This window comes from Salvia splendens, chromosome 3, assembly GCF_004379255.2.
Source record: "Salvia splendens isolate huo1 chromosome 3, SspV2, whole genome shotgun sequence".
NCBI classification, from domain to species: domain Eukaryota; kingdom Viridiplantae; phylum Streptophyta; class Magnoliopsida; order Lamiales; family Lamiaceae; genus Salvia; species Salvia splendens.
In genome coordinates, this window is record NC_056034.1 from 5200562 (window position 1) to 5251519 (window position 50958).

At 39.3% G+C, this 50958-nt stretch overlaps 4 protein-coding genes and 1 pseudogene across 6 annotated transcripts; 1 reads left to right on the plus strand and 4 right to left on the minus strand.

The window, feature by feature from the left end:
* Nucleotides 1-20540: 20540 nt before the first annotated feature.
* LOC121794513 (D-cysteine desulfhydrase 2, mitochondrial-like) lies at nucleotides 20541-23811 on the minus strand. Of its 3 annotated transcripts, none has more exons than XM_042192704.1 (7): nucleotides 23614-23810; nucleotides 22817-23140; nucleotides 22446-22488; nucleotides 21992-22336; nucleotides 21361-21490; nucleotides 21076-21243; nucleotides 20541-20958 (listed from the first exon to the last, which is right to left on the minus strand). In XM_042192704.1, the coding sequence occupies exons 1-7, from the start codon at nucleotides 23686-23688 to the stop codon at nucleotides 20739-20741; spliced, it is 1305 nt and encodes a 434-aa protein (XP_042048638.1). In that variant the 5' UTR covers nucleotides 23689-23810; the 3' UTR covers nucleotides 20541-20738. The 3 variants fall into 3 exon arrangements, with proteins under 3 accessions (XP_042048638.1, XP_042048639.1, XP_042048640.1); XM_042192706.1 differs by having other exon boundaries at nucleotides 20819-20958; nucleotides 21042-21243; XM_042192705.1 differs by lacking the exon at nucleotides 21076-21243 and having other exon boundaries at nucleotides 23614-23811.
* Nucleotides 23812-24391: 580 nt separating this feature from the next.
* On the minus strand, nucleotides 24392-30380 carry LOC121794514 (oxysterol-binding protein-related protein 1D-like). Its single transcript, XM_042192707.1, has 8 exons — nucleotides 29363-30380; nucleotides 28158-28514; nucleotides 27727-27814; nucleotides 27138-27613; nucleotides 26190-26345; nucleotides 25722-26030; nucleotides 25105-25449; nucleotides 24392-24808 (listed from the first exon to the last, which is right to left on the minus strand). Exons 1-8 carry the CDS (start codon nucleotides 29882-29884, stop codon nucleotides 24623-24625), a joined length of 2439 nt encoding a protein of 812 aa, XP_042048641.1. The 5' UTR covers nucleotides 29885-30380; the 3' UTR covers nucleotides 24392-24622.
* A 3276-nt stretch (nucleotides 30381-33656) lies between these two features.
* On the plus strand, nucleotides 33657-37326 carry LOC121794515 (annotated as a pseudogene).
* Nucleotides 37327-38467: 1141 nt separating this feature from the next.
* Nucleotides 38468-40100, minus strand: LOC121794518 (probable pectate lyase 5). Its single transcript, XM_042192709.1, has 3 exons — nucleotides 39953-40100; nucleotides 39133-39870; nucleotides 38468-38943 (listed from the first exon to the last, which is right to left on the minus strand). Exons 1-3 carry the CDS (start codon nucleotides 40057-40059, stop codon nucleotides 38583-38585), a joined length of 1206 nt encoding a protein of 401 aa, XP_042048643.1. The 5' UTR covers nucleotides 40060-40100; the 3' UTR covers nucleotides 38468-38582.
* A 4900-nt stretch (nucleotides 40101-45000) lies between these two features.
* LOC121794516 (ALBINO3-like protein 1, chloroplastic) lies at nucleotides 45001-50491 on the minus strand. The gene is made up of 11 exons (XM_042192708.1): nucleotides 49966-50491; nucleotides 49400-49510; nucleotides 49151-49225; nucleotides 48841-48901; nucleotides 48535-48608; nucleotides 48304-48408; nucleotides 47291-47398; nucleotides 46299-46402; nucleotides 45980-46183; nucleotides 45593-45899; nucleotides 45001-45337 (listed from the first exon to the last, which is right to left on the minus strand). The coding sequence occupies exons 1-11, from the start codon at nucleotides 50317-50319 to the stop codon at nucleotides 45332-45334; spliced, it is 1509 nt and encodes a 502-aa protein (XP_042048642.1). The 5' UTR covers nucleotides 50320-50491; the 3' UTR covers nucleotides 45001-45331.
* Between the last annotated feature and the right edge of the window lie 467 nt (nucleotides 50492-50958).

Genomic DNA, 50958 nt, shown 5'->3' on the forward strand with positions numbered 1-50958 from the left:
TTATTTCATCAGACCAAAGACGAGTCCGGTCGAAGATGTTTATTTCATCAGACCAAAGACGAGTCCGGTCAAAGATGTTTATTTCATCAGACCAAAGACGAGTCCGGTCAAAGATGTTTATTTCATCAGACCAAGGACCAAGTCCGGTCAAAGAAGTTTACTTCATAAGGCCAAGGACCAAGTCCGGTCAAAGAAGTTTACTTCATAAGACCGAGGACAAGTACGATGAAATTTTTTCGCTAAGCTGTAAATACAGTGTTAGAAGCGAAAATAAAATTTCATTTTTCAAATCTTGTTCGGCATACAACTCAGCTACCCTACAAAATGGCGTTACGCTATTACAAAGGACTATTCTACTGTCCAGGGTTGCTGAAGTTAAGCCACCTATCTGCAAAATCCTCTGGAAGCCGAGTTCGGTTGTTCCGAGCAGATGAAGAATAAGCAGGTCGACGAGATGCTATCCTCGACCCAACACCTCTTCCGCGAGCCCCAGAAGCTCTAACCCCTCGGCGATGAAGAGTCTCTGCAATAAGCATCTGCTGATCTTGCTCGCTCATAGTCACAACTCCTCGGCGAATTTCAGTCCGTCCCTGTCTTGACGATTCCGGTTGCTCCTGAGCCCGTTCTCGTCTTGACGTTTCCGGCTGTTCCGGAGTTCGTTGTTGACTTGGAGTAGGAATTTGAACAAGGGAACCAGAGGCTTGATCTGGAGTGCGAGCATCTGTTGGCGGGAAATGCCTAAGGAATCTCTCGATTGCGGGACGCCGGAAAAGAATGATGTCGTACCGAGAAGCCCAGCGCCATAATGATTTCACAACTTGTTGGCAAGCCGAGCTCTCCAGCGCATTGTTCCTCCGGAGTACATGATATTCCTCCCACAGTTCGTCAACTCGACTCTGAACATCTGATATGGTCACTCCCCCGCGCACACGGATGTAATCCTCGTACGCAGTCCTCTCAGCAATAGTCGTATTCAGCTCGGCCTCCAGATCCTTCTTATCGGACTCTAAGTCCTTATTATCGGCCTCCAGCTTCACTAAACGAGCCAGAAGCTCGTCATTCTTCGTCTGATCGGCTATAGCTCTTTTCTCAGCTTCGTCTAAAGCCGAAGAGTACAGCCGTTTCCAGTGAAGTATCTCCATCTCCTTGAGTACAAAGCAGCTATATTAGTTCGGCAGCTGTACCGAGCAGATAGTAAAATACGACAAGAATAAAGGCGAGTACGAAAAGCTATACGAAGACAAGTGTAGAAAATTTTTCATTCACAAGGAAAATTTTTACACTAGGAGGGCTTCAAGGCCATTTTACAAGGAAGAAACTAGACTAAGAGAAGGGAGACGAAATCATACTCCGCCAGCTTCGTCTCCGGCTCCTTGGTCTGGTTCAGCTTCTTTCTCCTGAGCTACCTCAGCCTCGGCCTCGCATCCTGCCGGCCTCGCCTCCGCCTCCTGATCGGCTTCCTTCTCCGGATGCCCGGCCCGCTCGACTTCGGCCTCCCGCTCCAGCGGCTCGGCCTCACCCTCTCCGTTGTAAGTCGAAGCGGGTGAAACGGGTCCCACGGAGGCAAAGATAGCCTCCAGGTTCTCGTCCCGATCAGCTCGACAACTCCGGACTCGGTCTGCAGAAAGCAGGACCGAGGATGAAGCGAGCTCCTCAAGGAGCGGCAGATTCTGAAGCCGAGCTGCTATCTCTCGGCTGTACAGAGGCAGCACGACGTCGGCCCCCTGCTCGCCCTTATCGGTAATTAGCCTTACCAGACTACCGACAAAGGCCGAGAACTGGCTGCTCAAAAAGAGTTTCTCCGTGTAAACACGGAGAGCCTCCCCTTGGGCAACCACGGCAGCAGCATCCCTCCGTTTCGTCTGCTCTCGCTGGATGACGAGCTGGTTTTTGGCAAACTGAGCTTCATCCTGGGCCGAAATCCTAGCAGCTCTGGCCTTCTCAAAGTTAGCCTCAGCCTGTTCGGCCCGATGACAAGCAGCCGCCAACTTCCTCTGCATCTCAGCATAGTCATTGGACGCTTTGGAGAGTTCGACGGCGACGAGCTTGGAGAGCATATCGTTCCTCTGAAAATGAATAAAGAAAAAAGTCAACAAAGGGGCCACAAAAAATACAGGAAAAAAGCAAGGCCAGAAAATCAAGAAGAGAATTCTCCTCGGCGAAGTCCGTGGGCCATAAAAACGGCTCACAGATATGTTCCGAAGGAGGCGCCAAGACCACGTCTTTCTCTGGCGCTCTCGGGGGCTTCTGGGCCTTCCCCTTCCCCTTTGCCGAGGTCGACTCCGGCTTCTTCGGATCCGAAGAGGTTTTTTGCCTTTTCGGAGTCCTCTCGGCATCAGACGCCGAGCTGGTGGTTTTCGGCCTCTCCGGCTCCTTGGACTCCGAAGATTTGCGGCTAGCCTTATTCAGCATGTACACTGCCAAAAAGCAAGGAAACAAGGTTAGTTTTCGCTGCTAAAGCAGTAAAGCATAAAAAAGAAATCCTCACCCTCAGTTTCTTCGTCCGAAGACGAGATATTGAACACAAGGTCGCCCTTGACGAGCTCAGTTTCCGAGTATTGTTTCCTAATCATAGGAATCTTATTGAGCTCGCCCTCGAGCTCGGCCAACGGTTCTAACCGAGGATGAGGAATCACGGACTTCGGCCCTCTCCAGGGAAAGCCCGGAGCCGCTGTCCTATTATAAAAAAAGAAGCGGTTTTGCCATTTCGGCCACTTGGTTTTGCAGAATGCCCTAAAAGGCTGTAAGGGGATCAAGTAAAACCAAGATCCTTTCCTTTTAAATTGGAAAAAATTAAGGATTGCCCGCAGAGACAGATCCTTATCTAGCCTACGGAGTTCGGCAGCAAAAGCCGACAAGTGCCTCCAAGAATTCGGAGTCACCTGACCTAAAGGGAGTTGAAAAAAATCAAGAAGCTCTACAAAAGGTGGGGGAAGAGGGAAACGAAGCCCGCATTCTAAGCAGGCTTCGTAAACGGTGGCATAACCCTCCGGCGGGTCGTTAGCCCTATGATCATCGTCGGGAACCACCGCCTTCCCCCCGGGAAGAAGATATTTTTCGTGTAGAGATATCACGGTGTCCTTACTCAAGACGCTGTGAAAGTATTCTACAGTCTTCTCTCCGGACTCTTTCCGGCTAGAAGACCCCTTGCCCCCTTTCCTACCGCTACCTAACTCGGAAGAAGAAGAAGAAGAAGACATGGTCCTTACTCTTTGCAAAATCTGAAGAAATTCTGAAGAAATTCTTGAAAGCGGAAGGAAATTTTTACGCAAAGGAGATAGAGTGCAGAAGAAGCAGTCGCAAAAGTGCTTCAATGATGAAGAAAGGAGGTATTTATCAGGTTCGGCGAAGATTTCAAAATCGTCGCACCGTTTCGAATCCCACCTTTTCAGGATTCAACGGCCGGATTTTACTGTCGCATTTAATGCAGTCACGTGCAAGGCACGTCCCCTGACATCAGCCTCCCCCTTGCCTTTATCCAGAATGCCGAAGTGACTCACTTCGCCGAAGTGATTCACTTCGCCCCTTCGGGGGGGGTAGTGATGGGGTGCGTACTAAACAAGCCCAACAGCAATGACGGCCCATCAGCCCAAAGCCCAAGGAAGAGTATGAGTTCGGCATTACCAAAGAGTTCGGCCTCAGCCTACAGCTCGGTAAAAGCCGACCAATCAAGCTCTGCTCTCAGATCGGCAACCAACAGCCCAAAGCCCAAGGAAGAGTATGAGTTCGGCATTACCAAAGAGTTCGGCCTCAACCTACAGCTCGGTAAAAGCCAACCAATCAAGCTCTGCTCTCAGGTCGGCATCAAGCTCTACTCTCAGATCGGCAGCCAAAGCAGTTCGGTCTCAGTATTCGACCGAACAAGGAGTTAGTGGACCCATACAGGATTTCCACAACTTCCAACACACCCACTACCACGTGGTGTCAGCTCAGGCCACGATCGTAGGCCATGACCTAAGCTACATGCAGGACCTCCATGACCTCCACGACATCCACAACCATCATTAGTGGTGATGCAAGCCACGATCTTAGTTCAATGTATAAATAGAACTTAGATCAGATAGAAAAGGGTTAAGCTCTCTAGAGATAAAATACCATATAGCAAGTCTGTGTTGTAAGCTGTAATCCCAGATCAAGCAATACAGTCTTGCCCTCCCTTCTTCCCGTGGACGTAGATTTACTTCAGTAAATCGAACCACGTAAATCTCTGTGTCGTGATCTGCATTTTCATTCTCTACTAGCATTCACAAACATCAGAGATTCGCGGACTCATCAGTTTTCTATTAATAGATTATACTTATAATCACTTTTTTTTTGTCTTTTTACTCCAAATAGAAAACTTTTGACATGGAGCATCATGCAAATACTAATAATTTATGGTTTCCTATAACTCATTTAAGAAAACTTCTTTTCATTTTGAGATTATTAGAATATGAGTTTGAATAACATTCATTTTTGCGAAAACTTTCTGATCTGAGTACGGTAGAATAAAAACAAGATAGAAATCCATACTCCATTTGCATAACAAAAGTATCAGACATTAGCAATCACAAAATAAATACAGCACTACCTTTTCCAGCAAAGCTTTAAAAAAAACAAAACAAGACAGCTAAATTACTATTTAAGTCATAGGGTAAGAGCATAGCTAAATTCAAAAACTATGATCTTGTACAAAGCAGGTATTCTTTTGGAGTACTTCATTAATGTGAAATCGACTATGATAATTTTATGTCATATTTCTGGAGCCTCAAGTCCAAGGTACAAACTGAGGCAATAATCTTTTTATAGCTTTTTGTCATCTCATTTGTCACTGATCATTTAAAGAAAGGGTGTAGAGAGAGAGAGAGAGAGAGAGAGAGAGAGAGAGAGAGGCGAGACTGTCAAACCATGAATTTACAGCATATTTCCCACAACAAAATTGGTCAGATGTGCCAGCATTATGTGACGGGACAATTCATAAAAATATTTAAATTTTTTATGTGCTTGATCTCCACTGTATAAATGAGCGAGCAGAAGATATTACCCAAATTTTTTAATTTCAATTTGAATTCGTTCTTGGCGAATTGAAGTGGTGCATCTTCATAATCGGCTAATTAATCGGATGATACTTGCCTCCCAACCACAGTGAGAGTTTCCACATATCTACTATACTAGTATTAATAAAAATTCTCTTGATTCGATATCCTAAGAGCATCCGCAGTGGTTGAAGGACGACGTCCGTCCATCCGTGCCAACGTGACGGCACCCACTGTCCGCCGCTGGCGCGGCGCTGCTCGATGCATCCAGCACGTCCGTGCCAGCGAGCAGCTGACGTGACGCGTTCTGATGAGCCAACGGCATTTCCATTGGAAATTCATTTTTTTTAAAATCGAAAATAATACCAAAAATTAAAAAATATATATTTTCAGATTCCCAAAAATATGGCCGTTTTTTTACCGTTTTTATGGAACTTTTTTTTATTTTTTATATTCCCAAAATCATCTATAAATACACACATTTATCATCCATTTTTCACGTCAACTCATCTCTCATTCATATTTTTTCATACAACTTATGTACATCTTCCTCTCTCACTCAAACCCTCTCAAATGGATTTCACCAATCTCATTGCGGAAGCGGAGCGCGAAGAACAAGAATACTATGAAAAATATCGTGCCTCTTATGAAGCCTGTGTCACTGCAAATACCCCCGCCCCTCCTCCTCGATCAACTAGATCAACTCGTCGCTACATCCATCGTGACCGGGAGGGAGCCAACGAAAGATTACTTCCGACCAGCCGCGGTTTCCGGAGGATTACTTTCGGCGCCGTTTTCGCATGTCAAAACGCTTGTTTATGCGTATTGTCAACACATTATCCGCCCGTGTTGAATACTTTCAAACAAGTACAGACGCAACCGGTTGGCAAAGTCTCTCTGCATTGCAGAAGTGTACGTCTGCCATCCGACAACTTGCTACTGGGCAAACAGCTGATCTCTTCGACGAGTATTTGCATGTCGGTGAGTCAACTGGAATCCTTTGCCTTAAAATTTTTTGCGACGGCGTTCGTTCAGCTTTCGGTGAGGAATTCCTTCGGGCACCCACCACCGATGATTGCCAACGGTTGCTTCGTCTTCACGAAACAGTCCATGGTTTTCCCGGTATGCTTGGCAGCATTGACTGCATGCATTGGAGGTGGAAGAATTGTCCGACTGCTTGGAGGGGGCAACACTTAAGCGGCCACAATGGCGGCGTCCCAACACTTATCCTTGAAGCGGTCACCGACTACCGCATATGGATTTGACATGCATATTTTGGTATTACCGGATCCAACAACGACTTGAACGTGTTATATTCTTCACCACTCTTCAAGCCCGATTCAATATTGTGAAGGCCCCGTCTCGGCTGCAGTACGTGAAAAATATTGCCGACATCATGTACACGTGTATTAACTTGCACAACATGATTATAGCTGATGAAGGACCGATGACGGCTAGCTTTTACGACGAGGATGAAGCCGGAAGCTCAACCGTGAGGTCTCCCCCACGCCGAGGTGTGCATACGACGGTGGGCGAGATGATCGAAACAAGGAACACAATGCGCGATACCCGAGTCCACATTGAGCTACAAGAAGACCTAATCAAACACATTTGAGCGAAATTCGGCCACAAGTAGTGAGTTTTTTTTAATTTTATGAATTTAATTATGTAATTTTTAATTTTTAGGATTTTAATTATGTACTTTTTAATTTTTAGGATTTTAATTATGCAATTTTTAATTTTTTTGTAATTTGTAATAGTATTCCGAATATTTTTAATGCATTTTTATTTTGTGGAAATGTTTTTATTTAAATTGAATAATAGAATGGTGAGACCCTTGAGCTTGTCCTTGCGGAAGAGCACGGATGTGGGTGTTGTGCTATTGCATAAGAGCAGAGAGTAAAAGTGGATCTTAGCCCACATCCTTACTCGTTGGCAAGAGCACAGATGGGGATGCTCTAACAATACATCTAATGAACTGTAAAGTCGATTTTTGATGCCATAAATAGTTCATGACTCTTTGTCATATTTCCAAAAGTAGTTTGATTTCAACGTGAATCCACTTTCCCCTTTTTGGGGAAGGTTACTTTTTAAAGATTTTTCCCCCTACAAAAATATTAATAAATCAGAACATAAAGCATGCTCCTGCTGCCTACTTTAATTCAACGGAAGAAATAAAATAGTCAGGCCATCCACTACGCTGTCTCTATACCGTCCCTTAACTACTATTTGACCACTATTTGAGGGCCCCACTGTACTTTATTATTCCATCCCTTAACTAAGGAACGGAACCTGCAACGCTCCGTCCCTTAACCGTCCCTTATTCCGTCCCTTAATTACTATTCATTCAATTTCATTTTTTATTTTTTTTTCCAACCCAATTCAATCAAAACAAACACAATTCATTAAAATTAAAATAACATTACAGCATAAAATAAAAATACAACTTAAAATTTTAAAAAATATATAATTAAAATCTTAAAAAAATAAAAATGACATAATTTAAAATACAATTTTATATGGACATCCTTGAATGTTTTATGTTTCACTTTCGATGTGGGACAAAATCATTTTTGGATGTCTCTATAAAAGAGAAACAACCAAGAATGATTTTGTCCCACATCGAAAGTGAAACATAAAACATTCAAGGATGTTTCTATAAAAGAAGAACAACCAAGAATGATTTTATCCCACATCGAAAGAGAAACATAAAACATTAAAGGTTGTCTCTATAAAAGAGAAACAACCAAGAATGACTTTGTCCCACATCGAAAGTGGAACATAAAAATTCAAGGTTGTCTCTATAAAAGAGAAACAACCAAGAATGATTTTGTCCCACGTCGAAAGTGAAACATAAAACATTCAAGGTTGTCTCTATAAAAGAGAAGCAACCAAGAATAACTTTGTCCCACATCGAAAGTGAAATGTAAAACATTCAAGGTTGTCTCTATAAAAGAGAAGAAACCAAGAATGACATTGTCCCACATCGAAAGTGGAACATAAAACATTCAAGGTTGTCTCTATAAAAGAGAATCAACCATGAATGACTTTGTCCCACATCGAAAGTGGAACATAAAACATTCAAGGTTGTCTTTATAAAAGAGAAGTAACCAAGAATGACTTTGTCCCACATCGAAAGTGAAACGTAAAACATTCAAGGTTGCCTCTATAAAAGAGAAGAAACCAGGAATGACATTGTCCCACATCGAAAGTGGAACATAAAACATTCAAGGTTGTCTCTATAAAAGAGAAGCAACCATGAATTATTTTGTCCCACATCAAAAGTGGAACATAAAACATTCAAAGTTGTCTCTATAAAAGAGAAGCAACCAATAATGACTTTGTCCCACATCGAAAGTGGAACATAAAACATTCAAGGTTGTCTCTATAAAAGAAAGCAACCAAGAATGACTTTGTCCCACATCGAAAGTGAAACGTAAAACATTCAAGGTTGTCTCTATAAAAGAGAAGAAACCAGGAATGACATTGTCCCACATCGAAAGTGGAACATAAAACATTCAAGGTTGTTTCTATAAAAGAGAAGCAACCATGAATTATTTTGTTCCACATCGAAAGTGGAACATAAAACATTCAAAGTTGTCTCTATAAAAGAGAAGCAACCAATAATGACTTTGTCCCACATCGAAAGTGGAACATAAAACATTCAAGGTTGTCTATATAAAAGAGAAACAATCAAGAATGACTTTGTCCCACATCGAAAGTGGAACATAAAACATTCAAGGTGTCTCTATAAAAGAGAAGCAACCAAGAATGAGTTTCATAAATTTGCAAGCCTATCAAATATATGTGGACTATTACAAATTTCTTGTATTTATTTATTTGTAAAAATTGTTTTTAAATATAAAAACAATTTTTCTAAATAAAAAGTATTTTTTTTTTAAATTTGATTTTTTTTAAAAAAAATTGATTTATTGCGTCAGCACGTGATGACGCCCACTCGCGGGCTGGCGAGTGGCCGTCACGCACGACGCCGGGTCGCGCCACGTCGCCTAGGCGCGTGGCGAGACGGCCCATCGCTTGTCTCGGCGACACGGGACGCGGGACGGGACGACGAGCTGCAACGCGTCGCGCGCCGGACCGTCTCTCCGGGACGGGTCGTGGGACGCAGGCGCAACGCGTAGTGGATGCTCTCATACAGACTATTCTGACAAAACTGGAAGAAAAATTAGATTAGTTTAATTATGTTAACCTTTTGTATAATTCTAGTAATTAAATAGTGGTGCTGCACCGGAGATTATATTGACCAGATAGACCAAAACACGAGGTTTCCGATGCATATATACCTATCTTAATTAATTATAAATAATTAAATAAAACCAATTTCCAAGTTTGTCTTTGTTGCTTTGCATGCTCTTGTCGTTCAATTTATGTCCTTTACTAAGTTAACGCATACCTCTTCACCTTATTTTTTTATACTCCTATAAAAATAGATATGAAAAGAATTATTATCATATTTCATAATGGTACACTTTTTAATGAGAAAAGATTCATGTTCGATGCCCTAAAATATTAGGTCGTGTTCTATTGACCTATTTTAATTTTCAAACTTATACGATTGTACTTTTTCGGTATTATATTAATATTTTGAACAATTAAATGAGGAATTTGTACTTTTTGGTATTTTGTTTAATATTTTGAACGACACACGACTTTTCAATTCCAAAGATTTAGTAGTATGATATTAAAGGCAACATATCTATTTGTCTACTTTAATGTTACTATATTCAAATCATTCTAAAATATAGAACATACAAAATCGTACGGTAGTATGGCCTCCTACTAACAATCATTTTTTTAATTGTTGTCAAACCGACCATTTTACTTTTTCTGAAAAGCATAAGGCCATCCAATACGCTGTCTCTATACCGTCTCTTAACTACTATTTGGCCACTATTTGATGACCCCAGTGTACTTTATTCCACCATCCCTTAACTAAGGGACGGAACCTGCAACGCTCCGTCCCTTAACCGTCCCTTAATTACTACTCCCTCTGTCCCGCTTTAGCAGTCCCGGTTGATCAATTTCGGGTGTCCCGCTTTAGGAGTCCCGGTTGAACTCGATGCATAAAAATTGATGTCCACTACATCAATTTATTTATTACATCATTTAAAGTGGGACCCAACTTCCACTAAATCATTTATTTATTACACACTTAAAAGCAAAAAAGTAAAAAAGTTGTTTAAAAGTGGGACCCAACCTCCACAACATCATTTATTTATTACACACTTTAATACCCCTTAAAACATGTGCCCGACTCAACCGGGACTGCTAAAGCGGGACAGAGGGAGTATTCATTCAATTTCATTTTTTATTTTTTTTCCAACCCAATTCAATCAAAACAAACACACTTCATTAAAATTAAAATAACATTACAACATAAAATAAAAATACAACTTAAAATTTAAAAAAAAACATAATTAAAATCTTAAAAAAATAAAAATGACATAATTTAAAAATATAATTTTATATGGACATCCTTGAATGTTTTATGTTTCACTTTCGATGTGGGACAAAATCATTCTTGGATGTCTCTATAAAAGAGAAACAACCAAAAATGATTTTGTCCCACATCGACAGTGAAACATAAAACATTCAAGGATGTCTCTATAAAAGAACAACAACCAAGAATGATTTTATCCCACATCGAAAGTGAAACATAAAACATTCAAGGTTGTCTCTATAAAAGAGAAACAACCAAGAATGACTTTGTCTCACATTGAAAGTGGAACATAAAACATTCAAGGTTGTCTCTATAAAAGAGAAGCAACCAAGAATGACTTTGTCCCACATCGAAAGTGAAACATAAAATATTCAAGGATGTCTCTATAAAAGAAGAACAACCAATAATGATTTTATCCCACATCGAAAGTGAAACATAAAACATTCAAGGTTGTCTCTATAAAAGAGAAGAAACCAAGAATGACATTGTCCTACATCGAAAGTGGAAAATAAAACATTCAAGGTTGTCTCTATAAAAGAGAAGCAACTATGAATTATTTTGTCACACATCGAAAGTGGAACATAAAACATTCAAAGTTGTTTCTATAAAAGAGAAGCAACCAAGAATGACTTTGTCCCACATCGAAAGTGGAACATAAAACATTCAAGGTTGTCTCTATAAAAGAGAAGCAACCAAGAATGAGTTTCATAAATTCGCAAGCCCATAAAATATATGTGGGCTATTACGAATTTCTTGTATTTAATCATTTGTAAAAATTATTTAAAAAAAAAATTATAAATAAAAACTATTTTTTTTAAAAATTTGATTTTTTTTTAAAAAAAATGATTTATTGCGTCAGCACGTGACGACGCCCACTCGCGGGCCGCCGAGTGGGCGTCAAGTCGCCTAGGCGCGTGGTGAGACGGCCCGTCGCTTGTCTCGGCGACACGGGACGCGGGACGGCGCGGGACGGGACGGCGAGCTGCAACGCGTCGCGCGACGGACCCGTCTCTCTGGGACGGGTCGCGGGACGCCGGCGCGACGCGTAGTGGATGCTCTAAGGGTATCCACGATAGTAAGCCCGTGGTCCTGAGCCGAACCATAAAAAATATTTGTTCACACTATAGTGGACAAGCTTAAACCAGCAAATTAATTATTTTTTCATTTTTTGTATATTTTAATTTAAGTAGAATAAAAATTATCGGACTATAATAATTATAAAAAATGCATAATTTAATAAAAAAAATTAAAATTCATAAACAATTTTTGAAAATATTAAAAATGTGTGTGAGGTGAAAATGTGAGGAATGAGGTATTTATAAATAATTTTTGAAATTATTAAAACAAAATTCAAAATTGGGCTGCACCGCGGCTCTTGGCCGCCACAATAGGGAGCCGCGGCTCTCGCCCGGGAGTCGCCGTCGTGGCTCTCCCATGGGCGCGCCCAACAGCAGCGGCCTTCCGTGGCTCTCGTAATAGGGAACTGCGGCCGAGCCACACGCGAGCCACGAGCCGCGGCTCCCCTATTGTGGACACTCTAAGGGTGTCTCCAATAGTTAAGCCCGTGGCCCTGAGCCAAGCCACAAAACTTGGCCGGACCACCAAAAAACTTGTCCACACAATAGTGGACATGCCCAAGCCACCATTTAATAATTTTTTTCATTTGTTTGAGGTATTTTAATTTAAGTAGAATAAAAATTATCGGACTATAATAAATATAAAAAAAATGCATAATTTAATTTAAAAAAATTAAAACCAAATTTTCGTTGTATTATATAAAGAGGTAAAATTATACAACGAAAACTATTGACATCACACAAACAACACCGCGAACGCATATCGCGCTCTTTCCTTTTCCCTACGATTCCAGACCTCTTCAACCAAATCAGCCTGCAGTGTCCTATGTTATGTTTCCCTCTGCATATCGGTGAACTGTTGGATCAAGTATGCATTAGTACGCGGTACAACCATCTGCAGTGGGGCGGTGGCAATACCATTACTTGTACTAGCACCCTCTTCCGGTGCCCAGCGCTCTGCAGCAAATCATTCGTCATCTATTATCAGATTGTGCAATACGATACATGCATACATGATGGAGGCGACATCATTTTCGTGCCAAACTTGTACCGGGCACCGTAGAATGGCCCATCGCGATTGGAGGACACCAAAAGCTCGCGCAACATCCTTACTAGCACCTTCTTGTTTTGCCGCGAAATAGGATTGCTTCGGCCCAACCGGTTGCCGGATCGTCTTGACAAACACGGGCCAACGAGGGTATATCCCATCGGCCAAATAGTATACCCTGTTGTACTGCGTGCCGTTGGCCACGAATCTGACCGTCGGACCCTCACCCCAACACTCGTCATTGAAGAGATGAGACGACTGTAGAACATTGATGTCGTTGTTCGACTCTGCGACACCTAAATACGCATGCCAGATTCGCAAATGGTAGTCAGCAACGGCTTCCAGGATCATCGTGGGGTGTCTCCCTTTGAATCCAGATGTGAACTGCCCCTTCCAAGCAACCAGACAATTCCTCCACTTCCAGTGCATGCAATCGATGCTGCCCATCATCCCTGGAAAATGGTGCACCGAACCATGCATATATATCAATCTCTGGCATTCATCGGCATTTTGCTTCCGTAGATACTCTAGACCGAAGATAGCCTGGATGCCATTACAAAACTGTTGGCGAGAATGTCTAGAATTGATTGAGTAACAAGTGAAAAACTATAACAAAAATTATGGAAGAGGAATCTTGTATTGCTAAGAACTCTCGATTACAGATTACAAATTGAATTGGGGAAAAACTCTCTCAGCTAACTACTTAATAAAGTCAGCTACTTATACAAAAGCAAAAGAAAAGAACGGCTAAGATTTAATCCATCTTACTAAGATTCATCTAACGGCTAGCAATTACTTTAACACTTATGCTAAAATCGTATTTTAGCTCACGCAACTTCTCTCCACTTCCTTCTTCGAGTCAGCTTACTTCCTGAGCTCAAACCAGCAGCCACAAGTACACAAATCTCCACCTTGGCTGTATGGCTTCATTCTGTTGGGGATTCAAGGGCACAGTTCTATTCCTCTTAATCCCCTTTTCCAGACAGAAATTCTCAAATTCCTTAGATAGAAACTCCAATCCGTTGTCTGTCCTTAGGCATTTCAAACAACCTTTTTCTCTGTTTCCATCAATTTGCACCAATCTCTGAATTTCCGAAGGCCTTACTCTTCTCACCATGCTTGATCACAGTGGCATTCAAATAATACAAATTACCCATTCTTTCAGCCTGCAATATCATTTCTCCACCCAATCCAACAACCAGCACACCTTTGGAAAAGCAGAATGAATACCCTTTCTTTTCAAGTGCACCAAGTGAGATCAAATTTCTTTTAACCTCTGGGATATATCTCACTTCAGTGAGAATCTTGATTGATCTATCAGCAAGCCTCCGTTTAATACTCCCAACCACATCAATTCTACACACTTGGTTGTTTCCTAGAACAACTGAGCCCTCTGCCTCAGAAATAGAATCAAACCAATGTATCTTTGAACATATGTGAAAGCTGCAACCTGAGTCAAAAATCCAAGAGCACTCCTCCACCTCCTCCATGATGTTGAGAGCATGGGCATTCTCCATCTCTTGCATACAGTCAGAAGTCTGCTTGTTGCCAGCAGCTTCTTCAACCTGCTTCTTCTTCCGGGCAAAGCAATCTCGCTTCAAATGCCCTGGCTTTTTGCAATACTGGCAGGATATTGTCTCTTTTTGATCCTTAGAATTAGGCTTAGTAGAGTCCTTCTTGCCTCCTTTCTTGGACTTGAACTTCTTGATATTCAGGCTCTCTAGGATTTGAGACTCTTGCCCCTTCACATCTTGATGTCTGCCCATACCCTTCTGCAGTTCTTTTGCCATCAAAGCCGAGTGGACTTCAGCCAGGGTTATGGGCTTATCTCTCCCATACAGTATAGCATCTCTCATGTGGTCATACGACTTCGGCAAGGCATTCAACACAAGAATCGCCTTTGTCTTCATCGCTTATCTTAACATCCACAGCCTCTAGATCATCGACTAATTTTGTGAAATCATCGTATTGTTCCATAATCGACTTATCCTCCACAAAATAATAGGAATAAAGCCTCCTCTTAAGGTAAAGTCGATTAGCTAAAGACTTACCCAGATATAATTCATCCAGTTTCATGAGATTCCAGCTGCGGTGGTTTTATCTTGCACTTCCCGCAGCACTATATCCCCAAGATAGAGGATCACCGCACTATGCGCCTTCATCGACACCTCTTCCTTCCGCTTCGCTTTCTCGTCGAGCGGTTCTTTCCCCTTCTCCCATGGATCTTTGGCCTGTAGTGCACTCGCTAACCCTTGCTGGATCAATAGAGCTTTCATCTTCATCTTCCAGAGCCCATAGTCATTCTTGCCATTGAATTCTCTACTTCAAATCTCCCCAACTTCTCCGAACAAGAAACTTCCCATAGACGGTGCCACTTGTTGGCGAGAACGTCTGGAATTGATTGAGTAACAAGTGAAAAACTAGAACAATAATTATGGAAGAGGAATCTTGTATTGCTAAGAACTCTCGATTACAGATTACAAATTGAATTGAGAAAAAACTCTCTCAGCTAGCTACTTAGTATAGTCAGATTACAGATTACAAATTGAATTGAGGAAAAACTCTCTCAGCTAGCTACTTAGTAAAGTCATCTACTGATACAAAAGCAAAAGAAAGGAACAGCTAAGATTTAATCCATCTTACTAAGATTTATCTAACGGCTAGAAATTACTTTTCACACTTGTGCTAAAATCGCATTTTAGCTCACGCCACTTCTTCCCACTTCCTTCTTCGAGTCAGCTTACTTCCTGAGCTCAAACCGGCAGCCACAAGTCCACAAAAACTCTAGCAGCGCCTGTAGGGAAGTTGATTCACCCATCTGTAGGTATTCGTCGAATATGTCAGCGGGACCAGCATAGGCAAGCTGCCTAATTGCAGCGGTACACTTCTGATATGTCGACAATCCGACTCTGACGCTAGCATCACGTCGCAGTGTGAAACACCTGAACCGCTGCGCCAATGACGTTGCTATATGGATGGAGAGTCGTTGCGACATTCTGAATCTGCAACGGAAAATCTCTGGCGGATAACGGGGGTTATCGCCAAAGTAGTCTTCCATCAGTTGTGGTCGGCCCCAACATGGTCACGACGGATTGTCCGCCGATGATGGATCGGCCGAGGAACCGCCGCCGGCGCCGCCTCCTCATCATCTTCACGTTGCACCTCTTCAACCAGTTCATTGAACTCCCTATCGATCAATTGTTGAAACTCATCGTCTAAATTCATTTTTTGAAAGTAGAATTGAGATAATTGTTGGGAATGAGGTTAAAAAATGGAGAAAATGGGTATATTTATAAAAATAAGAAAATAAAAAATAAAAAAATCGAAAATGGGTGAGCCGCGGCACTCGGCCGCCACAACAGGGAGCCGCGGCTCTCGCCCAAGCGCCACGGCCGAGCCGCCGTCGTGGCGATGTTATATGTCTTAAGAGCATCCGCATCCCTGTATCGATGCGAGCTCGATCTCGTCTCGGTGAGACGAGACAACATCGAGACGGCGATGTAGATGATCTGTCTCGTCCCGTTGCGTCCCACGTCCCTCCTTGGAGATGAGGCTGACGAGCCAGCTCGCCACGCGCGTTGGCCACGTGGCGAGCTCCCGTGCGTCCGTGACGCCCACTCGCCGGCCCGCAAGTGGGCATCGTTTATATCCGTTGAAAAATATTTTTTTTATTTTTTTTAAATTCTGAAAAAAATCGAAAAAAAATTCCCCCAAAAATACTAGCTGTTTATAGCCTTTTTTTCCAATATTTTAAATTATTTTCTATTTTTAAAGCCCCAATCACTTCTATAAATATCAAATCATTCCCACAAATTATCTACCATAAAAAACTCTCTATTCTCACTCAAACACTCTACATTCTTCATCTCAAAACATTATTCTTCTCCCAAATTTGATCCATTCATATTCATGGATCTATTTGAGCAAATGTTGTAATTTTCGTGGTTTTTAATGATTTTATGAATTATTAGTATTAATTTAATATTTCAATGAAATATTAATTGAATTTGTTGAAAATAAAAATAAAAAATAAAATTAAATGGATAGTTAATGGATGAGATGGTTAAGGGATGCAGGGTTGCAGGTGTTGTCTCTTAGTTAAGAGATGGGGTAAAAAGTGCTGTGGAGCCCATTAATAGTGAAGAGATGAGACGGTATTGAGACAGGGATGTGGATGGCCTAAGAGCACCAGCAATGGCGGATGTCCCCGGCGGACGTGAGGTATCCGCAGCCGTCCGTCGTGACGTCTGCCATTGCGGTGCCACGACGGACGTCCTGATTTTTTATTTTTTTAAAACTTTAAATATACGGCTCATTGCAAACTCTATATATATGGCTCGTTGCAAACTATATATATACGATTTTTTTAAAAACTCTACCGCATGTATTATAGTCGAAAATGAAGGCCTAAAACAAAAACATATCATAGACCCCTGTTCGACTAGTGGCAAACTATACAGATTCAAGGCATAACATGTGCTTTGTTTGAATCATTTTTTAATTTGGGATGATTTTTTTTGTGAACTATGTATTTTTTTAATTTAAATATGTATGCTCTTTTTTGAAATAAAATGGTTGCAATTTTCCCGTATTCGTGTTGAAATTTTAATTCCGTAATTATTAATTTGTGAATTTGTGAATTTTTATTATTGTTCTTGTCCGCCGGGATGTCCTTGGGGATGTCCGTTATTGTACAGTGGGATGTCCTTATGACGTGATATGAGGTGTTCTTTTTGGTGTCCGCCGTGACATCCGTCCAGTGGCGTATCCACCTTGGAACAAGGGGGTACAACTGTACCCCAAATTCGAATACTAATACCTTTTATTGAGATAAGTTATTTAAAAGGCTTCTTTGGCCAAGTGGTTATGCTCCCCATTTTCAAAGCTTAGGGTTTGAGTTAAATCCCCATGGTTGCTTAACTCATTTTTTGTTTTGATTTCCATTCTTTGATTTCTATACCTTTTTTTTTCAATTCTTTTATATTTTGATTTCTATACCTTTTTTTTCTCGATTCATTTATTCTAACGATTAAAGTTTCTATATCATTTTACTTATTTCAAATCTTTTTTCTGTTTTGTTAAAATACAATTTGTTTACTTTTTTCATGTTTTATTATATTCAAATAATTAAAAGTTCTATAACCTTTTTCTTCTTTAAAATAATGGATTTACTTTTTTTTAGTTTTTTCAAACAATTGAAAGAATAGATCTACTTTTTTTATTTGCTGAAACAATAGAAATAATAAGTTTATATACTTCTTGGTCAAATTCTCAACTAATAAAAAAAATACTTATACACTATGGTGTAGCAATTATATTCATATCTATATGAAAAATTTATACCTAATAAAATATCTATATTTTTTATTTTTTAAAATTATAGATATTTTTCTTAAATTATTTATTTTCACAAGGTTCACTTCTTAAAACTAGTACTACTATTATCTTATAAAAAGTGATTAAAACTTCTCAAATATTTTATGTCCAAAAAATTTATTTCTAAACTATATAATTTCTTGTTTAGTCGTTATATTCGCGTCTATACAAGACATTTGTATTTAAGACAATGAAAAAGATTGTTCAGATATTTCTTCGTACCCTCGAATCCAAAATCCTGGATACGCAACTGCATCCGTCCCCATTGTGGATGCTCTAAATGGAAGTAATAATATTTAATGAAGTTATGTTCCCCATTTGAAGAACAAATAATAATGGAGAAATATTTTAAAGAAGTAAACAGGAGTATTTATAAATTCTGACGGTGAAAAGTACGTGAAAGGGATGTCTGCTGTATTCCCATCCACCCCTTGTTTTAAGATGGTTGCATTGTTAAGTTTAAAATCAACATTCCTTGGTGATATGATATGCCTAGCCTTTTTCACAATCATCTTATTCTCTCTCTCTATCTATATACTGATGTGCACCATAATCTACTCTATATTCCACTACCAACAAACCAACAACGTTTGTTGTACTATGACTATTCTAGTTAGTAGTCTTTTGAACTGAATCCGGAATCGAGCCATCAAGATTGTTCTTCTCAATATTCATCATCTTTAAAGATAATAAACTGTCAATTTCATTAATGTTTCCTTCAAAATTGTTGTGACTCAAATCCAACTCCTCAAGAAAAATCAATCTCATTAAAGAATTAAGGGTTTTTCTAGAGAGAGAATTGTGATCAAGAGTTAAAGATTTAATTTAAGCTTGGCAACATAGCTCCAGAATTAGGGAGAGAGGAAGTGTGATTATTGTATTGAAGAGTGACAGATAATGACTCACTGGGATCAAAGCAGAAAATAAATTAAATCGAAATTCGTGGACCTCAGAATATATTTTCAAATATTATGGACCAAAATTGGTACTTTGACAAATTTCGCGAACCGAAAAAAAGTTCCGTGCTTTAAAATTTTAATAATTTATTTTATTTGCAAATATTGCAATTTAAAAATATACTAATAGGAGATTAATAAAAAAATGTTGAAAGGTTTGCAATTAAATTTGTGTGGATGAGCTATTGGTATTGTGCTGAAATTTGAAATGTTGGTTAGACATGAATAATAGTAGTACTATAATTTGGCGTAAATTTTGGGACTCAACCATGAATGAGCTTGGTGAAATGAAACTAAGAAACGAGGTGTGTTACTTTGTTTCTTTTTCTAGTTTTTTTGCAGTTATGCATAGCGACAGAAATCATTGTCATAAACTTACTAGAACTACTCTTTCCTTGAAAAGGACTAAATCTTTGTGACCAGTCTTAAAAATCATCCATGTTGGTGATATGATGCAATTAATTCCACCTGCATAAAACTCTATTTTAACTTTTTTCTATTCTGTATGTATTCATGTATATTTGTGATTGTGAATCAATGTTATAAATACAACGGCCGATATTATATTTAAAAAAGAAAGATATACTTACTTACTTACTACTGTTGATCGAATACCTAGATGATTAACAATGACATTTCCAACATTCGATTATTTAAAATAGACATATAACACATCCGTAAGATGAATTTAAACTTAGTAAATGGAGCCCACAAATACAATCATCTCTGTTGTAAGTGGAGTAATAAAAGAAGCAAGCAACAGTAGTCGCATTTTACCCCATGACTAATGGCATTAGCAACAAAACCCAATGAAAAAAAGATGAATAAAAAACAAAAACAACCATCCTTGTTTGCCTCCCTTGTTACCAGGGATGCTGCCACCACCATACCCATCTCAATCACCACCACCACCACCACCACCACCTATTACTGCTCTCCACTGAGCTTGCTAGGGTTTCCTCAACTCAATCTCGGGAGTCATGCTTGTGTGGTGAAGGACATATATACCTACTATAGTTTTGAGGTTGGTTTCTTAATTTAATTTCACCGTGGCCAAGAATGTCCATGCATAAATTTTTTATTTATCGGGGTGAAACCGATGCGGTCATACCTACTTTTCTTACTTCCAAGATTATTAAACAATCATGCTTTGATGTTTGGTGTCGTTTTGGGGTTAACCAACTTAGGTGATTGGCAAATCATATATTATGTTTATGGTCGAATTACTAAGATTTGTGAATTACCAAAATGTTCCATCTTATCTCCTAAACTTGCAACTTTCGATGGTTCGTTCGTATATTAAAACCACTCTTGAAATAAATGATTCGGATTTCCATGCTTTTACTTATAAGAATAAATTGTGAAGGTCAAATTGTAACTTATCTGGAAAAGACAAAATTTTATTTGCGGCTTATTAATTGATAATTATAAATTGTTAGTTTACGATTCCGATAATACTAGTAGGAGTATGATTTATTCAATCTCAAATACAGTCAACCACCGTACCGTGCGGTGCAGTCGGATCTCCACTTTGAAGATACATTCAGAGTTGAGAGAAAAGCACAAATCAGTTGCTAATACGATCAAAATTGTTTCAAAAAAGAAAGAGGCAAACAAAATAAAGGACCAGCCTTTATGACATTTTTTGTTAGCTTCTTTGCTTTCACGGACGTCTGAGTAGCAGGCATGTACTACTACTAATACATAGTTATGTCAAGATAAATAAAACTAAATAGGAGTATATATTTATAATAACAAAATTATAGTATTACTAAAAATCTCTATGGTTTGAGTTGGCATTGTTCTTCAGGCATTCATGTGGAAGCAAGACTTATACCGTTGCGCGAGTCCAAACATTCCCAGTGTCCCTCCGGTGTGCAGCATAATGATTTTGGCATCTTGTACCTGACTGAGCTGAGTTGCAAGATCCCAAGCAGCCAGAGTGTATATTGGGTCCACCAGGACACCGGTCTCTTGTGCTATCCTTCGACATTCCTCAACTTCGCCTTTTAGTATATTGCCGAACCTGAAAGGGTAATTCAATCATCATTTTCAAGACAAGATGGAGTAGTATATAAGTGCAATGACAGAACCTTGATGATACTCTACTAGGTTATCTATATATGATCAACTTATCATTTACTTTCTAGGTGCACGGCGGTCTACCCATTGCACGATTCCACCATTTCCTAACACCTGATGAGGAGATGATGTATAGCCTCTAAGAAATTCAGATATCAAACTCTGCTCCTTTCTTTTGTATCCCTCGATTTTGTCAGCCAGCATCACGGCACTCACCTCCCAAGGAAGCCTTATTTTGCAAGTTCAAATCAATAGAGAGATAAGCAGCTCAAGTAAACTAAAGCAATGCTTGGATTAGTCCGAAAATAAACTGCGTATATACACATCACATCATCGTAAAGAATACCCTAAAGATAGAGCCCCGAGAGCCAAACCAACAGCTGTTGTCCCGGTGCCAGCATCTACAACGATTTTCATGGTCTGCTCTTTGCCAAACAAATGTTTCTGTGATAAGTATTTTATCAATCGCATAACACCTGATAGGAAAAACAGGCTAACCACTTCTTAGAAAAGCATCTGATATGCATAAGAAAGTATAAATGGATCTTCAAAACACAGGCAAAAGCAGGGATGGGAATTTGGATCTATTCTTTACACATTGCAAAGATATACTATGTGGAAGGAAGAAATGGAAACAATAGTGCAGCAATAGCACGTCAAAAGATATTCAAAAAATGTGGGATAAACTACAGGACACTAAAAGAACAACAAGGATCACATTTCGGCATCACCATATATATTGGAAGGTACTCCTAACTAGATTAGGCTTGAATATGTTTTCGCATCTTTTATTTTAATAGAACATATAACATACTTCCTCTACCTATTTTTGACAGGATACGGGCGGCCTGAAACCTGATCATAAGCCTTATGAGTACCATAACTAACATACAAGATTTCTAATTGAGAAGAAAAGTTGCTTCTGATATTCTCTAAGAAGACAGTAATCACAATGTCAACTACAGACGCTTCCATACCTAGCAAGGCTATTGCATCCCCTGCCCCTTCATTTATAATAGCAACTTTCTTAGGTTTATCGGGACAGTTAATAGGATCTGCACGTGGAAAGTTGTGTACCCTCGATTTATAAGGTTTGAAAGAAGCCTCCATAACATCATTAGGCCACATAATAGATCCACCAGCGCCTACAATCAACTCCGCATGCTTTGCAAGCATTTCTTCTCTTTTGGCATATACGGATCTTGGAACATAAACCACATCGCCGTACAGTTTAGAAACAAGATTGTAACCAGTTAGAGTTTCAGGCTCTTCTCCTCGAAGAAGTATGTGTGCCTTCAGTCCTCTCTCTGCACAAGACACGGCTGCACTACATTGGAATAAATGGTTAAACGGCATCATAACTGCATTGAACAACTACCTTGAAAGAATCCATATGTAAAGAACACAAAAACTTTTCCTTCTGAAACATACCAACTGCAGCAGCATGTGCACTTTGGCAGCCTCCACAGGTAACCTAGAAATGTTCCAATTATATTAAAGTTATGCATAGAGAGGAAAGTTTGAGGGCGGCTTCAGCTTATGTTTACACGTAAACTCAAAGTTAATAACACTGGACATTTTACAGAAGTTCCAAGAGCAAAGGACAGCTGATGGAGGAAAAACGCAACTCATCATGCATAACTTTACTAGGATTTGTTCATTCTTTCACGTAATTAGGATTGCAAAGCAAGTTGTTTTGAAATGTGATCATGAGACCAACAAATTTGAGAGTGAATTTCATGAGCACCAATGATCTAGACCTAGTTTTGACATAGTGAGACGGAGTGCTGACACAAGCTCACCACTTCAGTCACAGCATTATCTTCAAGAACGGGAAGCAGGGCGTCTAATTTCCTTGATTTGTTACCATTTACCAGAGGATGCAACAAGTCATCCCTCACCACATAGAATGATGAAGAATCGTTCTTCTTTCCAAACATGCCTTCGCCAAGGCATGGTGGGATGATATTTTGATAGGGAATGTGTTCAGAAATCATTGATTGGCCTCCCTTTCGGCTAGAAGTCATTATCTGGTTGATTTTGGCATCAGGGCAGCTCAAGGCCCACCTTCTGTCAAATAATTTGCATACCGATTCATCATTAACCAGATAATGCTTCAATACATCCTGAAAAGATGAAGGCAAAAGTGATAAAGATTAGGCCACAAAAACAAATCCACACATACACCAACACATCCCCACGTATTCAAAGCATGAAAATAGCTGATGGCTTGAGGTTGGACGTTCAAAGCTTGAATCTTGCAACTCAATTGGTGCTCTTTTCACTTATCCCCCTCCGCCTCAACTCTCTCTCTCTCTCTCTCCCACACACACACACAGAGACATTATTGAGTTATTTCAGTTTCTTATGAGGGAACGATAACCTGGTAACCTGAAGAGCGTTTCAAACATAATGAAAAAAGGGGTTTCAGATTAAAGCGGTTTCACTTGTTCTATATCAGTGATTATACTCAGCACGCATTGCCGTAAAGTTATGAATCAAGCTTCACAAAATTACATCACATTCGTTAAACTTAAGAATCAAGCTTCACAAAATTACATCTACATACGGAATGAAGAAGGGGGATAAAGAGAAAGACCTGGTAGGTGTTCGGAAAAGATCCGTTTTTAACAGTTGAAAATACAGAATTTTGGGGCAATATTTTAAATCCCATGCTTTGCCTTCAAAACAAGGAGATAGCGGATTGTAGACATTTGAACTTCGGTTAAGTAAGTAAGTTATCAACGATGTCTGTTCTTTTTGGAGAGAGGTAGAATCATATCTGTTTTGTGTCTCATAGTCCCACCATTTTGTTCGATTTCTAGGTTATTTGAAAATAAAAATTTTGTATGCAAATACTCCCTCGGCCCATGAAATATTGTTCAAGTTTGACTCGATACGGATTTTAAAAAATCTGAAGAAAAGTGAGTTGAAAAAGTTAGTGAAATGAGTGTCCCACATTTATATATTAGTTTTATAATAGAATGTGAGTGTAAAGAGTCGGTGGAAAGTGGGGTACACAACCAAAAATAGCAAAGTGAACAACTTTTCACGGACGGACCAAAATGGCAAAACGGGATAACATTTATGTTAGGAGTACTTTCTATGTATACATACTAGCTAAAATAGTAGTATAGACAAAATGCAATTTTATTATGTAGAAATAGTAGTAATATGAAGGCCTCACATTTTATACGCAAACATAATTACTTCACTCGTATTTGCACACAATTTGGAAAATGCAAATTTCATCCCAGAAAGTAATGCATGAGAGTATATTTCTGTATGTGATGCAACACACTAACACTACAAGCGAGACGGGGTTGGAAAGAAAAAATAAATGAATTAGAGTAAGTAAAAAATGATACACCAGGACAGGAAGTAACTTCTCTAACTAATTCCGAAATACCCAATTGAGTTCAATAATATGATGATTGTAGCAATGAGGATTGGATTGTAAGCTCTCTCTGCGGCGGGTACAAACATTGTAGTATTACGCACACATACACTTTTTTCCCATTTACAGAAATGAATGGGGCTTACTGCTGATGATGTTGCCAGAATAAACGATTCCCCATCTGCCTCGATTGCTATTCAAAATTTATAAGTTAAGGCTGAGGAGCAGCAGCTACCTCCTCGGCTGGTAAATCACACGGCTGCCCAAATATATCAGGGATCCCGTCCCACTTGTGTTTCTCCCTAGCTTCCCAGTATCCTCCCATGTATCGGTAACAACCATCTTCATCCTTCCCGAACCATCTTGGTTGCCACCCTCTATCCTGCAACTTCCTTGCCTGCATCGAAAACTCTCGCATCAGATCTACAAAAGCTTAATATATGTAAAACTTCACACCACAAAAGTTGATTAATGTGACTAAAGGCAAGCTCCCCAGCGCTTTACTTGGATCTCACATTGGAAAAAGAGACAAATAAAAGCATGGCAGACATAAATGCTGTAAAAGAGTCATTTTTCCAACAGATCAGCAAAGAGAACAAATTCAAAAAAAAGCAACATGCGTCACCATAAAGTAGAATTATTTGCATGAAAAGGAGTACATGTCCAATAATGCCAGAACAAACATGTAAGCACCTGTCTCTGCAACTGTTCGAGCCTCAGCTTCTCAGCATTTGCCAGCTCATATTCTCCATTCTCCAAATGCCTCTGGTCGGGTCTCAGTCTTGAGTCTGTTGGTGGCAGCTTGTCCCGCAAACCAGGTGTCAATTCGTTTAAGGATATCGCAAATGGTGTGAGATTATATCTTGTCTTGGTAACAGATTTATCTCTTTCCCAAAGCAAAACAGCTTCTGCCATAGGGTCATATCCTTTTGGCTTTGTGCTTGGATCTCCCATCACATAATACATTGCTTCATCCCACTTCCCGATTAAAACCGCAACTTTCTCCCCAGTCCTATTGTCTTGCACAATTCCATGAACCTATATTTGGACAAAACAATAATTTTATGTGGCAGGCAATCAATCAGAGAAAAAAAAATTAAAATTTGGTAAAACAACATAATGAAATGAATTCAGTCATAGGTTGAGATGATATTACCACCAATAATCATCAATATATGGTACATTCAGGTCTTCGCCCATCTAGAATCTAAGTATTCATTTGTTACTCTTATTGCAACTAGTTGTGGAGATGGGAGCCAGTGATTTGGCTTCTAAAGTTATCTTAATCGGTTTGAAGATCAGAAAATCACCTGATGTGGGTTCCGGTCTATAATAGACTGTTCCTTGAATTTGAGTTTACAAGAGTAAGTACCACTGCCTTTTATGCGCATGGTGCCGTAGTGATCACAATAGATTTTGCCAATTATAATGTTATATATAGAAGTGGTGACCTTGCTCCACTGAAATGTCTCTCCATCTTCAAACTGAAGGGTAAGAACTCCCACAGGGTCAAGTTGGATGGAACGACCCCAGAACTTCCCTTTGAGATTAGAATCTGCCAAAAATTTCCACCCTCTGCCCTCACAATGACAGGCAACAACCATTGGATGATGACTAACCTGAAACTCCAAATACAGGACTCTTAATTGTTTATCAAATTATTACAAAGAAAATGCAACTCAGCCAACTGGTAAGCTAATCAAAATAGCAGAAATCTAGAAAAATAAAGAGAAAATGAAAATATATAAAGGGAGTTTTCTTGACTACAGAAGAGTAACCTTTTCAGAAAAGAAACGTAGACCCTTATCCGGATAGTCAGCTTCATAGGTTTCCCCAAGGAGAGGATTGAAGGGTTTGCATTGCCGGCCTTCTGTTGATGCATAACCAGACACTGCAAAAGCTGCCACGTTCAGAATTCTCATCAATTCATTTTCCTGCAGAAGCACAATGCAACTTCAATTTAAGTCAAGGCATCTACCTTTCGGATAAATTGAATGGTAACTCAAACAATGACTGGAAAGGTCAACAAAAAAGGTGCAGGATACGAGATGCAAGGTCCTCTCACACATTACTCAGCAGGTTTATGAAGCATTCAACAGCAAGTTCAACCGTCATGAAGTAAAGATAATAAACGGACTCTGATTGATGTAATTAGTTAATTAGTTGCTTGTTAAATATCTTGAGATACTTGTCGAGAACAATAAAGAACTTCCAGTTACTTAATTCTACAAAGCAAATTTTTCATACGTATTTAATTTAGGGATCAGGCATCATATCCACAAATATTCTTATATGACCAGTTCAGAGCCGACTTAGAGAGTAAATTGACAGGTCATGCAACAGAAACTCTTAGAGCTGGGAGTACCCATTCTCAGCCCTTTCACCACTTCCCCAAATAGATTTTTTGTAACTAACAGTCTTGCTAGAGTCTAGTCTGAGCTTTCATTCTTATTTTAATTCCAATTGAATGTCTATATTCATTATGTGGTAGTTATAACATTTAACACGACAAAGAAAATCAACAAAGATGGTCCAGGACACAACTTAATACATAGACTGCAACTGAAAGTTTTTGTCCCAATACATTAATAAGTGAGTTACACACAGTAACTAGGTTATCCTTATCCTTCTAAGAAATGTTTGAAACGACAATCCCCCCCCCAAAAAAAAAAGAAAAGAAAAAAGACACCTGTTCAAATAGATGTAAGAGCATATAAAGATCTGACCTGTTTCCCCCATTTCAGAGCTTCGTCGACAAGATATGAGTACTCCAAATCTTCAAAGCATTTCTGCAGTGAGGACAGAGGCTCATTAAAGTACACAGGAAGACAAACACCAGACAAATCCTTGCCAATGTTATCCTTAATGATCGACCATAGGCCAACCGGCTTCTCTTTCTCCTTTGGTTCAGGTAAACTAGCCCTTCTTTTGATGTAGGGAAACTCAATTCCCTTGACTCCAGTACCAGCTTCTCTTAAATGACCAGAAAAGGAAGCATCTTTTTCACCCCGGGGGCTGTGAATGTATATTGGATTATCTCTGCTACGATAGGAAGCACTTCTTAGAGACTCAGCGGATAAAAAGTCATTTGTGTCAAAAAAGATACCATCATCATCATCTGTTTCATTGTCTACTCCGTATCGACTCTCATTATCTGCCTCTGAGTCACTTGCACTGCCCTCAGACATAACCGAATAGAAATCTGCAAGAGAGTAAAAATAAGATCAAGTACATTCAATACTGAGTGAAGACTATCATCTGAGTGTTCAGTGTCGTTTTCTTGAACAATGATGTAAGCAAGAAAAATAAACAAACCGCTGAATCTTCTATTCCCTTGTCCACAGAAAGAGTCTCTGCCCTTTGTTTCATCGACTACAGTTTTTTCCAGTTCAATCTTCTCTGTCTGAACAGTAAAATAATTAGTCAAAATCCTTACATGGAGATCTAATGTGGAAGAAAGGGAGAAAAAATATTGGTATAATGGCACTGGAGACAAGGATTGGGGATGATAAGAAACATACATCTTGGTTTAAAGGAATAATTTCCCTATAGTACTCTCCAATCCCCACCTCTAGTGTTTTTCAGATTCAGAACGCATATAATATTCATTACAATAGAGTGCCTTTGACAAATATATAGATGATATCTACAGAAAACTAGAGTTGAACCCAATGACCAGCATGGAATATTTTACAGTCTCAAATCTAAGCCGAATTCATTCAGAAGAAAAAAAGATGAAGTGTAACCTCCAGTCTTCTTAATGTGTCAAGCAGTAACATGTGCTTAAGTTGAAGACTCTTCAATTGATGTTGCACCTCAGCAAATTCACCCAGCATTATAGACTCACAATCCTTTATTATAGTCTCATTAATGCCCTCCTCAACTAGCCGTGATCTTAACTTTTCTGCTGTAACAACAAAATCTTCAGAAGGTGCCAACTCATTGCTTGTCAATAGCCTGGGGAATTTATCTTTAGCAGCCAGAAGAGCCTCAATCCATGAAGCTCTGTCCTCTTTCGATTGACAACGCAAGTGAAGAGTTTTTGTTCCTGTGAATATTGAAAGTCTTTTGTCATCTGACTTGCTGGCCCGAACAGAAGAGACCTGTTCAATATATTTTTTGGTGCTCAAGGTAAAAAATGTGGGCTGCAATAATATGGAAGCTTTAAAGATTTACACTTAGTGCCTTCAAAAGGATTCAAGTATCTTCATATGAAAAGTTCACATCAGAATAATCTTAGAAACCTACAACTCTGACAACAAAGAAAAGTGCTATTCAGCTTTACTGCTGTCAATCTCCTTGTAATCTGCATTACTAAGATGACAGACCAAATGATTGTTGTTATCTCCCAGCTCAAAAGTCTGTTTCAGTATATTCATACTTGAGATAAGTGAATGATGTTGCATTAGTGTATTAGGGAATCACAAACATAAATTGGAATCGACAAGATTAAGGGCGTAAACTTGAATTTGGCACAGACCAGTAGCAATTCTTAAGCCCTAGATTATTCCCATAACTTCTATCAAAAGCTAGCATGATATAATTTGTCTCCGTGTGTTATTCTGAAAATAATCGAAGCAGATAGAGCAAGATTACAGAATCTAACAAAATCTCTATTTTCCTACTTAGCATAGGTGCATTCATTAGCATTAACTGTGAATTGCCAAAGTATTTTTGTGACCACATTTTAGTCCTTTTCTTAACCACCCAGCTAATCTATAGCTTTGATTAAACAATTAATCCACATCCCTCTACAATCCTACAGATAGCAACAAGCTGTTCCCAAATGCAGGCTAGGGTATTGACCCCCACTTAATATACTTCACAGCTAAAATGTAGGTTCGGACGGCATTGCCTCTTTACCATAAGAGCCAAACATAAGATGCCACGACAAGATCAATTAGCAATTATACAAAACACATTGAATCACTAACAAAAGAAACGAACCGACCTTCAAATGTATCTCCCCAAATGGCTTCCACCGCTTCCCCGACCCAAGAGCATTTCCAGTTCCACTCCCGTTACCATTCCCATTTCCACTACTACCCTTCCTCATATATCTCCAACTTTCCTGGCCTATCACCCTCGTCCCCTTCTCCCGGACCGGACCCACGACAATTTTATCCGGCCCGTGCACCTTATAATACGAGAGCACCCCATCCTCCAACACGAACCACCTCTCCCTCCACCCCTTCCCGTAATTCACCCATTTATACAAAATGCCAGCCACACTCCTGATCTCATCACTTTCGTCGCACTTCTCAGCCAGTAGATCGCCTCCGCCATTGGTCGACAAACTCATCCGCGAGTTGAAACTCACCGGCTGCAGAATCACATTGCTGTTGTTGTTGAAACTTAAACTCTCGTCGCAGCAGTTTCCATCAACCACGAGCTCCTGACTTAGGGTTTGGGACTTCAACACAGCCGGATCCTTTTCGACCGACACTGGCGCAATGCAGCACAGAGGATTCATGCTTCGATCACTGAACCTACGAGAATCGACTCTGATCCAGGGAATAGCAACTTTCGGATTGCCGGAGCTCCGCCGCACTGAACCGGAGATCGACCGGGCGACGATTCCGATAATATGACATATGATGAGTAACAGAAGCTGTGTAGCGAGAGAGGATGACGAAATGGCAGTCACGGATCGGGGGGGGGGATAGATATCGGTGGAAGTAGAGCTGCAGATCCAATTAATGGGAGTGGTGTCAGTGGAGAGGTGCGTAGGTTAAGCAGGGGGGGAAATGCATGGGTTTGGAGCAGGTGTAACGATTGTGGGAGGCAGCTAACATGCGCTGTGGGGTTCTTGTTTGCAAAGGTAGTGACTGGAATTTTGTTGGGAGTGGGGCGTGAGAGATAAGTCAGGTCCGGTCAGGGAAATTGACGGAAATGGGTTTGCAGGTCGGCGACAGCATTCGTTTTCGTGAAAGTTGACTTCTGATGTTCACTGGGGGTGATTTAGGAAAGTCGCAATTGAGAGATATGCATAGGATGCTCGGACTTATTAGTATCCTCCTTTCATTATTTGACTCACTTTTTTTTCATTTAAAAATTATATTATAAAATTAATATATTAAAATATGATTCACTTTTCATTAATTCATTTTCCCGTTTTTAGTTTCAAACTCAAATAATTTCTTAAAACTCATGCCGAATAAAATTGAGACTATAAATTGAGAACGGAGCGAGTACTCCAATAAATGAATTAAAATGGAAAGAAAGTAAAATAAGAAAAAAATAACTTAGAAAGTAGTCTTATCTATATATATTTTTTATTATTTTATTTACTAACCTCTGTACTTCACCATGAGCTCATGAAATTCTAAGGCATCACTACTCTTGTTGGAGTATCATATTTGTCCTTGCTGCTTCATATTTTCTAGTACTACTACTAATCTTTCAAGGATCACTTGTAAAAAATACTCCACAAAGTTGTGGTGTATCTTTATTATAGGCAGGTGCTTGATAAAGTTGTATTGATATATACTATTATTCAATCATTAATAAACTTCATATTTGACATGATGGAACTGAATAATTTATCTTTGTTCTCTGTGTTTTCTGTTGTTTGCAATTTATATTAAAATCTTCTATTAAAATCTTACCATGATAGTAATTGTTTGGTCTTACTTTATGGGATGTTCGGTTTGCAAGATTGTATCCCGAATTAAATTTGTAATGGGTTTGGTTCATAAGATTTAGTCCCACAATTCAATCTAAGATGAATAATCATGGAATAATTAGTTATACTTACCCATTATGACTAAAATAATCTCATAACTCAATGCTAAATTGTATCTTAATATTATTTTATCTAGAAAACCGAACATCATCTATGATAACCTCTTGTCTGCGTCAATGCATTCGTCTTCTCTCTATGTGTTTGTGGTTTGGAAACAAATTTTGAGCTCACCATAGCTTGACTATTACTAGTATATATTCGATGACCATGTTGTAGGTTAATAATTTGAGCTAATATGCGTACCTCCTCGTTAAGCTTGTAAAATTGATGCAGGAGTTCTATTAATATTTTAATATTATAATTTAAAAATAAAATAATCTCATGGGTTGAACAGCAGATCCGAACCCTAAATATACTCCAATAAATTGAAACGTGCTACATTTGAATAAGGTAATTGGAGAGAAGTTAGGTGTATTAGACCATCCACAATAGGCGCCCAGCGACCGCCCAGCCGAGCGCCGGCGCTGGGCGGTTTATTGCAGCCGCCCAGCGGCTGAGTGGAGAGAGAAACCGCGCAGCGCTGGGCGGTTATGTGGCGCGGGGCGGTCGGCTGGGCGGTCCGTTCGGCGCTATTGCAGCGCCCGGATCGCCCAGCGCACCGCCTAGCGCGAAAATTAATTTTTTTTTTTCGAAACACTATATATACGCGCTTTGCTCGTCATTTTCATTCGCACCACTTGTTTTAACGAGTACTCTCTCTATCTTAATTTCTGTTCAAGATCAACAACGGGATATGGATCTCAACAACGAGCCTAGTTCCGGGAGTAGCGGGTCACAAACTCCGACGATCCCTGTGGGAAGTGGATGGGGTCAGGTGCCCGGGTACTACAACATGTACCCGTGGCAGCAGATGATGCCCGGGGCCCCAATGGGGGGGAGTCCGCCGGGGGGGTTTCCGCCGATACCGGGGTGGGTACCCGGGATGCAGATGATGCCCGGGGGAGCACCGGCGACACAGTGGACTCCGGGGGTCGTACCGGCTACACAGGGGACTCCGGGGGTCGTACCGGCTACACAGGAGACTCCTGGGGGGGGTCCCCGGCGACGGCGGGGGATGTCTATCGCCCCAGTTTTGATTTTTCGACTGGGTCTTCGCACACATCGACCCAAACACCCTTGGGGTTTGATAGTTTCTCCTTAGATGAGTTGGGGTTTGATACTCTCGGAGCTCCGGAGACTCTAGTTCAAGGGGGGGGCAGTGCCGGGGCGTTGCGCCCCAAAGAAGAAGGGCAAGAAGAAGGTCGGCGAGTCGTCGCAGCCGGGTGAGGAGGAGGTACGGAGGAGGTGGACGGACGACGAGAACGTCGCGCTCAGCAAGGCGTGGGTGAGTGTTTGCGACGATCCTCTCGTTTCGAACGAGCAAAGGATCGTCAACATGTGGGGCAAGATAGCAGCAGCCTACCAGAGATTTTGCCCGGAGGGGAGGCCCCGCAACGGGGAGGATTGCCGGAAGGGCTGGAACCGAATCAGGGCGGCGGTCTCCCGATTTTCGGGTTTGTACACCAACGCACTCCGCATGATGAGCAGTGGCCAAACGGAGGATGACTGCAGGAGAATAGCGGAGAAAGCCTTCCCACTGAAGGGTTTATACAAGGACTTCACCTACTGGAACTGCTATCTTGTACTGAGCGAGTCCGAGAAGTTCCGAGTAGGTGTCGACTCTGGCTGGCCGAAGAAGCAACGACTGAACTACACCGGCGATTACAGCGGCAGCAGCGGAGGTTCCCACGACCTCCCCGAGACGACGCAGGAGTTCCCCACGCCGCGTTCGGTCGGTGGCCGACCTCGCCCGATTGGGCGCAAGCGCGCTCAGCAGACGGCGAGAGGGAACGCCGGGGCTTCCCAGGAGGTCCAGTCGGCATCCCCCCTTGGCCAATCCACCCAGGAGCTCAAATTCTTCGCTCGCGCCCAAACGCGCGCTCAGTTGATCAAGACGATGGCCGAATGGCGGGTGGCGACGGATCCCGTGGAGAAGAGCGTGCTTCAAACCTTGCTCATGAGCCTGCAGGACGAGTTGGAGGCTATACGGAGGGAGACCGGTGGCGGCGGCAGCGGCGGAGGCGACGGCGATGGTGGCGACGAAGGCGACAGCGACGGAGGCGACGACGACGGAGACGAGGAGTGAATTGTCACTCTTTTTTATTAATGTATTTTTTTTTAAAATTAATGTACTTTTTTTAAATTATTGTACTTTTTTAAATTTTAATAGTATTATTAAACTTTTCCCGTATATGTCTCGTAAATTAAATTCCGTATATTGTGTGATTGTTAATTATGTCATTTTATATAATTGTTATTAGTGATGTGGCTATTGATGTGGCTGGGCTATTTATGATGTGGCTAGGCTATGGATGAGCTATTTATGATGTGGCAGGAGGATTTTTAGTGCTGATGATGTGGCAGTGGCTAGGCTATGGCTGGGCTATTGCTGGGCTATTCCTATCGTGGATGGCCTAAATCACACAACACGAGCAAAACTTAAGGTAGGGCCAGTCCTCAATCTCAAAGCTTGTGCATTTTCTCGATCTTCTTCAAATTCGCATTTGCGAGCCCGTGTAGGACCAATTGTCCGACCATTATTCAGCGTGATGGCAATGTTGTTCGATGAATTCGGTCGTCGCTAGGATTGCACAAAAGGTCAATATCACCTCCGGAAAAGCGGGGCCGAAGGGCATGGACAAGATGCTCCAGAGCCCCGACGGCGAGGTCACCATCAGTAAGCTCCGACGCTTCACTTCATAATCTATATTTGTGTGCGTTGCGCATTGTTTTAATCACTGAGATACTGTGATTTGAGAAGGTTCTTCTATTTTAATTGTTAAGCATGATTGTCGATATTAGAATCATCTTGGGATGGACTGATGTATTTCTGGTTATTGTGGTGCCAGCAAATGACGGTGCCACGATCCTGGAACAGATGGATGTTGACAGCTCATGGTGGAACTGTCGCGGAGTCAGGATTATGAAATTGGTGATGGAACAACGGGAGTTGTTGTCATGGCTGGTGCTCTTCTAGAACATGCGCAGAAGCTGTTAGAACTAGGAATTCATCCTATTCGGGTTGCAGAAGGCTATGTGATGGCTTCAAAGCTAGCTGCTGATCATTTGGAGCGTATATCCCATAAGTTTGAGTTTAGTGCGACAAATGTTGAATCTCTTATTCAGATGTATGACTACTTTATCTTCCAAGATGTGAGTTTTGTCTTATATTCAGGATTTCTGGCTATTTTATTCAAATCGAACTGAGTGTTTATATTACCTTAATCTTTTTAATCGGTTCCCTTGTGTCTAGAATTGGGGGTGGATGAGTCTATAGGGCAGGGATGTTCCTATTACTGGCCTCGGAACCTCCATACCTCGTTCCTTAATAACGCAACAAGTGTGCTTCTGGTGCTAGTGCATCTCATACTTTTCTTGTCTGATCTTATCAAGTATTCTTTGCAGTGTGAATAGATGTAAGTGCAGTCTTGCAGAGATAGCTGTTAAGGCTGTGCTTGCTGTTGCAGATTTAGAGATGAAGGATGTGAATCTAGACTTGATTAAAGTAGAGGGTAAAGTAGGTGGAAAGTTGGAGGACACTGAACTGGTATCTGGAATTGTTGTTGATAAAGATATGAGTCATCCACAGATGCCATAGCAAATTGGGGATGCAAAAATTGCCATTTTGACTTGCCCCTTTGAGCCTCCAAAGCCAAAGACTAAACATAAGGTTAATATTGATACTGTGGAAAAATTCCAAACTTTGCGCATACAAGAACAGACGTACTTTGATTATATGGTTCAAAAGTAAGGTAATCTCTTTGTAACAGCATGCTATTATCTTTGGCTTGATAGTTTCTTGGGAGAAGGGAACTCATGGTGGAAATTCTGTATGTTTGTGTTATGGATAGTGGCTGAGGTTTGGTTGTTTTACAGAGACTTTGGGCGGAAACTAAGTAGAGATTGCCCCCTTCCACTTTTATTATGCTCCAGTATGAGAAAAGGGTCACTCATGCGGTTTGCTTTTGCATTAAACATGATGCACTTTCTATCCTAATCAACTTTGAAAGAGTTTCATTCATACACTTACACATGAAATACTACCTTTTGTTTTGGAAATACAGGCTTACGTGTAATTTACAAACCCCAACCTTAGTTATTTGCAAATGGGGTTTCGATGATGGGGCAAACCACTTACTTATGCACAGAGACTTACCTGCTGTCCGATGGGTCGGTGGTGTAGAGTTAGAGCTGATAGCCATAGCTACAGGTTTTTTTCAGCCCTGCAGTATACTAGTGTGCTTTCTATTTTTCTGTTACTGTTTTTGTTTTGAAGTCTCCACTGACATTTTCCGTTTTGTGCGTAAGGTGGGAGAATTGTACCAAGATTTCAAGAGTTGACACCGGAGAAGCTGGGAAAGGTAAAGTTTTAAACCTGCTACCATCCATTAATGTTTTCCTACATTCATTATTTTATTGTGCTGTACACCCCATTGCATAAGTACTTGCACATGATTCAACATGTTTTTGTGTGATCTTTTGCCTGATCAATAATATTTGTATGCAGACTAGGCTGGTTTGGTTCGAGAAAAAGCATTTGGAACCACTAAGGATCGGATGATATATATTGAGCAGTGTGCAAACTCAAGGCTGTGGCAATATTTATACGTGGTGGTAGGTTGATGTACTGCTCTCCCCTTTGTTCAGTATTGCTCTTTGTAATGCCTTTCTTTACTTCAACTAAATTTTGAACTGTTCCTAGCTGTAAACCTTGTAACTTTTCCTTTAAATCAGCGGAACTACACTTTGCCCACATTTTCTAGCAAAATGTAGTCTCTCGGATTTCTGTGCCCGTCTTGTCTAACATTTGGAATTAACTCTTGTTCTGCTGTGACGCTTTAGGTAATGAAATGATGATAGAGGAAACTAAATGCAGCCTTCATGATGCTTTATGTGTTGCAAGGAACCTTGTTTGAAACAATTCCATAGTATATGGAGGAGGGTCTGCTGAAATTTATTTTCTTGTTCAATTGCTGTTGACGGAGCTGCTGACAAATACCCAAGAGTTGAACAGGTGAGAAACCAACTCCATTTTTCTCATATACTAATATTTGTGTGCAAGGGTGGTGTAATTGGCGACTGTGGGCTAACATTGACATGTTTTGTTTGGCATACGCGATAGGGCGTTTGCTGTTGCCCTAGATGCTGTCCAAATGGCACTGGCTGAGAATAGTGGTCTCCAGCCAATTGAAACTTTATGTGCTGTCAAATCTCAGCAAATTAAGGTAATCTATATCGTTTCCTTTTGAATTATTTTTTTGTTTTTGTTCACTTGTATTTATGTGGTTGCCCTTGTTATAATGGAAGCAATGCGAGTCACTTGTTATCTTAAAAGAAGTGTATGATTTTCTCATCAGGAGAATAACTCCTGTTGTGGTATTGATTGCAATGATGTTGGCACAAATGACATGTGTGAGCAAAATGTCTTAGAGACTTTAATCGGGAAGCAACAGCAGATTCTGTTATCGACACAATATCATTCTGAAAATTGATGATGTCATCTCACCATATCCGAATTTTGATTTTCATCACCTTATTGCAGCTGCTGTTTCTAGAATAGAGCCGACTAGCAACCACACAGGCATTTACTAAATTTTTATTGGAGTCTTCTATTACAATCTGTGTTGCTTGGTATTTTCTTCGGCAGTGACTTCACATTATTGTACCGAATTATTCTCCTGTTGATGTCTTCTTATCTTTCTATTTATGTATGACATGTGAGTTAATGCTATAAGCAACCACTAACCATCCCCTTCTACTATTTTTTTGGGTGTGGTTACATATGCTTGTAAACCTTAATTTTCCTCCTTCTCTCAACTGCAACTGTGCTCGTGGCTTGAAACCTTGCACATGATTTCATTATGCACCCTGTTTAGCATAGATGCAAACTCACATGATTTTATTGTCGGTGCTGGACTGGTCTTTTTCAGGCATCATGTACTCCCTTTTTTCTTTCTTTCTTTGTAATATGTAAAATCTGTCATCATTGTGTTGCGCTCTCTCAGTTACTCCCTTCATTTTGCGCACTTGTTTTGAAAAAGTAAAGTAAGAGAGAATATTGTATATAAGACTCTTCTCTACATTATTCTCTCTCTCCACTATAACTATTTATTATCATTTTTTCAAAATGAGTGCAGAAAATGAAATGACTCTACTACTGTGGAATGCACGGAGTACAGTACATGTCTGCACCGGCACCGATGTACCTTGCAATTCATAAATCATTCACATGACAAAGTCGAACAGTCGGCTGTGGATATAATATATGGTGAGAAGGAAGTAAGGTGAGAAGTTAATGTTGAATGAATGAGATTCATTTTGATGGTCGCATTATTTTATATCTTGTTGACACATTGGTGGAACAAAGAAAGAGTGGCCTTTTTACGGATGGGAAGGCCAAAGTGATAAATGATGGTTGGTGGTCTTGACTTAATGGCTTCTTGGATCCTGTTGTACCCCTCATGCTTATACTTTGTTTTTGCAGTTGAGTAGTTATGACACTCCCATACCGACTTTATTTATCCACAGAAGCGATGTATGAAAATGAAATTAAGTTCGTTTGTCAAAGATGCAGCGTGACTTCCTGCCCATTCTGGCCCACCGCTGATTATAAAACCAGCGTCTCCAATCAACTTGGATTTCATATGATGTCTGAAATGTTACAGTTACTTTAATTTGTTATATGCTACTAGTATTAGTGTGTCGTTAACACAGTTAGAATTTAGTTAGGGTCTTATTTGTGAAGAACTTTTTAATGAAATGATATATAGAGAATGTATGTCATGTTGATCTTAATCCGTTAGCCGAATTGTCGATGTGTAATCCTTCTATCTATTTAAAACCCCCACCATCAAGATATTTAATACTCTCATAGTCTCATTATTAAATTTCACATTACAATATGCATTTATTTCACCAATAATACTTGTTTTATTACAATCACAAAGTTTTTGTTAGTATTAATTTACATCTGATAAAGAATAAAAATAGGCCCCTCCGCAAACTAACTTGTTCCTTTACATCTTTTAATCAACTGATTGATTCCCATGTGAGTTAGATGGGCCACACCCACATGCACCATAATCTATACCCAAATAATCTATCAACCTGATTTGAGAGATTCACATACATACACGTACTAACTGTATAACTATTTTATTCAATGTAAATGGTCTAAGGTGTAACTAGTGATCAATTATTGGTGAACATTAGTTAATGCACCAAGAAAAGGATAGAATCGATCACAATTCAGACAAATTTAGTGCTAGAAAGTTACACTCACCAATCCTTGAATTTTTGATTAGGAATATTAATTTACATCCCTAATAATTGGCAAGTGCCGTTTGGTTGCAATGTAGCAATAATATGGTAATCTAATTAATATTAATCAGCAGCGTTTGCCTTTCCTACAGTTGAGGGAACCGGACCCTCCGGTGATGGTTCCCACTAATGACGAAGGTCTCGCGCTTAAACTCGAGGCCTTTGCATAATTAGACGATGCCCCTGCACCCGACAACGTGAAGAAGGCTCCGTTCAGCATTAGGTCCCCTTCCGATCTCCAATTCCACCTCTTCCACTCACCCTCTGGCGCATCCTCGTGCTTAGTAACCTCCTTACTGTCTTCTCTGTCTGGAGCGAGAAAGCGGTTGCCCTGGCTGTTGATGGTAGGGGACGCGCTCCCGCCAATTGCGTACATTTCCCAATGTGTGTAATCGTTGTTCACCACGTGAAAATATCCGTGCCTGCACCTGCACACGGACGCATATAGATCATACAATTGAAAACAGAGATTGCAGAGAATTAGGGGGCAGTTTTGCAGGAAAGATAAATAAACAAAATATGATAAGAACGCACATTTTAGATGGTCTTTTGTCATATAATTATTCCAAGACAGATGAGTTATCTACCCTACTAAACTGCACGTATATTATATATACCTTGGCATCCTCTGCACGAGGCCTTCTCCGAAATGGTTGAAGGCAATGGTGACTTGCATGTTCTTATCTTGTTTGTAGCTGTCGCTGTGGCCGAGTAACATGACCTTGTTGTGGTGCGTGAGGTAGTTGTTTGAGATGGTAATGGCGGTGGAGCCGTGTATAGCGTCGATGAGGCCATCTCGGCAGTTAGAGAGGGAGCAGTGGTCCACCCACACGTGGCTCCCGCCAAAAATGGAGACGCCGTCGCCGTCTGAGACTGTCCGCCACCCGTAGTGGTCGGGCGAGTCCCGGACGTAGGCATTCCCGCCCTGCTTGCAGTCGTGGATGTTGAGGCCGTGGATGATCACGTTCGTCACGTATTGCACCGTGATGCACGGGCCGCCCGCGATGTGCACGCTCGCCCCGCGCCCGTCGATCGTCTTGAAAGAGTTCACCATTAGCTCTTGTTTTAGCCGGATCACCATGTCCTGCGCGAATATGATCCACAGTGGCTCATTCTGGATCACCCCGTACCGAAGGGTGCCCGGCTTCGGGTTCACCGCGTGGTCCCCGGAGTCCGTCACCACGTAGATCTTGCCGTCACGACCCCCGGTAGCGTGCTTCCCGAACCCGATCGCACAGTCTGCCAGACGCTGGCGATTCTTTTCCCAGTTTGGGTCACACCGCCAGCAGTCGTCGATGGGATTGCCTGTCCCGCAGGACAGGAACCCCAGGTTCCTTCTGGAGGCATTGATTTTCCTGCAAAAACGAAATGTGACACATTATTAGATTGGACATATTGGATTTTGTATTGAAATGATTTTTTGGGGGGGAGTGATACTCATTAACTTCTTGTACTATGAGCTCAGGGTCAGGGACTGGTGAAGAGAATGTGAATTTAGGAGCTAATAATGCAAGTAGCGTGAACATGAGAATTTGAGTTCCCATGCTTAAGATTGGAAAAGAGATGAAAAAAGGATTGTGCTGTTTTGTTAGAGTGTGTAATGTTTATATAGAGATAATGGATGAGAGATGAGGTGAATCTAAGGAAGAAGAATGGGGCCCACCTTCATTTCATCTCTTCCAGGAGTTGAAAACTTTTACTTTCTCCAGAATTAGTAGTACAGTAATACTAAATTTTAGAACAATGATATGATCATGATTTGATATAACTTAGATTTAAATCATGCACGCACATATAAACCCGGTATGTTGATAGTAGAAAGTAATTTCCATCACTTCCTTTATCATATTACAATAAGGTATTTTTATTATATTACTGTACAATACTATTTCATGTTATTGCTCCAAGCAAACGTGTAGTTGTTTTTCAATTATAGCAAGGACAAATTAAATAGAAGGGTTGTCAATGTCACACATAATTTTATATAGTTAGCTGAAATTAATGCTAAAAGTAATTGATAGGTATGTTAATTAGGAATTCTGGGTGGGGTTGATTAGGAATAATGATAATGGAAATTAGACGACTATTATTATAAAAAGGGGTTTTGTGTTGTTTTAAGCAGCTCGATCAATTTACTCGACACATTTTGGTAGGAGATGATTCATTAGCAAGTTTTGTGGGCCCTATAAAACGACTCAACCTACACATCCACATTACAACATATTAATTCCTTTTTGCATGCATATGAATAAATGTCGATCTAAACAAATCTGTTTCATTAGTTTTAGCCCATAAAATATAATCATACAAACAATTATCGTGATTTAAGCTATCAAGAGATCTTAATCAAAATGCGCATTGCTTACATACATATTACGCTTCACCGACACAATATAGAGCTTAATTACGAGTACTATTATTTTGACAAAATTGGTTTATCCGAACAATCAAAGTTATTGTCAGGAGAATTTTTATCATACAAATAATATAGTTAGAATGAGTTTAAAAATTCGGAATTCATATTATTTTATAATAATTGATTTGTCGATAAGAAAGAATTGAATCTTGTGAGATGCCCACAAGTCATAACACAATGTGAATTTCGTACACATCGACATGTAGACAAATTCAACACATAAATATATGGCTACTATGTGACCGACAAATCTGAGCCACTACAAAGAAGAAAATGTTTTTTCATTATTAACATAATAATGTATTTTGATTCTTTCAATTCTTCTTTACAACAATACTATACTTTCAATGATTTAAATGCATTCTCTATCAAAAAGATATATGAAGGGGGATCAAATCAAAAAGGACAATTTTCCCCTAAATAGGAAAAATTTTAGGTACTTCATTTCACAAGTAAAATTTTCATCATTACCTCAAGTGCACGAAATGTATTGAGACATCATGGTTATCTGTTTTGTTCTTAATCCTATGTTAGGTTTAAGCCTTTAACTGTGTGGATACAATAGAGTTGATCATATATTAATCGTCAATGAATAGGCCTTTGCTTTATATTTCTACATTGGAAGAATGGTACTATAGAAAAACATAGTAATGTGTATTTTTTGGGTAATAACATAATACTATAAGTCGACATAAACACATGAACTAATTATAGGTTTTTTTATTAATGATTACGAAAAGAAGTACACAAACACAATAATGTGTTGTTTTTATATTGTGAATCTGAAATTACGTCACAAAAAGGTTTTATGTGAACGTCTGAAATTAGGAGTACTATTATAGGATTGATTATGTTCACTTTCAATTCATAATTTAATGAAACTATAATCAGGGTATCCACATGGGATACTAGCTTAATTTCAGCATTTAATTTAAATAACAGAAGTGCAATACTATATAACCGTACATGTACATCGCAATAATAATAATAATAATAATAATAATAATAATAATAATAATAATAATAAGCATTAGCAGTGGCGAGGAATTCCGCTTTTAAGTTAAATAACAGAAGTGCAATACTCCCTCCGTCCCGGGCTACTCGCTCCTTTCCTTTTCGGCACGGAGATTAAGGAATGAGTGTATAGGAAAGTAAAAAATGACGGCTGTAGGTGAAAATTTTTACTAAAAATGGAAAGAGTGCAAGTAACTTGGGACGCCCAAAAAGAAAATAAGTGCGAGTAGTGCAGGACGGATGGAGTACTATATAACCGTACATGTACATCGTAGCAGCAATAAAAATAATAATAATAATAATAATAATAATAATAATAATAATAATAATAATAATAATAATAGCATTAGCAGTGGCTGGGAATTCTAAGTTAAATAACCATGTAACAGACAGATGTCCGCAAATGCAGCCGACGTGATGACGTGGCAGGGTATGCTGGGCCCTTGTGCACGTTAATTTCCATGTGACTTGCTTTGTTTCCTCTTCCTGATTCGTCCCATTTTGCCCTCCAAATTATTGTCTCGGTAGCCCTATCCATTTATTTTAACTGATTCAACACAATGAGAAATTAATACTAACTTGAAGCTCCATTTTTTATTTCTCGAGCCCAAACTCAGTCCACAAGAACATATCATGCATAATTTTGCTTAGGGCAAATGATCAAATTTTCCTTGTCATTTAGAGCGTTTATTTGAAAATATCTCATAATTTAGGTAATACCTATCATAATTATTAGTATTTCATTTTTTAGAATAAAATATCCTGCAAATATCATAATATCTACGTAACAGCTAAAAATACACGTTGGTTATCCAAAATTACACATCGATTACGCATTGAATTGCTAGTAAGCACACCAAACAAAGGGACAAAATCAGCCTTTTACCCGTGTGCTCAACAACAAATGACAATGATTTTAATAGTCGAGGATTAATTGTATCATAGGTAAATAGTATTCCCTCCATCTGCGATTAGGAGTCATGATTGAGTTCAGAATATTAGACTCATTTTTATAAAATGTGAATGGAATGTAGAGCCTATTTATTATTTATAGTAATATTGAATTGTGATTTTTAGTTGTAAACATACCAAAATAGCAAAAAATGACTCTTAACAATGGACATAGGGAGTTTTATGGAGTATCAATTATCTCCAACACTACAAGAAAATCTAGAAAGTGAGAAGGAGAAGGCTCAAAATCAGGAGATCCAAAACTCAAAAGTGGGGAACGAGGCTGAATAAAAATGATGACGATCAAAGATTGATTTATTAATTTTTCCTTTAATTGTAAGAGACGTATAAAGAACAAACCAGACTTTAACCATTACTCCCTCGGTTTCTAAGAGTTACATTTTGTCATTTTAATTCGTCCTACAATAAGAGTCACATTTTACTTTTATCTTAGAGCATCCGCATCGGTGCTCGCCGGCACGGCGCTGCTCGATGCATCGAGCAGCGCCGTGCCGCTGAGCAGGCGACGTGGCGCGTTTCTATTCGTCAACGGATTATCCGTTGGATTTTCTTTTTTTTTTAATCGAAAATAATACCAAAAAAAAATTCAAATTCCCAAAAATATCGCCGACATCATGTATATGTGTATTATCTTGCACAACGTGATTATAGCTGACGAAGGAGCGAGGGCAGCTAACTTTTATGACGAGGATGAAGCCGGAAGCTCAACCGCAAGGTCTCCCCCACGCCGAGGTGTGCATACGACGGTGGGCGAGAGGATCAAAACAAGACACACAATGCGTGATACCAGAACCCACATTGAGCTACAGGAAGACCTAATCAAACACATTTGGGCGAAATTCGGCCACGAGTAGTGAGTTTTTTAAATTTTATGAATTTAATTATGTAATTTTAAATTTTTAGGATTTTAATTATATAATTTTAAATTTTTTTGTAATTTGTATTAGTATTCCGAGTATTTTTAATGCATTTTAATATTGTGGAAATGTTTTTATTTAAATCGAATAATAGAATGGTGGGACCCTTGAGCTTGTCCTTGCGGAAGAGTATGAATGTGGGTGTTGTACTCTTGGGGAAGAGTAAGGAGTAAAAAATTAATAAAAGTGGGTCCGTGCTCACACCCAAATGTGACTCTTATTGTATAACGGAGGGAGTATTATTTTGTATATCTTCGATCATCTTAATAACAAGTACTACTATTTGAATAATAGTATTACAACATGGAAATGTTGATATCGACTAAATATTAGCGGTGCTTACCAAAATGTAAACGATGTATTGATTCTTATAAAGAAAAATAATATTATACCGAATTGATGTAACGCATGCGGCCAAGCAACATAATCTTGAGGGTTATGACTTGAAAACTCAATCATGAGACAATATCCACTAAACCAATTGAAATCCGTATCATAATATGCATACATCTCATGTGCATAAATAAAGATTGGAAAAAGAGTTTTCAATTGTTAGTTTGCAACCATTGAATATTTACCGAGTAGGCCATGATGTTTATTTATCCCCCACTTTTCAATTTCATATTCAAAATACTACATGCCAAAATTCTACAATGATCATCTCTCATACTACTTTATTTCATAAATTACGAGTTACATGAATGAATTACTTCTATAATTTTAACGTGTCTTTTAACATAAATATGTCAAAAACAAGCTAGCTTAAAGCGATGCCTTTTGCTATCTAATAATTTAAACAATAAAATGTAATTGTAATTATGTCTGTTTCATGACATTTCCAAAAAAGAAAATCAATATTCGAATTTTTAATTGTAATTATGTATGTTTAGAAATTTTTTGTTGAAACGGCAATAGCTCCAAGTATAATCTTTCCATAATTGTGTTTGAATCAAATTAAGCTGAACCTAAAAAAAATAAGTTTGACAAACAATTCATTATTCATACATACATTATTAGCCCTTTGTTAAAATGAAATCTTCGCTGATATGTGCAATAAATTTCAAAATATCAAATACTACTATAATTTATTCCAATATTTCCAAGAAATGAAGACAGTAAACCATAAAAGCAAGAAATCCGCACCATGTGATGCGAACTAATTAAAATTTTCAATAGAAGAATACAGAAATGCTGCTATATATGAGCTGTGTAAAAGATGGATTGCAAGAAACATTTCAAGTAAGGATTTCCCAGCTCACTGAAATGAGCATAATTCTATTGCATGGATGCTACAAAAGTAACTAGCTCTCTCTCTCTCTCTCTCTCTCACGGCTGTATATCATTTTCACCTCTAATATGATTTACATCATTTCAATGTTGATAGCCAAAGCTCATGCATTCTCACCTCTATCTGCACTAGCTGAATTGTTGCTGCCTATCTATCTATTTTCTTCTAGAACATATCTTTGTGTTTCCAAATGCAGCGTAGCAATGAACTTAATCCTGGATTCAAAACATGAAACAGAAAATCACAATGTGAAGGACACTGCTAAACATGATCGTGTAGATATCGCATGACTATATATTCTCAGAGTTCAACTAAGCCTTTTACCAGAAGGCCATAGTATGTCCCTTCTAATTCTTATTCAGATAAAAAAAAGACCTCATGAAAGTACTTGATGCAAATATAACATGCAGTGTGCAAAGTCAACCTGATAGAAAAAGCAAGAGGTTGAAATAAAAATAGAAATAAAGTACCTTCTCAATGTTTTTGTCCATATGCAGATTACTACTTTCATTCTTGCGATCATCTAAAATATCAGGATTTTCTTCCCTAACAGCAGATGCCTTCTCATCATCCTTCGATTCTGACTTGACATTATTACCGTTCACAGAAATGCCATCTATGTTAGAAGAACTAGCCTCATCCTCAAGTGAAGTGATTTCTTTATTTACTTTGCCATTTGTAATTTGAAGTCCGTTAGCTGTTGCCTCCTCAGCCTTCCTGATCTCTTCCTCTCTTTGCCTTTTTTTTCGAGCTTCTTGCTCCTTTAGTTGCTTAAACCTGGAAATTTGAACAGAATAGGCAAAAATGTGATTCAAATAAAGCAAAAAAAGCCAAGATTAAAAAAACATTTGTTTAACCTTTCACCCGGGCGAAGCCCTTCTGGAGTCCGTTTCTCTTCTTTCTCAACCACCTTTTTGGCTGGTGGTGCCACAGAGATGGAATTTAGTGTTTGGATAGGCTTTTTTTCGATACTGTCATCAATAATTGGCTTAGGACTTCTTGCGCCACCCAATTTACGCAGCCATACCTGCTGCCCCGTACTCAGGATGTTGTTTGTAAGCCTGCATCAGATACCAGCAAACAACCATAAATAATGAGAGGAAACTACAATGGGTGAGAAAAGAATAGAGGAAATTATTTCAATAGGACAAGTAGCACAAATATTGAACAGCTTACCAGTAAAGGCTTAAACCAGAAGGAACTGAGAGGGCAAAATATCCAATCATCAATGGTAGCAACTTTGTTATGGCTTGAGAACTTTTGACATTAGGATCATTACTCTGGCAGTGGTCAAATTAAAGCTCAGTTAGAATTTTTTAACTGAATATTAGTTATCAGAAAATTGAAATGATTATTTTAGTATGAACTAAGAGAAATGGGGGTGGGGGGCATGGTTGACTGCTAGTTTAAGTAAAATTTAGCACAAATTTCTATCCGAGAATATACCTCCTCCATCACAAGAATAACTTTAGGATCAGAAATGGAGTTTCAAGAAAGTAAGAAGATGAACTACAGTGCAAAGAAAATTCAGGGTGAATATTTTTATCACATTTTAGTAGTCCTCACATCTTTTTTTAGTGGTACCCACCCACGTCTTTTATCTCATGTTCTCTAAGATGGAAAGCATAGGAAAAAGGAGGAAATATTATCACAGTAATACCCCATTTGGAGTGTGAAGGAGGCAAAAGGGGCTGCTAGGAAATACTCCCTTCGTCCCACTTTAGGAGTCTCGGTTTACCATTTTTGGGTGTCCCACTTTAGAAGTCCCGGTTGAAATATTCCATAAATGGTATTAGGCCCCGCAGACAGTCCACTAAACTTTTTCCACTCACATTTTATTATAAAACTAATATAAAAAAGTAGGACTCACATTCCACTATTTTTTTACACCAACTTTCCTTTACATTTCTTAAAACCCGTGCCGAACTCAACCGGGACTCCTAAAGTGGGACGGAGGGAGTACTATATATCTTGCCCAGGGAAAACTATATTATGCTCCAGACAAGTGAAAAGAGTAAGAAAAAATTGAAAACATATGTTCTCCACCCTTTTTCCATCAAAGAGAACACACCGTTAAGGATATGCAAACACATAACTAAAGATATATCGCAACCTTCCACTTCCAGTTTAACAAAAGCTCATCAAATATGTGGAAGGCAATGGCAAACCTGTGGAGGTTGCATGATCTGTACAGAGATATATTGAGAGACAACCAGAAGAACAGGCAAGACAAGATATGCCAAAGTATCTGACCACCCAAGGGGAGGATGACCATCCTGAGTTAGAGAAGAAAAATAAATAAGAACCAGAAGGGTACTAAATCATGTTCAAAGATAACTATTATATATGACATCGGCACATACTTAGCATAAGATCAGAAAAGATTTGTTAATAGGATTTACTTGAATATTATCATATCCATAGCAAAAAAACCTTTTGTAGATAACATAAAGAATACAAGTGTTGTAGAATATCTTTTGCATCTAGGTTTTTCTTATATATTAATTGTTATTTTAGGAGTAAATTTAACCTTGTAGTAACACAGCTTTCTGCTCCCTATTTATATGGGAAACTCTCTAGAGTCAATAATTTCTCCTATGCGTCTCTATAGTTAACTGCTTCACAGTCAAGGATGTTAGCCTAATCTTATTTTCGACAACTCACAAGATTGTAAGGCCTCAATAGCCTAGAAGTTGTCAAAGTGTTTAGATAATTGAGCTTTTAAACTAGAGAAAAAGCTGTGAATCAGAGATTGAATATCTTAGTTAGATGAGATTAGAAAGGTATATATTGCGAAAAAAAATCATAGTATGACTAGTTTTGTGAAGTGATTGTTTCTTATAAGATCTTGAAAATTAAAAAATAATATAGGGTTGAGGAACTTATTTATTACGGAGCTTGTAAGTTGTTGGGCTTATTTTCATAACTTAGAAGCTGTTTAAGAGCTTATTTTTCCAAACACTTCTCAAGAGCTTATACGCCAGACCGCCAGTAAAACATTCTCTTGTGCCTACACATTCAAATTTAATGCTCGAATTGGATATGTTGATATTATTATCGATTAAAATATTCATGCAAATGGTATTAACCACATTAACTTAATATAATAATAGGTGCAGAACTTCAGAAATCACAGTAATGCACATTTTATAAAGAATGGAGGACAATGATAAAGTCTTACAATGAAGGGGAATAGCCAAGTGGTACCACTACCAGTTTGCCTAGCAGCAACAGTTGTCGGACCAGATAGTGATGGTATCCAGAAGAAGCCTTCCGTTAATAATCCCTTGATAATAAAGTTGGAAGTCCGATTAAAATAAAGCTTCAGCATTGTACGTAAAAGTCATACTTATGCTTCAAGAAACGGAAAAAGAAACTAAAGGGTGAAGCACAAGATGGTGGGGGAGTTTACCTCATCGGCTGCATTAGAAAGAGCTCTGTAAAGCCCAATCCATATAGGAATAGTGGCAAGTGTAGGAAGACATCCTGGAACAAATAGAGACAGAGGAAAAAATCATGACTTCGCCTTTGATTGTGTATAAGGAACACCAGAAAGCATATGAATTCAAGATGCAACATAAACATTTATTTTGCTCCACTGGTGGGCATATGATAAGAGCAAATCCTCTACAACAATTGATATGATTGTTCTCCATTTAACTTTTTGTGCTATTTTAATAATCAATTAACAGTAGAGGTTTCACAGTCGGTTTATTACCTGCCAACGGATTTATACCAGCTAGCTTGTACAACCGAGCTGTTTCGAGTTGAATCCTCTCCTGCAAAGACAGTTACATATATGAAACACAGAGCAAATGTTAAAAAGGTACATATCCTGATTATCCTGCATCCCCCTTGATTTCCGAGAGGGCCTCATGCTGCCAAATAACTAATTGTTTTCCAAACAATCCCAGACAGTTAATGTCAAAGAAAGTGAGAAGGAAAGTTATCATCCAAAAATTAGAAGAAATCTGAGCCCATTTATATGAATAGAAAATCAACAATCCTAAAGGGAAAAAAAGAGTAACCTGATCACCAGCATATCGTTCCTGAATAGCTTTTATTTGAGGTGCCAAAGACTGCATGGACATTGCTGATTCCACCTACACATCACATTTGAAGACATCTATTTAAATAAGCTACACAGAACAGTCCAACTTTATGCATATTCTAAGTTGAACAAGTATCTATTCTAGGAAAATTAACAAATAATAAAACAAGAAGAATGTTTTAGGAGAACTTGTACTAAAACCATGAGAGGATAAAATCAAAATAACCTGTTTCTTTGTCAAAGGAAAAGTGGCAGCCTTAACGAGTATCGTCAGTAAAATGATAGCAAAACCATAAGCATAGGGAACATGCAGAGTGGAAAGCCCGTCTTTAAGAACCTGAAAAGAGTAACATCGTTTCAAATGTAGAAATAAATATAATCTACCTGAACATTCAAAATATTTTGTTACACAATTGTAGTATTGTTCCATAAATAGCATGTTTGAAACAATTAAATAGTATGTCTCAGCGCATGATGGATAAGAAGAAATAGGCTTGTCTGACATTTAACCTTGTTTATAAAGAACACACTTCATATAGTGCAAATACTTGCATAAAACAAGAGAAACATAGGCAAGGAAATCAAGAATTCCACAACTCAGCATAATTCATTTCATAATCCATCAAAAGGTTTTTTTATCCATGTGTATCACAATAACTCAACAGTCCCAATCTTCAGATTCCAACAAACTTCTCCTCAACCTCAACTATCCCAGAACTCATGTCCAAGCCTTTCAAAAACACAAAAGAAAATTTGTTGGCTTGATTCACAACGATAATATTTATAACCAACCTTCAAAACAACTTCCATGGCATTCGTAATCCCAGAAAGCCAATCACTATTCTGCTTGGTTGTACTAACTGCATCGGAAGAACTCTCAGCAGCATCAGCAACTGTGTATAGAAGCCCTTCAACTCTACCAAACAAATCCTTGATTAAGAAGTCAGCATTTTCGGGGTCCGGAAATGGAACCTGGCCCAAACCGCAACGGACGATCCCGGAATTACGGCTCCTCAGTGAGGGTTTCTGAGACGTATAATTGCTGAAACGGGCCCTACCGGAAACAGGGGTTAGATCCCTCGTCCGGCCTAAAAACGGAGACAACAACAAATTCTGTGCGGTTGAATGAAGAAAACTCGACATCATCAAAATTGAGTTGCTCCACCTTTTGGCATGAACAAATGGCAAAGAAGTGTGGATAAAGGGAATTGGAAAAAGCAGGATTATTTTAAAGCTGTGTGTCTGTATACATATACAAATGGAGGTTAAGGGGATATGAGCTTGTGTTGTTGGAGTTTATGATAGAGAAATATGGAGCTGAAGAAAGGGGGGAGAGAGTTTTCTTAAGAAATACTCCCTCCTTCCCGCACTACTTACACTTATTTCCTTTTTGGGCGTCCCAAGTTATTTGCACTCTTTCCATTTTTAGTAACAATTTATACCTACAGCCGTAATTGTTGACTTTGTCTATCACTCATTCCTTAATCTCCGTGCCCAAAAGGAAAGGTGCGAGTAGTGCGGGACGGAGGGAGTACTATCTGTTTGCCCAAATCATGTTTGACGAAATGGCGAATAGAATCCATAGGTATTGAAATCGCCTGCAAATGGAGCACGTTTATTACCAGACTCAGACACGCAAACAGTTCAAATAATTGCATATATAAAAAAATAATCCTATTAACATAAAATCATATTAATATATTCATTAGTAAATACTAATGATCTGTAATTTCTACCGATTAAAAGGTTTTTATTATAACAATTCAATTTATTTGTACATCTTTT

Coding starts and splice junctions, on each gene's coding strand:
- LOC121794518 (XM_042192709.1), bottom strand. CDS start 40,059: ATGGGAACTCAAATTCTCATGTTCACGCTACTTGCATTATTAGCTCCT. Junction 39,871..39,952: donor ATAGTACAAGAAGTTAATGA/GTATCACTCCCC, acceptor TCGTTTTTGCAG/GAAAATCAATGCCTCCAGAA. Junction 38,944..39,132: donor CTCGTGCAGAGGATGCCAAG/GTATATATAATA, acceptor GTCCGTGTGCAG/GTGCAGGCACGGATATTTTC.
- LOC121794514 (XM_042192707.1), bottom strand. CDS start 29,884: ATGAATCCTCTGTGCTGCATTGCGCCAGTGTCGGTCGAAAAGGATCCG. Junction 27,815..28,157: donor ACACATTAAGAAGACTGGAG/GTTACACTTCAT, acceptor TTTACTGTTCAG/ACAGAGAAGATTGAACTGGA. Junction 26,031..26,189: donor TACGTTTCTTTTCTGAAAAG/GTTACTCTTCTG, acceptor TTGGAGTTTCAG/GTTAGTCATCATCCAATGGT.
- LOC121794513 (XM_042192704.1), bottom strand. CDS start 23,688: ATGGGATTTAAAATATTGCCCCAAAATTCTGTATTTTCAACTGTTAAA. Junction 23,141..23,613: donor CTTTTCCGAACACCTACCAG/GTCTTTCTCTTT, acceptor TCATCTTTTCAG/GATGTATTGAAGCATTATCT. Junction 21,491..21,991: donor GGATGCAATAGCCTTGCTAG/GTATGGAAGCGT, acceptor TTTTCCTATCAG/GTGTTATGCGATTGATAAAA.
- LOC121794516 (XM_042192708.1), bottom strand. CDS start 50,319: ATGATGTCGAGTTTTCTTCATTCAACCGCACAGAATTTGTTGTTGTCT. Junction 49,226..49,399: donor TTCCTTTGACAAAGAAACAG/GTTATTTTGATT, acceptor TGTGATGTGTAG/GTGGAATCAGCAATGTCCAT. Junction 48,902..49,150: donor AACGATATGCTGGTGATCAG/GTTACTCTTTTT, acceptor CTGTCTTTGCAG/GAGAGGATTCAACTCGAAAC.